At 40.2% G+C, this 69,939-nt stretch overlaps 7 protein-coding genes and 2 long non-coding RNA genes across 10 annotated transcripts in view; 2 read left to right on the plus strand and 7 right to left on the minus strand.

Annotated features, from left to right (window-relative positions):
• Positions 1-1,655: 1,655 nt before the first annotated feature.
• Positions 1,656-2,462, plus strand: LOC132959120 (uncharacterized). The gene is made up of 3 exons (XR_009666916.1): positions 1,656-1,789; positions 2,128-2,243; positions 2,357-2,462. It is a non-coding gene; the product is annotated as an uncharacterized LOC132959120 (long non-coding RNA).
• A 7,649-nt stretch (positions 2,463-10,111) lies between these two features.
• On the minus strand, positions 10,112-17,582 carry LOC132959201 (flavin-containing monooxygenase 5-like). The gene is given in 10 exon segments (XM_061032129.1): positions 10,112-10,544; positions 10,643-10,715; positions 11,831-12,038; positions 12,116-12,263; positions 13,451-13,647; positions 13,970-14,112; positions 16,616-16,781; positions 16,916-17,104; positions 17,450-17,554; positions 17,556-17,582. Coding segments are annotated over 10 exon segments (1,671 nt in total). The 3' UTR covers positions 10,112-10,129.
• Positions 17,583-19,642: 2,060 nt separating this feature from the next.
• On the minus strand, positions 19,643-26,111 carry fmo5 (flavin containing dimethylaniline monoxygenase 5). The gene is made up of 9 exons (XM_061032128.1): positions 25,919-26,111; positions 25,463-25,651; positions 24,858-25,023; positions 23,889-24,031; positions 22,663-22,859; positions 22,278-22,425; positions 21,993-22,200; positions 21,811-21,883; positions 19,643-20,741 (listed from the first exon to the last, which is right to left on the minus strand). Exons 1-9 carry the CDS (start codon positions 26,048-26,050, stop codon positions 20,327-20,329), a joined length of 1,671 nt encoding a protein of 556 aa, XP_060888111.1. The 5' UTR covers positions 26,051-26,111; the 3' UTR covers positions 19,643-20,326.
• Positions 26,112-26,672: 561 nt separating this feature from the next.
• Positions 26,673-27,707, minus strand: LOC132959288 (uncharacterized). The gene is made up of 2 exons (XR_009666961.1): positions 27,068-27,707; positions 26,673-26,950 (listed from the first exon to the last, which is right to left on the minus strand). It is a non-coding gene; the product is annotated as an uncharacterized LOC132959288 (long non-coding RNA).
• Positions 27,708-32,015: 4,308 nt separating this feature from the next.
• On the minus strand, positions 32,016-39,556 carry LOC132959131 (flavin-containing monooxygenase 5-like). The gene is made up of 9 exons (XM_061032125.1): positions 38,947-39,556; positions 37,930-38,118; positions 36,889-37,054; positions 36,647-36,789; positions 36,354-36,547; positions 34,832-34,967; positions 34,480-34,699; positions 33,854-33,926; positions 32,016-32,787 (listed from the first exon to the last, which is right to left on the minus strand). The coding sequence occupies exons 1-9, from the start codon at positions 39,073-39,075 to the stop codon at positions 32,394-32,396; spliced, it is 1,644 nt and encodes a 547-aa protein (XP_060888108.1). The 5' UTR covers positions 39,076-39,556; the 3' UTR covers positions 32,016-32,393.
• A 3,031-nt stretch (positions 39,557-42,587) lies between these two features.
• LOC132959217 (flavin-containing monooxygenase 5-like) overlaps positions 42,588-69,939 on the minus strand; it is a 95,165-nt gene continuing 67,813 nt past the window's right edge. The window contains exons 1-11 of one of the 2 annotated variants that reach the window (XM_061032130.1): positions 47,261-47,716; positions 46,532-46,689; positions 46,223-46,411; positions 45,979-46,144; positions 45,708-45,850; positions 44,888-45,087; positions 44,468-44,701; positions 44,066-44,187; positions 43,892-43,964; positions 43,739-43,808; positions 42,588-43,409 (exon numbers count right to left, since the gene is read on the minus strand). In XM_061032130.1, the coding sequence (XP_060888113.1) occupies positions 43,068-43,409; positions 43,739-43,808; positions 43,892-43,964; positions 44,066-44,187; positions 44,468-44,701; positions 44,888-45,087; positions 45,708-45,850; positions 45,979-46,144; positions 46,223-46,411; positions 46,532-46,663 (1,671 nt within the window). In that variant the 5' untranslated portion in view covers positions 46,664-46,689; positions 47,261-47,716 and the 3' untranslated portion in view covers positions 42,588-43,067. Of the gene's footprint in view, positions 43,410-43,738; positions 43,809-43,891; positions 43,965-44,065; positions 44,188-44,467; positions 44,702-44,887; positions 45,088-45,707; positions 45,851-45,978; positions 46,145-46,222; positions 46,412-46,531; positions 46,690-47,260; positions 47,717-69,939 lie in introns of those variants that run through there. The other variant, XM_061032132.1, reaches the window with a different exon arrangement.
• LOC132959243 (flavin-containing monooxygenase 5-like) lies at positions 48,434-55,688 on the minus strand. Its single transcript, XM_061032133.1, has 11 exons — positions 55,548-55,688; positions 55,001-55,139; positions 52,451-52,639; positions 52,207-52,372; positions 51,858-52,000; positions 51,582-51,781; positions 49,724-49,859; positions 49,433-49,652; positions 49,285-49,357; positions 48,762-49,014; positions 48,434-48,657 (listed from the first exon to the last, which is right to left on the minus strand). Exons 2-11 carry the CDS (start codon positions 55,130-55,132, stop codon positions 48,508-48,510), a joined length of 1,662 nt encoding a protein of 553 aa, XP_060888116.1. The 5' UTR covers positions 55,133-55,139; positions 55,548-55,688; the 3' UTR covers positions 48,434-48,507.
• plpp6 (phospholipid phosphatase 6) lies at positions 55,815-63,954 on the minus strand. Its single transcript, XM_061032139.1, has 2 exons — positions 63,291-63,954; positions 55,815-59,641 (listed from the first exon to the last, which is right to left on the minus strand). Exons 1-2 carry the CDS (start codon positions 63,781-63,783, stop codon positions 59,274-59,276), a joined length of 861 nt encoding a protein of 286 aa, XP_060888122.1. The 5' UTR covers positions 63,784-63,954; the 3' UTR covers positions 55,815-59,273.
• prdx6 (peroxiredoxin 6) overlaps positions 65,150-69,939 on the plus strand; it is an 8,574-nt gene continuing 3,784 nt past the window's right edge. The window contains exons 1-2 of the mRNA XM_061032162.1: positions 65,150-65,316; positions 68,473-68,629. Coding sequence (XP_060888145.1) covers positions 65,225-65,316; positions 68,473-68,629 — 249 coding nt within the window. The 5' untranslated portion in view covers positions 65,150-65,224. The remainder of the gene's footprint in view (positions 65,317-68,472; positions 68,630-69,939) is intronic.

Here is a 69,939-nt window from a genome sequence, read left to right on the forward strand (position 1 = left end):
CTCAGTTCTTTTCAGACCATAAGTGGATACTACTCTGTAGCCATGTATGCCATCAGCTGGGCTGTTGTTTATTTCCACATTTCATGACCAGAAACCAGCTTTGCAAAATAACTACTAACCAGCACTCATTAGTAAAACTTGAGCTTCATTTGGTTTCCATTCTTATCACTGCTATTCTATATCTGTTGTACTTCTAGAAGAAATCTCCATAGTAGCCCATGCATCAAATTAAAAAAAAAACTATAGTTTTTATATAAAATGTAGTAATGATCAATCATATTTCAGGTCAGTCGTAGTCTTCTACAAGTACCATACATCATATTTCTTTCTTATACATGAAGTCAAACCTGATAAAGCCATGCAGGTGAAATGCATTGTTTGTTTGAGTATGTAATTAAATAAAAAGAAGTAATTAAATCACCTTGTGTGCAGTGAATCTTACTTGCTGTTTTCTGCCATCACCTGAACCAAGATAAAAGGACCAACAGTGCTGCGCACAGGGCATCCACCTTTCATTGATCTGACCTACATTAAGTCATCACTTCAGCGTGTAGAGCTATCAGGGACAGATAGAGACAGGGACTCAAAAGCCGACTCACACTTGGCTGAGTTCAGAAAAAAGGCAAAGTTTAATACAGTCCAGGTTGGTACACAGAAAGGCAATCCTCGAAGCAACAAATCCAAAGGGAGCAGGCAAGAGGCAAAACGGTAAGGCAAGCACTGTCAAAATCACTATCAGGCTTACTAGAGAAAAAGGCTGGAACAAGGTGACACACAGGAACCCACTACGAACTGGCAACATAAGGGAGGAAACACAGGGGTATACACACACAGACAATCAGGGGATAACGAGACACAGGTGAACACAATCAGGGCAGGGAGGCTGAGGGCAGGAAAACATGAGGAGCAGGATCTGAAAGACAGAGACAAGGGTAAGTACAAAAATAAAACAGGAACAGACAATAATACTAAATAAATGAGAAAAAACAAAACATGACACTAGATAACTTTACGGATCGTGTCAAAAGCCAGACTTAACTTTAACTACAGTTGTGTAAACTGCTGAGTATCAAGTGGATTAACCCAAACACACACCACAAATATACCTTAATGAAATATAATTTATTGTTATTATATGTATTTATATGACTTCTGTGGATCAATCTGAAGATTGAGCTTCATTATGAATGCAGAAAATCTGAATTATAAACTAGAAGAAAAAGAGAAATACTAAAGTAAATATGTTTTGCCTCCAACTGTGCTGTAGTACTATTTCATTGAACGTCTTTTTGCTTTGAAATAGCTTTGATCCCTACTTTATTTGACATTTTGAGTCCTAACAGGGAGTGTGTGATGGTGATGTCATCAGGCAGGTAAAGGTGCAGATCTCTGGGAGGCAGGTAAACATGACAGGCTACATGACTACAACATGATGATGACGATGTTTCAAACTAATAACTGTAGTTTTTATTATAATTTGTCAGAGGAGGAGTCAGATTTTTGTAATTCTCATTATAGAAATGTGGGTACTTTGCATAATTTCGGAGGATTCAGACTTTTACACTGATGGAGAAATATATCCCATTGTTCCTTTGATTAAAATGACATAATTTTACCTTTTTTTATGTGAAAGACCCCCCCCCCCCCCCGCCCCCCGCCCCCCATATCTTTCATGACGCCTCTGCAAGGAAGCATAAAATCATAAAACTGAAACTAAACTTCAAACTTCAGGTTACTGCTGAACAATTCAGTCTTTCAGAGAGAATAAAGACACCATGGCTCTGACTCTGTGAGTATTTTAATCTTCAGCTCTGATGACAGACCTCTGTTTCTGTTCACTGAAGGGATAGAAGGCTTTATTTCTGAGATTCACAGGCAGGTTACAATTAAACCAGGAAATGCTGCCAATTGTTACAGCATCAGATACTCTGTGATGTGTAGTGTTCAGTCATTTAGTCGAACATTACAGACTGAAAATTAAATCTATGACCTGACGATGCCGTCAAATGAAACAATTATAAAGTTAGAATTATTCTGAAGAGAATCTCGACATCCAAACCACGAGTCAAGCATGAATAATATGATTTACTGTCACAGTGAAGCTGACTGTTTCTGTCTTCTTTACAGGAACAGTTTTAAATGCTCTCTTTTCAATCTAGACGGTTTATATTTATGCAACCGTTCTCTGCTGATGATTGTTGTGGTTCTGGTGGCAGCATGGTACTGGTATTATCACTGGGTAGGTGAGATTAAAAATGTCTCCATAATGATTTTGTCTGAAGAATCACGAACCTGCATGAAAAAGTGACATTAATTCTTAAAGGTCCAATAATCGTGTGTCTTCTTGTTTTTGTAGGACATTGAAGAGGAAAGCGGGAGTAAAACAAAATGAGTCTTTTTGAAATTCCTGCTAAAGCATCGTTGGATTCCTGACTCTGTAATAAACACAAACATGGCAGACAGTCTGTGTCACTGATGTACATTTTGTTTCACATTTACAATATTTATTCAGACTTAAGTTTTTATGATTCTTTCTGTCGGCTGCATCTTAAACACGATGAAAACTTCTGGTCAGTAGTGACTTATTTTATCCTGAATGTAATCCTGAGTTGGTCTCACGAATGACTCTCCTACTTCACTCATATTCAGAGGATAAATTTAGCTGCAGTCACAACAGACACACTTTGTCTCTCTCAGTAAAAATATATTTAATTGTAGGTGAATATATTTCATGATTTAATGTTTGCTCTATTCACTTCCTCAAACTCTGCTCTGTAAAATGAGGAAACAGAGTAGTTAGTGATATACGTGATGTGAGTCACGTAGATAAGGAAGAGAAACGCAAAATGTGCGTAATGGATACCAAACATTTAACCCTTCAATGGTCTTCTTTAACCCTTTAACCTCCCCCCACAACGAAAATAAAGTTCCTTTAAGGAAGGAGGGCAGAGGGTCTGGTCTGTTAGGTTACAAATACTGCACATTTGCTTCCCAGTTATCTTGCTACCTAGTTTAACTGTCTCATTGTTGTTCAAAAGACCTATCAGAGCAACATCTTCAGCAAATGCAATTAAGATCGTCTAACGTAGCATAAGACCATCACTGTTAAGAACTGAAACATGGCGTCTATATTATACTCAGTTCAAGTGCAGCAGTATGCTAACCACAGTAATGACTCATTTTGAAATTCCTGCTAAAGCATCGTTGGATTCCTGACTCTGTAATAAACACAAACATGGCAGACAGTCTGTGTCACTGATGTACATTTTTGTTCAACATTTTCAACATTTATTCAGACTGAAGTTTTTAAGATTCTTTCTGTTGGCTGCATCTTAAACACGATGAAAACTTCTGGTCAGTAGTGACTTATTTTATCCTGAATGTAATTCTGAGTTGGTTTCACGAATGACTCTCCTACTTCACTCATATTCAGAAGATGCATTTTAACGTCACACATAAACACACACAACTAGTTTTGATAAGTCTCAGAGGTCCCCAAAACATGTCTGAAGTTTCATCCCAAAAACCCTGTATCTTATCATGCAACCCCTCTAAGCTGATGGTTAATGGTGAAGGACAGTGGGTTTTTCAGTTCTAGCCTACCCTGATCAGGGTGGGCAGGTCAAAATATATCATAATTCTTTGGAGGGGAGGGGGTATTATTTGGGAATATAACGCTTGTGTGTTTTGAAAAGAAAAAATGTATTTAAAAAATAACTATTATTATTTTTAATTTTTTTGAAGCAACAACATTTTAAGTAAGCTGATTGAAGACTTCTCACCGATTCAGTTAAATGATTGGAGTTCAGGAAGGACTAATTTACCTGAAATAAAATAAAATCTCAGATGAGAGCTCAGATGAGTTCTCAAATACAATAAAACAATCATCCATGGAGACTTCTTATAATAGCCAATATATGCAAAAAGAAGTCTTATTCAAACACCTACTAAAAAATATCAACCAATCAAGCCTATGGGTCTACTCAAACTTCAGAACTATAAACACCTTTACCCAACAGGATAATATCACAGCATCACTGAATAGAATTTTTTTTTGTTCTTTTTCTGTCAAGTAAATGCAAATAGACTGCTCAGCAGGGGGATAACAGTTAGTGGGTTAATCTGGTGTTGTTTTATTCTAATCTCTCTCATTTCTGACAGAAGTATGCTTTGTAAACACAATCGTTACCTGGTTAGATGACTGTGAAACAGCTTTCGGCACCCTGAAAGCCCACCTGTGCTCTTCCCCTGTTCTTAAAAGTCCAGACTTCAACTGATGATTCCTGGTACAGGTGGATGCCTCTGCAGTCGGGCTTGGAGCAGTTCTGGCACAAGGAGATCCAGGAGAAGAGCATCCAATTCTGTACCTGAGCCGCAAGCTTCAGCCACGTGAGACCAGGTATTCCACGGTGGAGGAGGAGGACCTGGCCATTAAGTGGGGATTGGAAAGTCTGCAGTACTACCTACTTGGACGGGAGTTTGATCTTGAAACGGATCACAGAGCTCTGACCTGGATCAACTCAATGAAGGACCACAACAGTCGCCTGACCAGATGGTATCTTTCACTCCAACCGTTCGAGTTCACCATCCGACACCGATCGGGAAAGTCCAATGTGGCGGCTGACTACCTTTCCAGGTTGCCGCACGCCGTCAACCTCCGGGAGGAGGGGGATGATGTGACTGAGCGGCTCCGTCATTGACTGCAGTCACCACACACACCAAACTTTTCCCTCTGCCAGTGCGCCTATAATCACTCAGTAAATCCCATCATCCTCCTTTCCCTCTCCGTTGCATAGGGTGCACACTTGAGAGCTCTATTTTTGTTTTTCATACACACATATATATCTATATATTGATTCATAGCATTCTTACCCGTTTGGGTGCCAAACACAGGCGGCCCATTACCGCATTCTAAATAGGCGGATGCGGCGCGCAATAGTAATCACGTGATCGATTGTTTAATTAAATGTTTGTTTACAATGTATCGCCACAGATACATTGCTGTGGTGTTAATAAAATATGGATTAAAATGTGTAATTTAGTGATGAGTAGACCATATGAATGTAACAGGTTAAAAATCGCTCATTCATGAGAAAGTGTGTTTTGTTTAAAATGTTATGTCATTCATAACGCCCAGTGGGAGGGGCTTCTTGCTTTAAAAAATGGCTGCTTGCTGCTTTCTGCTTTCAGGCAGTCTAGTCCTGGTTACAGAGGAGGGTGTTGGAGACTTTCTTTTTGAAGTGCAGTTCAGGTCTCTGTGAAAGAATCCGCAACAGAAACTGTTTGTGAATATGAAAGATTTCAGAACCAATTATTCAAAAAAACAAAAAATTTTGTCAACAGGTGTTGCCTGTTTGTGTCACAACAAAAAAACAAAACAAAGCGGATAGGACTCACAAGCACGAGTCTTTAAAAGGCAGGAAACACACGAGGGCAGGAAGTGGAGGATCTGCCAAGATGCAACATCTGCATGACATCAACTCTAGAAGTTACACATTCTACCTTCAACAGAAAGATGAAAGATGAAAGTTGTCTGATGACTTTAAAACGGATGTCTTTGTGTCGTAACTGCTTCAAACTGATAACCACAGACAGCATTACTAAAGGTGTTTGAGCTGAAGTGATTTTCCATTTCGGACCCTCTAAAAGATCTCCATTTCTCAACCTCTGGTAAAACTAACATGGCTGCTGTACAATATCCACTCCTGCTTTTTGATTTGCAGAAATGTGCTAAACACACCCCTTTTAGGAAGGATATATGCTGTACGTCAAACACGGGTAAACCACTTACTTCCGATTTCTGCTGAACGTCTCGGCTCTTCTTCTGACTTTTCAGTGACAAAAAAAAGAAGAAATATCATGGCTTTGATGATGCAAGTCTTTTTAATCTTCAGATATATACTCTTCTGTTTGTGTCCATAGTTCACTGATAAATAGACAAAGGATTGATATTTAAATTGCAATAGTTTACTTTAACAGGAAGATACTGCCAACATCAGATATTTGAACAAATATAGTTTGAGTTCTCATGAGGCACAAGCTTTGACGCATTAACATGTTGGTGTGTTAATTTGACTGTATGTCTCAGTTGTTATATTGTCACTTACAGAAGCTGACAGTTCCTCTTTTCTCTTTAGAGAAAGCATGGTTGTGGGAGCGACTGGTATCACAATAACATGTATATCTGTATCCCTCTCTGCTTTCATTATAACTGGAGCTGTGATCATGGCATGTGTGGGTGTATGGCTGATATACAAGGAAAGGTAATGATCTCTCCATAAGATTGTTGTCTTTTTTTTGTCTGAGGAATAAAAAAGTCTTCATGTAAACGTAACATTTCTGTGATAAAACTGAAAACATTCTAACAGAGGCAGATTAAAAGGTTTATTTTTTTCCTTTTTTGTAGGAAGAAGAAGACAGAATATGGAACAAAATAAAAAGATTTTTCAAAAAGCTATCAAACAAATCCAAAGAAAAGATCTGAACATCCTTCTGCGATAAACACAAAGACGTCAAAGAACATGTCTGTTATGGCATTGCTCCAACAGAGTTTGGTTGTATAACATGCAATGACAATAAAGATCTATCTATTCACAACTCTTGCAGTTTGTAGAGGCCTTTCTGCTGGTGTTTTGTGAAACTGAGGAAACATATTATGTTGTCAGTGGTGACATGTTTAAGAATGAATGCAAAACTTATCTGGTCTCATGACTCTCTCACAGATTTGACAGTTTCAGTTAAATCAAGCAGACACTTTGTTACTCAATAATACTTCCTCTTTGTGTGCATTTATTTTACTCCTCAGTCCTTTCTTTTGTGTTTCCTGTTTTATTTAGTGATTCTTGCCTTTTGTGTCATCTCTTGTTAACCTGTTGTCCTTGTACTGTTTTATTTTAATCAGTCTAGTCTTTACTGTTTCCTCTTGTTTTTTTGTTAGGTGGGGGTTGTTTCTGCTGTATAAATTCAGTGATGATTATCGGCCGAGGTCAGAGGGCTTTTCCTTTCAGCCTGCATCAAGCAGTACAGAGACGGGCTTACTCCTAATATTTACAGTCTCGGCTAACTCCGAGGACTTGTAAACTCGTGCCGTAAAGCAGTACGTACCTCTCGCGAGATGACCGCAGCTCGCGGTCACAAACTTGCATAGTGGAGTATTGAGGCAGTGACCCACTATGCGAACGTTGGAGAGACAACATTCTCCCTGTTGAACTTCGATTACGCTGTTAGATTGACTTACAAGCCATTATTTTATGGTGGAAAAGTTTCATATTGGGGCTTTAACTACTCCACATAAACTTTACCGCCTGGGTTTAAATTGTACTGTGTTCACTTTTTGTCTGCAATCTTTGCTCTTCGCTGCTGTAACACTGAAAATTTCCCCATTGTGGGATGAATAAAGGATTATCTTATTTTATCTTATCTTAAAAGTAACACTGGCACCATCTGCTGGTAAACACGGGGTGTTACAAAATGGCGTCCACAGACGGACTTATTGTCAACACGTGGAATCAATTAAGCTCCCATCAGAAAAGGCACGGCTCATGCGTAGTTAAAACTTAGAAATGTATCATAAAAACTACTGCAAAACATTCAACAAACTATAAACCGGAGCATAAAGGCTATATCACGAGCATCCTTTCTCCAGCTTAGCAGTAAGCGACAGGTGTAAATATCCAACAGATGAATATAAACATTAACGACAACTTACGTTCCGTCATTGACTCAACACTGGAAACACTGTTGGATATCCATACAAGGACAGCAGGTTTGTAACAAAGGTAAAGTTAAACATAAACTTTGTTGCAGAGTACAGCGAACGTGTAAGCTGCCGCTCTCATCTCCGACGACACGCGCTCAGGTAAACTGTTCATGAGACGCTTACGTCACCAACATGCAGGAGGCGCGTGAGCAATTAACAGGAACGCCATGGACGCTCTGAGCCTTTTCTACAGTAGTCCTTCTGCTAGTGTTTAATTTCCTGCCTTTGTGTGTTTCCCTCTGATTGTTTTTATCTGTGTCAGTCTCCCCGCCACCTTTAGCACGGCTGAAAACGTTGTGTCTGTCCATTTTAATATATGACAACCTGGAAACTTAAATATGTCTAAGACATGACCATAATGTCAGTGTTAGTTTACTGGGTCCATATTCTAACTATATTCATTTCATGTGTGATGACTCCTCACTCTTGCTCCCTTTCTGCGGCCCTTTCTGAATTGTCACAGTTCAGTAGGCAGTACGTACTTTTCAGTAGGTAGTTTCAGTACACTGAACATTTCAGCATGGATACTAACTTCCGGGTTTCATGCAGTATGGATCGGATGCGTGCATTCAGGAAATGAATTGTATTTTACCACCCACAATGCTGTGCAAAATTAAACGTAAATCGTCACTTCACGTGCACCTCCAAATCAAAACAAACGAGCGTGGATTAATTGAATCTTAATTTAAAGTCCCGACTGAAATCACTACTTTTAATTAACAACAAAAAATTTAACAAATATCTGCATTATTATAAAACCTTTCCTCCTCTATTTAAATAATGATTTCACTATTTAAATGCGTCTTTATTGGTTTATTTTATTTTATATTCTGTATATTACTGTCTTTCATTTGTACTGTCCTGTATGTACTGTATGTTATTTAGTTATTTAATCTGTCTTTTACTTGTGATATTGTTTTTTGTTTACCTGACTGTATATGCTCATTACACTTCTTGAATAAAACAAAAAAATGATGGTGAATGGTGAATGCGGCCAGTTCGGGTAACGTAAATGACGTCACTTCCTTACTGAATGAATCAGATGAAGTAGGAACAAATATCTACTGTGCACGCCTACTGAATAGTAGGTACTAAACAGTATACAGCACGGATAATAGGTACTGACTACTGAAGGATTGAGTAGGTACTTGGCAATTCGGGTACACCTTCAGTCTTGTGCTCATTCCAGGTGCTTGGAGTTGTTATGTGGGTGTAGCTGCGAGGATCCTTACCTGAACATACTCAGCTGATAGGGTCACACACACACACACACACACACACACACACACACACGCAAACAGGACCCTCACCATCAACATACTAAGTTGCACATTTTTATTAAGGGATTTCCTGCTTGTCTTTTTTTATCCCATGCATCGTATCGTCGTGTCTCCAACACACTATTGCTCTTGTCATGTCTCTTGATTTGCGACAGGCCCAGGATTAGACTGCACGTTTCCAGACAACAAAAAATAAGCATGATGAAGGGGTTATTTAGCGGGAGTATGCTTAAAAGATGTTCAGATTCTGGATTATCTGCATTAATGCACGTATTTGCAAGGAGTACATGATGACACAATACCATATTGATTTTTGTGCTCAGCCCTGTTAAACAGGTTTTGAACACTTCCTGATTAACCTTGTTGGCAAAACTTTTTTTAATAGTTGAAATAGTTAGTCATGTGGTGGTATAAAGGGTGTGAATTATCATGGAGATGTAAAAGAGAATAATGCAAAAGACAATTGTAAATAACAAGAACTTGTAAAACACGATTTATTTAGCTGATTGTTGTTTCCCCCTCATGTTTCAAATGCAAATTATGTACATTTTATAAACTTTTTTGCCCAAATTGCTGCATCATCAATCAGGGTATTCATTTAAACCGAGGTTTATCATTTATTTAGCTATAAAAGTCAGAATAAATGATTTGTAGTCATTCACCTAATACTGGAAACTACAGAAGCCCTAATACATACATCCATGCATTTTATTTTACACAGTTTTCCAGTGATCTGCGTAAGTTCAATTTTTATATCTCAAGATCTCAACCAGTTCATCTTCATATCTCAGAATAATGATTGTATCCCGTTATCATGAGCTAATTTCTTAAGGCTGAAATTATCCTGTTATCACAGGAAAACCAGCGCTGTAATATCAAGATAGAGAGATAAATTAGCCAAGATCTAAAAAATACAACTGAAATGTATTCATTATCCTGGGAGGATGGAGTCAAATTACATTTATTAATGCAGGGCTTCTGTAGAAAATAGAAAAATAAACAGAGTTTCTTGTTACAGTCAGATTCAAAGACAGAAATCAGGACACCAGTATGAATGGTATAAATGGTATAAAATAAAAGTATGAAATGTTCACAGAGCAGGCATGAAGACTTTGATCCTCTCCAGCAGCTCAGTGGGATCTTGGAGGAAAGTTGGAAGCTTGTTCCTGTTGATGTAGAAGGCCACCCCCACAGCGGCGGCTGACACCATCAGGGGCCCCAGAAACGACCTGTGGGGTTCAGCTGCTGGGCAGGGCCGGGTCTGCATGGGCTGAGCCACTCTCTCCCACTGGGTGAGGATGGCCTGACGGGCCCCCGCCCACTTTCCAGGGCCTTGGAGACGATACTGGTATGGCGTGCAGGGACCCAGCAACACATTGAGTCCCATCCTGGGGTCGGTCAGCAGCAGCATCAGGATGCTTGGTCGGACCCCCACCTGCTCTGCGATCTCATCCATGTAGCTGATGTAGTCCACCTGGATGGTGTGTCTCTGACTGCTCACATACCTGACAAACACATCACATGTCAACATCAAGAGGAGAACATCTGATCCTTCACTTTAGAATGTAAAAGTGATCTCAGAGCTGAGTGAATCCTCTGTCACCTTTTAGTCATGGCCTCCGTCTTAGACTGGATGTCTTTCATCATGGTGGCTTCTGATGGGAGTTTGATGCAGCCTGAGAGAGAGAGAAAGATGCAGAAGAACAAACACGCTAAAGGTTTCTATCAAGAGAAAAAGCAACATTAACAAAAGTCCAAAACATATACAACAGAAACATAAAAGGAAAACTACCAGGCTGTGAATCTGATGGACTCACTGACACTCAGGGCACAAACACACTCAATAACACAGAGACAGTTCCCAACTCAGAGCCAGACTGAGACACCAGGATGGTGACACAAAATGTTTACTTTTAACAAACATTCGCTGATGCACCTTATCAGTCAATGAGAAGTACAATGTCCATTTGAGATTAACGTTTTTGTAGTGGCTATTTGTCCAAAAAACAAAACAAAAAAAATCTAAATAAACTAATATCAAAAATAATCAAATGACCACTGATGCACCATGGGGATGTAATGTACGCAGGCAACAGAAATCCAATGTCCATGCAAGAGCTGTGGTATTTTGCTGGTTTATTTGAGGAAAACAAACAAAAAAAGAAAGAAAATCGTGGCTCCCGCTGCCTCTCTTGACCTGGTTAAAAACAATAGGCCCACCCAGGTGCATGCCGGTCCTCCACCTGCCTCTTACTTAAATAATCTCCGGTGCCCACAGTATTACCCAAATACCTAACAAAAATACTAATACAAAACTAAATTTACTAAACAAATAACTAGCAAAAAATAAAACGTTACCCAAAATATTTTCTAAATAAAGAAAACGTGTAGAATAATTAAATAAACAACACCACCCAAATATTAGTAAACTAAATACAAAAACTAATTCTAACCCCAATTAAATAGCATAGCAAACGACAAACATTTTATAACCACTTGACCTGTTTTAAAAGAACCTATACATCCCCTCATGATGCATCACCTCATAGTGACAACCCTGCTGCCTTTAAATGCTTTTTTCCCAAACCCTCTTGCTTTAAAAAGAAAACAAATGCAAATTTACAAACAATAACTGTAAATAGTTCCGACAGGACCCAAAACAAATAATTGTAAGGGGAAATTAAACTTCATCTGAATCAATTCTAATCTCTGCTGTGTTTTCCCTCGTTGGCCACCTTACAGCCAGCTCTCTCTAACACTCAACATTCTGATTAAAAACAACCAGTGTTACCTTTAAAGACTCGAGTGGCCCACCTGGCCTGCATCTCAGAGATTGGCATGATGGCTCCCAGTGGCTGCACCAGGCCGATGATGGCCAGTGTGTGGCGCTGCAGCTCATGAGGAAACACGTACTTGTAGAGAGATGCTTTGTTGTCAGACACTGAGAGCACCTGAGAGGCCAGGAACGGGAAGGAGAACCTGTAACCTGTGGCAAACACCTGCAGGACAAGACAGTCAGTCACACACAGTCTGTACTAGTGTTTGTGTGTCTGTGTGTGTGAACAATACAACCTACCACCAGGTCCACGTCCTCCACCACACTCCCATCATCAAACTCCACACTGGAGCCCTGAAACCTGCGCACGTTTGGTTTCACCTGAACAGTACCTGACAGGATGCGGTTTGGAAGCTCGTCGTTCACTGTGGGATGTTGGCTGAGCAGCCTGACACACAAATGCGTACACACACACACACACACACACACACACACACACACACACACACACACACACACACACACACATATGTTGTCTTTCAGTTTTCATCTCCATCACTGTCCTTCTGTTCCTCCTGCAGTTCTTACCTTTCCATCTAGACTTCCTTTTTTGGCTGAAGAAGCATCAGAAGTCACACACATCCATTCAAAAAGCCAGTTTTCACAGCAGAAATCAAAATGTTACAGCCTCGTACAAATATGAAATTGGTCTGATTAGCTCTTGTCTTGATCGGCACACACTCTATATTTTTTGATAACTCATCCATTTTGATTTTATGAAGGATAGGAATTATTCACAATAAGGTGCATACAGTAGCTGACCTGATTGACAGGAAGTTGCGGTGTAACATTTTGTAGAGAGGCTTAAAACCAGCCTTAGCTCCAGCTCCCAGCCTGTTTTAAGATTGACTGGAAGATAGTGCACAACAACATTTCCAGCATGGCGACTGCCATTGATGGGACTTAACAGCCCCCTGCAGTAACAGATGGGTGAGGTCACCCAGGCTTCGTCCATTGATATTTACAGTCTGTTTCCAACACATTTCAGATGTAAACTCAGACCTGATTTTTGGCATCTTGGTCACAAAACTATTTTCTTTTAATTCACTTTTCTCTCTGAATAAATCAAAAATAAATAGAAAACCTTTTTTTAACTTGTTGATTCCATAGTTTTGTTCAGTTTGTTTTTCAAGAGTTTGTATTTTTAATGCAATGCCATTTGCTGGTTGCAGCTACTTTAATGTGAGTATTTGCAGTTTTTTGTCATGTAAACGTAGTCATTGTGTAAATTTAAAGTCTTTGTTTTTTTTTGTTTTTTTTTACAATTTTCTGATAATTTATAGACCAAAAGATAAATCAATTTATCATTAAATAATCAGTGGATTGATTCTTTATTCCAGCCCGTCCTGTGTGCACTCATTTTTATGAAACCTTAACTCAGAAAACCAATAAAAGTATTGGAAGATGTTGACTGACCACCCCAGGCTACCATCAAAGTGTTTTAGCAAATCATTATCCATGTCATGGTGAAGAAGTTTGTCCAAGCTGAATGCAAAGCAGCAGGTGCTTTAGGAAAAAGAGTGTACGAAATCTGGTGCGGAAGTCTTCCACCAGGAGGTGCTGTTTCTGCCGTACCTGTGCTTTGGCTTCAGGTTGTACAGACTGTGATCAAATCTGTGGTTGAGGCGTCTCTCTGCGGCATTGCAGATGAATCCAAACGGGAGGGTCTGACGCTGGAACTTCAGCACTCTGGTGTTGAAGACGTCACGAGGAAATCCTCCGTCTGACACTCGGTTCTGGATCCAGGCCCCCCTCCGTGTGCTCAGACACAGCTGTACATATTATAAGATATTAATACAGAGAGTGAAGCTTTTTGAGGTCTTAATAATTATCTTTGATGATCGATAACTATCAGACCTGTTTGGTGACTTGAATTCACACAATGATTTTCTGCAGCGTCCATCATTTTCCTTATTTGCTGCACTGATGTGTTTTATCTTTTATATATGAGATGATATTTAGGTGATGACCAGCTTTATGATAACCTGATATCTATACCTGGAGCTCCAGGCTTCGAGACAACTTACTCCAAGAAAGTCTGTGTATGTAAAAACTTGCCCACATGTCCCCTCACTGTTAAAATCGTATTCAGACCTGTTTGGTGACTTTGCTGAGCTCCACTGCGATGTCTCCTCCAGAGTTTCCTATCCCGATCACCACCACCTTTTTGTCCCTCCACTGCTCCGGAGTCTTGTAGTCCCTGCTGTGGAAGAACTGTCCTTTAAAGGTGCCGATGCCTGGAGGACACATTTAAAAAAAATCTGACATAAACAGATAATATTTATATCAAGAAAGAAAGAATGAATAACTACATCAATGCTCCTGCTGCAAGGACATAAACATTGGTTTCATCTCTTAATAAAATTAAACCAACATGTTTTTTAATTCAAATATATGATCGGGTTTAACCAGAATTTTTGGAAATAACAACAGATGTTTTAACCAACCATGGCAAAAATGGAGTTCTGGTGGTGAAATTTGAAAGTTGGAGAAGTGAAACAATTCTATGCTATATTTTCTGAACTGAATACACAAACTTTACTCAAAGAAAAAATGGGTCCCTGGAACACTGTTTAGAGTTTAAAAGCCACCATAAGAGTTACGGTTTCACTGTTGCTAACTTCTCATGTATCATTTTATCTTCAAACAGTGTTACAGGGACCAAATGTTCCTCTGAGGACAGTTTGTGTGTAGAGTAATGGACATATACCACATAATCTGTACATTTCTCCAACTTTTACATTTCTCTACCAAAACTACATAGTGCACCTTTAAAATGCTGTAGTAAACACGCCAGGCCAGTAGTTGGCACTGTGACTTTTTATGAATCAACACGAGCATGCTCACATACTCTTCCTTTGACAGAGCGGTTGGGACAAAAATTGCAAGCACATTGGCCCTTTCCGAAAAGCCACAGTTCAGTATGGAGTGTGGACTTTTCAGTAGACTGAACCCTCGTGGTCAGTCAGTGGGCATTTTTTTGGGTCCACCTCAGTAGACTGAACATTTCAGCATGGATACTAACTTCCGGGTTTTGAGTATGCTTTAGATGCATCCTTTCAGGAAATGAATTGTATTTCAACAACCACAATGCTGTGCGAAATTAAATGTAAAAGGTCACTTCACGTGTGTCTCCAAATCAAAAGAAATGAGAATGAAAAAAAAAAAAAGAAATCCAGGACGGATGCGGCCAGTTTGGGTAACGGGCCTTTAAAATGTTAAGTTATTAAATTGTGTACATACAATGTGATATTTTGTATTATTTACTGAGCCATTGCTCATATCACATCTGCATTGGAGTGTCAATAACATGAGGCGGGCTAATGACGCCACTTCTACACTGAATGAAAATAGGAACAATTATCAGCCCAAGGTGCGTGCCTACTGAACAGTATGTCCTAACATTATACAGCACGGATAGAAGGGAGTGCCTACTGTCAGATTGTGTAGGCACTTTGCAATTCGGAAGCACCCACACAAACGTTTGCTTGGACGGATGACGGGGTTAACTTGTTACTCCAAGTGACCCTAAACTACAAAGCGAGTACATTTCAAGAAAAGAGAGTCACGACAGTCGACATTTTCACAAACAGTACTTGGGAATCGGACATTATTATAGTCCACCTACTCGCTCATGACTATTAACATAGTTTATATGTCGACTTCCAAAAGCCTCCATCAGGGAGGAGTTTTAGTTTTTTAACAGAAATAGGAGCCGGCAAGGACTCAGAGGAGGAGAAGAAATGTGCTGTTCTCCTGTACTGTGGAAAAGGAGAAGAACCTGGTTGAGATGTGGAGAGACCAAGAATGCTTCTTTGACGTGTCCTCCTCTTTTACCACAATAGAGTGGTAATGCTCAAAATGCTTCTGAAGGTTCACCTATGGACCTTATGAACTTCTAACACATTTAGAGAGTTTTAGGTCAGTTCTCTGTTGTCGATGTATCTACTGTTGTTTATTTATGGGTCTCCCTCATATTTGAGTTAAAGACAGAAAAAATCTGAACAGGGATTTTCATCTGGGTTAAAGGAAGAATGTGCGACTTTTTGATCCACACCTCCAACCCCGCTCCAGTCGCATTCACACGAAGGAGTTATCAATTCGAACGCACCATAATAAAGCACCATTAGGCGCAAGCACAATCGTCCTTTGCTCGAGCTGCAATTGCCTGTGTCCTGCATTGTTGTGTTAGCAGGCTAATGTTAGCACACTTAGGTTAACTGGTAGCGTCACATTGCACATCAATTGTCACAAAATTACCGTGATTTAAAAATGCTTACGTGACATCCAAATAAGCAGTGAGTGGACTATTTTATTCTTCCTAGTCCTTGACAAAAACAGCTTTATACGCAAGGTAGTCCTGTCCATGTAAACATGGCTCTAACAACAGTACAGCTGGCGGGCTTCTCATTCATTATAGACAGTCATGACTCAGAGAGACATTTATATAGGATATACTGTATTTCTGCAAAATGTTTGAGTAAAATGTTGCATATTCTTCCTTTAAGCAAAGACAACAGAGTTCTTTTACAACCAGCATATTCTCCAATAAGACAGCAGTTATTTTTCTTCTTCTGGACATGTTCATAGATTTTAGATTTCCACCTGGATCTTAACTTCTATATGTTTAACATGCTAACAAAAACATCTTTATCATCTCTGTAGTCAGACTATAAACTCTACAGGTTCTTTTTTCTCCCCAAGCTGCAGGTTTATGTCCTGCAGGTTTTTTTTTCTTACCTGGGAGGTTGTGTAGGGGCAGGTTGGGTTGACAATGGTGTCCAATACAGATCATCACTGCATCAAAAATGTGTTTCTCTTTTTTACCCTCCTTGTTCTCCGTCTCGACGTCCCACTGACCAGACTGAGAGAAATCTGACCTCTGCTTCACCTGCAGCACTTTGGTCTGAACAACAGAGACACACACAGAAGATTAAGAATACATTTGTAATCTGTTTTGCAAAAAGAAAATTTAGAAGAAGAAATTATTTTCCTTGGATATGTCTTGCTGTGCAGGCGGTGAGTGCAGTGTGTGCTCACGTTGAAGCGGATGTGTTTGGTGAGCTGGAAGTGATCGGCGTACATCCTGAAGTAGTCCATGATGAGGGAGTTGTGCATGTAGTTGGGGAAGTGTGCGGGGATGGGAAAGTCACTGAAACACATCATCTCCTTGGAGGTGTTGATGATGACAGAGTGGTAGATGCTGGCTCTGTCCGCCTCTGGATTCTCCTGCACCAACAACACCAACATCATCATCACAATCAGGTTTATGGCCAAGAACATGTAATCTAACAAGGAATTAGTCTTGGTGCAAAAAAAACAACAAAAACTATGATTAACGGTAAAAGACAAATATTTCAAGCACATATCAAAATATGTGCAACATGAGCAATAAAAAAAACTGAACAGTTGAAGTTGCAGCATGATGTTTTGTGCAAAAATCTCTATTATAGTAAAGAATTAAAGACTGTGTCTCACACACACACACACACACACACACACACACACACACACACACACACACACACACACACACACACACACACACACACACACACACACACAGTGACTAACCTTGAACCTCCACAGACCCCCGATGTCATCGCTGCTCTCGAAGCAGACGGGCTGTAGCCCCTCATCCAGACAGCACTTGATGCAGGCCAGACCTGAACCCCCCCCCTCCGACCACGGCCACACGACGAGCCATCACTCAGGTCCGACACACAGGAAACACAATTACACTGAAGAATATTAAATATTAAAAGATAATATCTTAACAAGATTAATGTATTTTGGGTCATGTTACATACAAACTGTATCAAGTTTGAATAAACATGTGAAATCTTAAAATCGTACCATGCGAACGTAAAGTTCAAACATCAGGACTCAGGTGGTGTGAGTTTTCTTCTGCAGACCTGCTGTCTGTTTAAAACAATGGTTACTTATCCTCTAATAGTGTAGTTATGTATGTGAGAATTTCATCCATTCACAGGTGAAATAATGTCTAACTTCAGTCATAAACTGTTAATGTTAAACAGCTGATTTCCTCATATCTCCTTAATGATTCTAGGAACACCAACAGACTTCAGAGGAGGTCCTGAGCTGCTCTTTGTAACACGATCTTGTCCTCAGAAAATCTGCACCACTACCTTTACTTTTAACCCATAGTGTTGAGAATCGCTTTTTAAACATGTTGGTTTTGTTCTGTTTTTTAATTGTTCTGTCACATGCTTTGAACAGTCTGAGGTCCAAACTGCACAATTCTTTATGAAATAAATCTGATTGGTTGAATTATATCTGAAATTCAATGCAAAAACTCAAATCTTAGGAAGTGAATTTGTCTATAGTGAAAAACTTCCCATAACATGAATTACAAGCCACATGTACTGGACATGCCAAGGGGACAGAAAATATTACTGGTTACATTTATTAAAACGAGATAGTATCTCTTATTTCAAGAAGTTTTTTTTTGCTCCATTAACAGACTTCTCCCTTTTTATTCAAACAAGCATTTTAGGCCTTATTTTTTGTTTTTAGTTTCTCAAAATAAGATGTTTATCTGGATTGTTTAAGTTAATGTGGCTTTTAAAAAGTGAAATGAGATATTTTTGACAGGAAATTAGATAAATACACTTCAGAGGATTAGATTTTTTTAGCTAGACCAGTTGAGACTTATTGCTTTAAGCAGTAAATCATCTTAAATGAGTCAGACTAATTCTGAGAGACAACTTCATTAAATACATAACTATGTGCAACTAAACATCGGCTTTATGTGAGACCAGGAGTTAAAGTATTGTGCCGTATCTTTTCCACTTTTGCAAACAGCACACATAATGCAGAGTGTGTTTTTCTTACATACAAAATGTCATTAAATTTCAATAAAGTGGAATAGAGGTCAACTTAAACCTGTCAGCACTCTACAGACACATCATGATATATTTTCTGGAAAGATAAGACTGTTAGAAGAACTCAAATTAAAGTTGTATCACATTTCACAGGTCTCTCTTACAACTAAAACTACAGGCTGAAATCAAATTCATGCATGATTGATATTTAAAACAGAGGAGGAAAACATAGCCAGGCTACCCAATGCATCCACAGGAAAATGTCCATACTTATATATATCAAACCAACTGAGAGAGAGCATCAAATCAAATCTAACCTCCTGATGACTCCACAGTCTGCAGATCATTCACTTGCTGCATCAGATAAAAGTGTAGCTGGTTGAATAGAATCAGTGAGCACTGATCTCTCACCTTTACACTGACACATGATAACAGGTAACAAAATCAGTGACAGATTAAACAATCCGAGCTTCTCTCAGCTGCGTCCAAAGACTTCCTGACTGCAGACAACTTTTTTCAGACGATCTGGGCGTTGACAGAAAAAGTCGGATTTGGTTAAATGATGGTTAAACTAGTTTACTTTGTGTAACACGTCAGTTTTTTTACACCTCCTCCCCCTTTTTTTCCCTTATAATAAAAACATGTGAATTAATCTCTGAAGGCAAATCAAACTCATTGTTCTCTTTAAAATATTCACAATTAAATTCTCATTTTTCAAAATCAAATCAGATTTTTTCATTTATTATCTGATAAAATCCCCTCATCTCTTTTTTCATGAACAAGAGATTTGTTATCGTCATATCTAATTAATTATTAATCCAATTATTGAAGACCTGTCAATTGATACAAAGTTTCTATGATGTCAGTTGTAGATGACGTGCTTCACAAACAAAAGGACGTTGCAAGGTACATGTGAATTTAAAAAAAAATTACGTTTATTATTAACCCCCCCATAAAAAAAGTAATTTTTTTGATTCTCTATGAAAAACTGAGGAAAATTAAAGAGAGCGATGAAAGAGAGACCTCTGTAATCATACAATACAAAGACTTTAGAATAAGACAATAATAAAACATAATTAAAGCTGTGTTACATCCATGTAAGGTAAATGTGTCATTCAACAAAAATACTGATATGAAAAAGAATTATTTTTAAAGCAATGTAAAGAAAAACAAGTTAGCGTGTATCTCCTACAAGTGATAAGGTATGTGGTGAACATGTATAAAATAAGTAAGTATAAATAATAAGTATAAACCAAATCCTTTAAGACATGATTTCATTTAAAATGAATGACTGAATGAAGCCTCTATTGCCCCTATGAGAAATGTGTCTTTCAGTCTCTTCACAAACCGTTACATTGAGCCCTCCTGTCAATAAGGTCAGCTACACGCCATACTGTTAATAACTCTTATCCTTCATAAAATCAAAATGGATGAGTTGTCAAAAAATTCAACCCCTGTAGTGTGTGCCGATCGAGACAGGCTAATCAGACCTGTTTTCATTCTTTGAACTCTGTTGTTAACATGCTTATTTCTGCTGTAATAATTGGCTTTTTGCACTGGGTGTGTATTTAAACAAACCAGTATGTGATAAACCAGTATGAAATGTTCACAGAGCAGGCATGAAGACTTTGATCCTCTCCAGCAGCTCAGTGGGATCTTGGAGGAAAGTTGGAAGCTTGTTCCTGTTGACGTAGAAGGCCACGCCAACGAAGGCAGCTGACACCATCAGGGGCCCCAGAAACGACCTGTGGGGTTCAGCTGCTGGGCAGGGCCGGGTCTGCATGGGCTGAGCCACTCTCTCCCATTGGGTGAGGATGGCCTGACGGGCCCCCGCCCACTTTCCAGGGCCTTGGAGACGATACTGGTATGGCGTGCAGGGACCCAGCAACACATTGAGTCCCATCCTGGGGTTGGTCAGCAGCAGCCTTGGTGCGCTTGGTCGGACCCCCACCTGCTCTGCGATCTCATCCATGTAGCTGATGTAGTCCACCTGGATGGTGTGTCTCTGACTGCTCACATACCTGACAAACACATCACATGTCAACATCAAGAGGAGAACCATGGATTTACTTCTTTTTTTTTATTTTAAATCCAGCAGTCATGACAGAGCTGGGAGATCCTCTGAGGCTTTTATTTTTTTTAGATGAATCAATTAGAGATAATCAATGTTTAACTCAAGCTCCTGGTGTTGTTCTGTATATAGGCACTGCTGTGATTAATAATCAGTGCTGATATTCAGAACAACATCATTACGTTGAGAGATACTTATTGTGAACAGCACAACTCAACAAGTTCCAAAACTTAACTAAAACTGACCTGTTGCTAAGGAACCGAAACATTCTCCTGCACCCTGTTTGTTTCCATGGTTACCACATACCTGTGTAAATGTGTATGCAGCTAGTTGTATCTTAAGTTCTGGGGTAAAGTCCTTACTTAACCCTTGGTGTAAATTTGTTAGTTTGTAACTTAAGTTGTGTCATTATTTCGTTACCATTGAGATGTAAGGTTCATCAAAATATTGTGCAGAAAGGATTGCTGTTTTACCCACCTTTCTACACCATCACCATGATAACTGTATTTTGCAGAGGACGTCACACCTACTAGGATCGAGGTGTAAGATTGAATGTGTAACTTGTAATGTGACATTACTTAATTATGCTGATCAATATATTTCAATAGCTGTTTTAAAGATCATCCTGATGATGCAGGCCTTAAAAAACCCAGATGGTTAAGAAGTAAAACTTTTTGAATTCTGAGTGGTTTGTCCAACTATTTGAAGGTGCACTCCTTTATGTAGCTCATTAAGTTATTTGATGACTCTAAATTGCAGTAGGTGTGAACATGAGTATTACTGGTAGTTTGGATCTGCTACTTGTTCATAACTTCAGAATTGGGCCATAGACTGATCCTGATTACATTCGAACCAACCCAGGGCTCCATGTGCCAGGTGCTCACTTCTTACAGTTAAGACTGGTTCACAATTTTAATCTGTGAATACACCCCTAATCCATATAAATAAAAAAACTAATCTGAAGTTTATTTTCGGCATAATAATCATATACCGCCGAGCCCCAGAATCATCGTCAGTACCTTTGAGCCATGGTCTCCTTCTTGCACTGGATGTCTTTCATCATGTCGACCACTGAGGGGAGCTTTGCGCACCCTAGGAGAGTGAGAGAGAGAGAGACAGAGAGAGAGACAGAGAGAGAGGACACACTGAGACATTGAGGTTTGATCTCTCAGACACTTCTGATTAAAACAACCAGTGTTACCTTTAAAGACTCGAGTGGCCCACCTGGCCTGCATCTCAGAGATTGGCATGATGGCTCCTAGTGGCTGCACCAGGCCGATGATGGCCAGTGTGTGGCGCTGCAGCTCATGAGGAAACACGTACTTGTAGAGAGATGCTTTGTTGTCAGACACTGAGAGCACCTGAGAGGCCAGGAACGGGAAGGAGAACCTGTAACCTGTGGCAAACACCTGCAGGACAAGACAGTCAGTCACACACAGTCTGTACTAGTGTTTGTGTGTCTGTGTGTGTGAACAATACAACCTACCACCAGGTCCACGTCCTCCACCACACTCCCATCATCAAACTCCACACTGGAGCCCTGAAACCTGCGCACGTTTGGTTTCACCTGAACGGTACCTGACAGGATGCGGTTTGGAAGCTCGTCGTTCACTGTGGGATGTTGGCTGAACAGCCTGACACACACATACACACAAGCGTACACAAACACACACACACACATAATAATGTTAAACACTAAACAGTATAAGAAAAAAAACAAGTAGAAGCACAAGTGGTTAAAACAGACAGTCAGATAAAATATGCTCTGATTCAGTGCTTATTTAGTCTTTTCACTCGACTGCAGCTGGACTCACCTACTAACTTATTGTGATAAACAGAACAGTAAAAAAAAAAGCTGACGCACTCAGTACCTGTGCTGTGGCTTCAAGTTGTACAGAGCGTGGTCGAATCTTTTGTTGAGCCGGCTCTCCACAAGTCCTGAGAAGAAATTAAAGGGCAGAACTTTCTGCAAGAGGTCAATCGCTCTGGTAAACAGCAGGTCCATGGGCAGACCATTGTCCCCGACTCTGTTTAGGATCCAGGCCCCCTGCCGGGTGCTCAGGTACAGCTAGGAAGGAGGAAACATGGACGTCAGTCACTGAGCTGGAGCATAGAATCTCACAGTTGTTTGTTGGACAACGTATCAAAAATATTCAGAGAAGGATTCGATCAAGGACTTAAGAAAAAAACATGAAGGCAGCTTTTACATTTTGTAAATAAAGCTCAGCTTTCTGCATTTAAACCAGCAGAAAGTCTCTGTCCTTAAAGGATTAATATGCAATTTTTTTGATCCAGCAGATGTCGCCCTTAAGCACCAGCAAGAAACCAAAACAACTTGTGCTGCATTGTTGTGTTAGCATGCTAATGCTAGTGATCTTTATTATGCTCGGAGCTTCACACTGCATGTAAATTTACCCGAAATGAGCGTGATCTAAAAACGCTTACGTGACATTCAAATAAGCAGTGAGTACAGTATGTTATACTTCTTTTCTCTAGTCCCTCACTTAAACAACTTTTATACGTGAGGGGAGGAGTCAGCCGTCCCGGAGATGTAAACAAAGTCAAGCTACGGCTAGGAAATCTCAGAAAGCATCACAGACAGTGGGACTCGAGTGTTACACCCATTGTAGACAGTCATGACTCACAGAGTTATTTTCAGAGGATATACTTGATTTCTATTAGATTTAAGTGTGAAAAATTGCATATTAAGCCTTTAAAGTCCTGTTTATAGCATGGGGTAGTTGTGCACTTCTGCCTCTTGTGGCTGACGTGAGTATTACAAAAACAAGCACTTTCCCAAGTAATAAACACAGAGAATCCTTTTCATCAGACTCAGAAAGTAGGTCATTGAGGGTTTAGTACTGTGAAGTACATTGTGTACCGTGGTGTAAACTGCATTTATTAATGTATGGTTTCACACAACGATTTTCTGCAGCATTCATCATTTTCCTTATTTGCTTCAGTGATGTGTTTTATCTTTTATACATGCGATGATATTTAGGTGATGACCAGCTTTATGATAACCTGATATCTAGTAGTAATAGTGTATGTAAAAACTTGCCCACATGTCCCCTCACTGTTAAAATCGTATTCAGACCTGTTTGGTGACTTTGCTGAGCTCCACTGCGATGTCTCCTCCAGAGTTTCCTATCCCGATCACCACCACCTTTTTGTCCCTCCACTGCTCCGGACTCTTGTAGTCCCTGCTGTGGAAGAACTGTCCTTTAAAGGTGTCGATGCCTGAAGAGAACAAAGATTTAAACTTGTGATTATTGAGTTAAGTTTTTATCAGGGCTGTCAGTGTTTAGGCATTAATCACAATGCTGTAAAGGTCTTAAGTGCATCATTTTCTTTTAATCCCATTGATTGTGTAATGGTTTGTCCCATTCAGCTCATCATAGTTAAGCTGGTATGTCTTCCTGCTCCCACAGTGATGGAAAGTACTGACACCAATGTGCTTTTGAATGGTTCAATTTAAAAACTCCCAGACAGCTCAGGTGACAAGACAACAGTAATATCCACCTTGTGTCAAACAGAATTCAAATATCAGTGAAGTACTTTCAGTTTGAGTCCCATCTATGAACTGAGCTTTAAAATGCTAAATTATAGGGGCGCTGGTGGCGCAGTGGCTAGTGTGCGCGCCCCATGTATGGAGGATGTAGTCTTTCAAGCGTGCAGCCCAGTTTCAAATCCAGCCTGTGGCTCCCTTCCCGCATATTATTCCCCACTCTCTCTCTCTCTCTCTCCCTGATTTCCGACTCTATCAACTGTCCTGTCTCTCCATTAAAAGGCACAAAAAAAAAAGAAGCTAAATTGTGGATTTTTTTAACATGAGATTACATGTTAAAAATTGATCGTTTGACAGTCCTAGTTCTATTTTCATTTTTGTTTTATCAAGAAACATAAAAAGCCACAGTGGAGGACTGTGACATCATTATTTTTCTATGGTGCAGCTTCCTGTTGACACATGGTTATATAACACACTTCACATTACCCACTTGGACACACATTATCAAAGGTTGAATCAGGTAAAGTGTGCAGGAGCCTGCAGGGCTTTTCTTCTGACCTGGGAAGTCGTGTAGGGGCAGGTTGGGTTGACAGTGGTGTCCAATACAGATCATCACTGCATCAAAAATGTGTTTCTCCTTTTTACCCTCCTTGTTCTCCGTCTCGACGTCCCACTGACCAGACTGAGAGAAATCTGACCTCTGCTTCACCTGCAGCACTTTGGTCTGAACAACAGAGACACACACACAGATTAAATCAGAAAGAACAAGCAAACAACAGTCCCGTCTGACCTGTAAATTATACATGTTTAATAATTAATCTTAAATTCCCTTTGCTCTAGCAGTCTGTTAAACCTTTACAGTAACATTTCTTCGTTAAAAATCAAATATGACCAATAAACAGGTTAAATAGCCCATGTATTAAATGATGAACTCACCAATGAACCAACTTTAAATGGGTTTTGAGATGCCAACAGTTTGAGAGGAAATAAAAAAGGTATGTTTTTATCTAGGCTATTATTTTGAAAGGTTTATTTCATATCTACAGTGTTTTATCAATGTTTTATTAAGGGGTCGGGTCCCAACCTCAAGCTGATAGTGTAACAGTTTTGCAGAATACATTTAAAAATCGGCTGTGCAGGCGGTGAGTGCAGTGTGTGCTCACGTTGAAGCGGATGTGTTTGGTGAGCTGGAAGTGATCGGCGTACATCCTGAAGTAGTCCATGATGAGGGAGTTGTGCATGTAGTTGGGGAAGTGTGCGGGGATGGGAAAGTCACTGAAACACATCATCTCCTTGGAGGTGTTGATGATGACAGAGTGGTAGATGCTGGCTCTGTCCGCCTCTGGATTCTCCTGCACCAACAACACCAACATCATCATCACAATCAGGTTTATGGCCAAGAACATGTAATCTAACAAGGAATTAGTCTTGGTGCAAAAAAAACAACAAAAACTATGATTAACGGTAAAAGACAAATATTTCAAGCACATATCAAAATATGTGCAACATGAGCAATAAAAAAAACTGAACAGTTGAAGTTGCAGCATGATGTTTTGTGCAAAAATCTCTATTATAGTAAAGAATTAAAGACTGTGTCTCACACACACACAGTGACTAACCTTGAACCTCCACAGACCCCCGATGTCATCGCTGCTCTCGAAGCAGACGGGCTGCAGCCCCTCATCCAGACAGCACTTGATGCAGGCCAGACCTGAACCCCCCCCTCCGACCACGGCCACACGACGAGCCATCACTCAGGTCCGACACACAGGAAACACAACCACATACACCTATCATCAGAGGAAAATTATAAAAACAAGCCAACAAAAAAAACATGACTAAATCTGTGAACAAGTAGACACAACCACTAGGCTTACTACTTTAGCGACTCGATCAGAAAGTTTATTTGAGGTGGATTAAAAACATCCACATGTCTTTCACTTTCTGTAAGAAACAGCGTCAACTGTTGGTGTCTAAATGTTATTTTCAACCAAACCTGCTGTTTCGCTACCAAACTTAGCAGCTCTGCATGCGGGGTGTTAACTACATATTGAGAGTCTTCTGCTGCTCTTACAGCGAGCTTATCTCTTAAACTCTTAAAAACCCTCGTTAAAAAGAGTTTTTCTTCTTCTAAAGTTCGTCCGTATTGAACTCGTTCTTACCTTTGAGATTTCCTGCAGAAATGTTTTGCTGGAGCAGCGAGTGAGATCGAGTCCACGGTGGGCGGAGAGACAGGGAGGGTTATATAAGGTAGGCCTATCATGATAATGAATCACAGCAGGGTTAAAGTCCTGTCACTGGAGGAAAGGCAAACAACGTGTCTCCCTCCTGTTACAGGTTAACATGATATGACAGCAGATAGGCAACATGTGGTGAGACTGGGTTTTACTTTTAATGCAACTTAAGCCTGCAAAGTAAACACTGGTGTGGTTCGATGTTTCCACTGTGTTTAGGCTACTGTGAGAGTGCAGATTGTAAATGATGTCTGCATGGAACAGGTTCTGGTTTGTACATCACTTTGATAACAGATTACTTGAGTGTTTGCTGTATGTTTGACTGAGAAGTTTAAATAGAATCCTCAATACATTTATTTTTGTACAAATGATGTTACCTTATTGAATAAAGGTTGGGTAATGCAATATTGTCATCGACTGTAAACATATCGTAATGATTTAAAAACATGATAATTACAACGTATTGTATAGCCTATGTTTCTAAATTATTCATTTCATATTCACAAAAGCAGAATGAGAAAATGAAGTGCAGACCTAACTGATTGTAGATTCATATTTTCTGTGTCTGTTTCACAGCAAATCAGTGGTACAGCATTTTCCTAAACACATGAAAAATCCTTGAGCAGATGTTGACCAGCTCGAAAACGTGAAAAAAAACAACCAATATTGAAGGTTCCAAAGAGTTCATCAAGCATAATCAAAGCTCAAACGCTCACTTTTTCATGAAAACAATCGATCAGCGTGATCGTAGTCGATTTGAATGCCATCTACACTACTTCAAACAATATTTATTTATTAAATCACACTCATGATTCATGTGGATAAATATGAGAGGAGGGTGAGCAGAGCAATATTCCCCCACGTGACAACCATGTCACTTTACCTATAATAACTTTTTTATTAATCTTAACCTTTAATAATGAATCAGTCAATGATTCAAACTGTATGTGTTGCTACTTTGAGAGACCAAGTACATTGTCCATGAAGACAATTCAAAAGATGTCCCATTTGCACCGGGAGCTGCAGCATTACTACAACAGTTGTTGGGACACCCCCGCATGTAAAGCAGAGCTCTATTCACTGCAAGTACTTTTATCAGTGGTCAAGCCAGCCAGTGGTAAAAAACATACCTGCAGGAAACTTTCAACTGTGTGTGCAGCGCTTCTGTTCACAGGCTCATCTTTTTTTAAGATATCACAGGTGAGAGAGAGGACCAAATTATTAATAACAGGTTCTGTTCCACTTGTACCGTACTGACCCGAATATACAACACTTTTATTTCCTTATGAATATATCTGGAAAAGAGGGGTCGTACTATATTGGGGTGGCTGTGGCTCAGTTGGTAGAGTCATTGCTTTTCAACCAAAAGGTCAAGGGTTCAATCCCCAGCTGGGCAACATGTCCTAGGGCAAGACACTTAACCCTGCATTGCTCCCTCTGCTTCAGTGGCAGTGTATGAATGCATTAGTGTTGTACTTACTCTCTGATGTACGTCGCTTTGGATAAAAGCGTCTGCTAAGTGAATTGAATTGAATTGTAACATTTGAGGTTTAGACATTTAAACAGCAATATAGATCCACAACAGCAGGTGGCGCCAAATCCCCGCAATCTGAATGTACCCCTCATGACTGGAGGTCAATCCAAACTCACAACAGTGACAGTTCGCCTGAATGATGCAGACGCACAGTGACGGCCCGAATAAGGCTGCTCAAAAGTGGGGCAAGTTAACCAACAAATGAGAAGAAGTTTTGATGCTGGTGATAAAACTAGCAGAGTCGTCAATCAACTGCCAAGCTGCGAAGAAATATGGTGACGCAGAATGCAATGAACAGATATGGTGAGCCCAAAAACACCGTCTTAAAAATGCTGACAATCAAAGAAAAGCTATTCCGTGGTTCCGTGGTAATTATTGTCCGTTCATGCATAAAAAGAAAAGAAAATATATTTCTGCGTTTATCTTATAATTGCAGGACAATTATCTTTTGTCCTTTTGTATGAACGTTGCAGAGCATTTGTCTACTTCTTTTGTTTGGCAGAGCGATGAAGTTGGAAACAGCTTAAGGATGGAGAAGGAGGGCTTTGAGCAAAGAGATCCGGATCAAGGCCATTGTCACCCACAGACATATGGGGTAGAAGTTCTTCGGTGAGCAGAGACCAGACATGACCCACTACTTTGACCCTTGGCATATGGCAAACAGTATGTATTTGAATTAAACAATGATAAAAAATGAATTTGTGTTTGAAAATGTTCTTTCTTGTGACCAAGGATTGGGGGGAAAAAAATGGATGCGCTTGCAAAAATAACCAAAACGCAGGATGTCGGCTTGTGAAGGAAGAGCGTGATAAAACGCCTTTACTGGTCGGCATCAACTTCAGCATTAGGGGAGGAGGTTGTGGCCAGGTGGAGTTCCGTAGCCAACCACATCCAAAATGTCCACACTACACGATATATTGTTTCATCGTCATCGTGATGTGCGCATGCGCAATAGTCATATCGCAGGTCATGCGACGTGAAAGAGGGGGGAAATTAACTCCTTTGCTGATTGATAAAAAATGAAATCAAATTCTTTCTTTTCCTGATTCGTCTACAAAAGAAGTATGTCTGGAATAAGATAATTTACTCTTTATTTGGGTAATTGCAGGGGTCGGCAAAAGAGACATTTTTGCCAGCAGCTCCAAAATAAATAAATCAAATAAATAAATCTGTCCGGAGCCGCAAAATATAGGCTAGGCTATTTGAACCTTTCAATGACGTTTATACAGCCTGTCTAAGCCCACTCACATTTCTATTCATAATCATTTTATTGATTATTTCATGTCCTCCTCCTGAACTGCCACAAAACTTGAAACAGTCGTATAGTTTAATGTCAAATTAATATGCTTCTTAAAAGTTTGCTTTGCTTCCTGCAGAAATCGCCCCTTTTCTCTTTCCAAGGTATTTGTTTTATAACAAAATATTTATTTGAGGTTTTCTAAACCACTCAAGGGGCTGACCCATAGGTCCATATCGTTGTAAAAAACACACATGTATAAATACAGGACATTAACAAAGGGATATCATCACTACATGTGATTAAAATACAAAGAGACATTTACACCAGTGTTTCCAGAAACACGAGGAATACCTTGTGTCACTAAAACCCTTTTCACACATACAGAAATCTCCTGAAAAACTCCGGAGATTTGGTTACCCGAAGGTGCTTTATATGAAGGTAGATATGTTGCAAAATAGGAGAGCTTGTAGAATGTGATGTGAGAGCTTGAAGGGAAAAAAGTGAAGTTTCACACATGTGAAATGAATTTCATGTCACACATGCGTGATCTGAATGTGAAGTCACAGAAAAAATATTCACAAATGTGTAGACTGATATTTAGACAAATAAAATGACAGCTGCAAACCTGTAATCCAACATTTACTCACATGTTTTTTTATTACTCATGCCTATTATCCTTTACAACCACAACTCTGTGGTTACAACTTCTCGAATCTGCCGCTACAACTGCACAAACTACTTTTCTCGTGTGAATCTGTGCTGCTTGAGTTTTGCAACACATTTTGCGAGACGCCTGTAGCAAAACAAATTTGTACTTGTAGAAATACCCCTCCTCCTCCCCTTGCTGTGTGTCTGCGTGTGGGGGAATTGGCCAATGAGAAGTAAATTTCCAGTGAATGCAGTTTATATATTCACCACAAACACAAACTACAAGATAGTACAACACCTTCATTAACAGTATAAACACTATAACGACTCAAGTTACTTAGAAACGATATCATTCGCAAGGGATTGTGGGATAGGTAGTCCCTTGACTCATGTACACAGTCTTGTAGCTTTGCCTTTTACTCCGTTTTTCGATGCCGTTTTGGCGCCGAATTAAATGTACTATAGTCACGAGTATTGGGGTCGCTGGTTGTCTTGGTTTCAGTCACTAATCTCTTGATATAAGAATTTTGTTTTGAATGGGGAAATTTACTTCTGTCTTATTTTTACAGTCTATGGTTATGAGCGCATTAATGGCCCTCTAAAGTCGTAATTACGAGTAAGAAATTGGAAAATTTCGATGATACTCGAGTTGCCATGTTGTGACGTTTGCGTGACGTTTCAGGGCAGCAAAAAAACCCATTAAGCTTAAAAATAGTGTCAATAAAGGGAGCAGGGACACACACACACACACACAGTATGCCAACTATCCTTCTTTTAGCAATAACACTAATTCAAATTATTCAAGCTTATAAACAGAATAAAACTTCAACTTGTTACAGTTTGGGTCCATGCCTGTTGGTGTTTGGAAAGCATTGGAGACAGTAAAGAGAGTGAACAACCGCATGTGTCTGGGGTTTCCACAATGCTCGTCATTTATTACAATAACATCAAACTTACAAAGCCCAGTTGGACGACAACTATCTTATCAGACATGAGCGAAATAGTGTCCACACAAACCCTCATGTTACTGTTGAGTTGAGAGGCAAAAAGAAAGTGAATGGCAGAAGTGCCGCTTAAACTAAGTTCAATAATTAAACAAGGCACCGTCTAGTGACATCGCTCCCCTAGTAACTTAGCAACACAGTATGTCTTAAATGTGCATTCCACAATTTTAACTGTTACAAACTACATTTCTGGTGCTGACTCTATGTTCTTCAATCTGCTGCTAAAGCACAAAGGAGCTCTGTGCTACTTGCTTTTGGTGATTAAGCATCAGCCACGAAAAAACAACCTTACTTCTAGCGTCCATGTTTGTTGTTTTTTCCGACCACAGCACTTAAATGCATGTCATCATTAGGACTGCACAATTGGGACATACAATATTTCTGAGGAGCCTGTGGGGGGCTGTAATTTCAGTGGTTTGTGTTCAATAAATAGAGAATTCCAGTAATGTCAAAATTTTCAATACTTGGGTACTTGGGATACTTTCTGAAACAAATAATGACAATCTATTATTTTAATGATAGTATCAACTTTTTTAAATTTTAACTTGAAACATCATACAGTGATCAGATAGAATCTTGTAGGAGCAACACGGTTTGGCTGTCATTTTATCAAGAAAATAGAGATAAATTTGTATGTAAACTGTGTCAGGTTATAATGACTCAACCGGAGCAATTCATAACATCATTTAACCTGCAGGGAGGACCGAAGGCTGCACTGAACCAGAGGATGAAGGACTGCATTCTCTGTACATGAAGCGCAAAATATAACCGCTTTGTAACTTTGTTTTATGTGAGTCTTTATTTTTAATGTATTAAGAAATGATTACCATATATTGAATTACACCTGCCTCAGCAGCACACAGGTATATTTATGAGGCTTACTGTATGTAAAAATATCTTTCATGTACGATTATATTTTCCATTCCACTGCACACATCCATAAATGCATAATCTAAGTAATCATTGATAACCTCCATTATCTCTATTCATTAACACAGTTCATAACAAAATTTCATTGCTCAGATTTTTTAATTTAAAAAAAACAAGGGAGCTGAATAATTGACAAGACACCCATCTCGTTGTGCATTTGAGATAGACTTTGTTTTATTATTATTTGTTCATTATTTAGAGTGGAACATATAGCAGAGATGCATATGATTATATTACGGTATAATAAAAATAAAGAACACGTTTAAATAGGTCCGCTGCAACTTAACATGCTGTTATGTCCTGCTCTTCAGATGTTGTTTCTGTTGTCACATTTCATATCACGACTAAATGCACTTAAAACCTTCCCATTTTAATATTCAGTTTATAAGATGCCAAAGAGACCCTGATGTCACCCTTTTATTTGTTACAGATTTCTGATTGACTGCTGCCTCCATCATTGATTATTGTTCATAATCAACAATCATTTATCATCACACTTGCAGGTCACTGAGGAGACCTGAAGAAAGATGGAGGACAGACAAAAGAAGACAGAGGCCATTTATTGACAAAGAAACAGCACAGCAGGGCTGCACCTGAGAAAGCCACGACGATGCTCTGATATGAAGAGGGTTCTGGTTCTGGTACCACTCTGGTCTTGAAGGGCTGAAGAACCCGCTCCCACTGAGTGAGGATGGCCTGACGGGCTCCAGCCCACTGACCTGGTCCGCTCAGACGGTACTGATAAGGAGTACAGGGACCCAGCAGAACCTGCAGCGCCAGTCTGGGGTCCTTGAGGAAGAGCCACAGGATGTTTGGTCGGACCCCCACAGGCCCTGCCAGAGAGTCCAGGTAAGGGATGTAGTCTACCTGGAGGGGGTTATGCTCCGAGCACAGAAACCTGACAGAGGGAAACCCAAAACACACAAGCTTCTTTTGGATAACATTGAAAGCAGCTTCTAGGTCTTAAATCACACTTATACTCAGAAAAACTAAGAGGTATAAATGATGGCATTGTCAGCAGAGAATGAAAGTGTGTGTCAATAACAGTTGTAAAGAAAATACAAGTATATAGTATAAGAATCAAAAGGAGCATGCTAATCCCTGGTGGTGCGAGGGAATTGCTCCTTGTCACTAATCCTGTGGTTTTTCAATCTCAGGGTCAGGGCACCCTAAAGCCTGGTGGAGGTCCCAGCCTGAGGGAGTCAACAAAACCACATCATCTGCAAAAAGCAGAGATTAAGTTTTGAGGCCCCCAAACGGCAAACTCTACTCCCCCTGGCCTCCCTAGGGGAGGAGGTTTTCCAGTTTGATTCCATAAGGCTTGGACCTCCACCGGGTATCGGGGCAGTTTGCAGCCAAATTTGAAGTTGCTGGGATGAGGGTCAGCACCTTGAGTCTGAGGCCATGGTTCTCTGCTTGAAAACAATGGGTTGCGACCTCCGGGTGGGGAGTGAGTCTTTGCCCCAAGTGAAGGAGTTCAAGAATCTCGGGGGTCTTGTTCATGAGTGAGGGTAAGATGGTCTGTGTGATTGACAGACAGATTGGTGCAGTGTCGGCAGTAATGCGTGTGTTGTACCGGAACGAAGTAGTGAAGACGGAGCTAAAACCTGAAGGCAGAGCCTCCGATTTACTGGTCAATCTTTCTTCCAACCATCACCTATGGTCAAGAGCTTTGAGTAAAGACTGAAAGAATGAGTTTCCTCCAGAGGGCGGCACTACTCCTTCACATCAAAAGGAGCCAGTTGCGGTGGATCGGCATCTGATTAGGATGTGTCCCTGTGGAGGTTTATTGGGCACGTCCAACTTGGAGGAGACTTCAGGGTAGACCCAGAGCTTGCAGGAGGGATTATATCCGCTTGGGCACTTTTATACTAGCGGAGTGGGTTGTTTTTTTTGTAATCTCAAAAGTTAAAAATTCAATCATGCAAACTTTATATGGCTGCAAAGTTCAGTTTATTTCCTACCTCTGATGCATTGTCTCTGTTTCTTCATGCATTTCCTTCATCATGGTCTCTTCTGAGGGGAGGGTCATCAAGCCTGCATTTACAAAAAGTCTATTTATCAAAAGAAAAGAAAAACTAATTTATCCCTGACCCTCCTCATAACTTTAGGGTCTACCAAAGAGCCCTACAAAAGGGACTTTCCTTAACCTTCCAAAATTCAGTTTTTACAGTAATATGACTGTCATATGACTTCCACTCCAGGATTTTGAAGGCTTTTTTGAGTTGTGAAAACTTAAGTATTTGATTTTCCTGCAGCTTTAAAAAGAATAAAGATAAAGATTGTTTTGGGACACTCTTGAGTCACTGCAGAAAACATAATACAGTCTATCAATGACTCCAGTGAAGTAACAAAGTTAACAAGTCACCATTACAGCATGTATGAATGCAAGCTGTCCTAAGAAGTTACTTTTTATGTAACTTTATGTCAAATACATCTTGAAGAATATATTAAGTCCTCAGCTCTATTAGGACTAGAGGGACTGAAACTAGAACCTGCATTTAAAAAAATGTCTTGAACCATCAAGATTCATGTTTTTAAAACTGCATACACATGAAACACAAACTTGTTTGGTTCTGTTGTTCTGCACCTTTAAACACTCTTGTGGCCCAGCGAGCCTGCATCTCAGCAAGTGGACCAATGGCCCCGAGGCCGTGTACGAAGCCCACTACGGCCAGTGTGTGCCGGGTCAGTGAGGGAGGGAACACGTGTTTGTAGAGATGCAACCTATAACCACATTTAACCTGCAGAGCTGCAGGCAGGAAGGGGAAGCTGTAGTTGAACCCTGTGGCAAACACCACCACATCCACCTGTGAATGCACACATCAAATGATTAGATGAGATACATCAAACTCGTGAATGCAAACTTCATGTTTTACAACCTTTGTTAAAAGCCAGATGCCTGTGATGATCCACAGTCTAAGAATTGTTCTAACAAACACCTTGTCTATGATGCTTCCGTCCACAAAGACCACACTGGACCCTCTGAACTCCTTCACGTTTGGTTTCACCTTCACACGACCAGATATGATCCGCGCTGGCAGGTCGTCATTCACTACAGGGATCTGTGCAAAGAAACTGACATATGGAGAGTGAAGTTGTTTAAGGGAAATATAGGAGCAGACGATTTCTGTATTGGTCAAGTTTTGTACAGATGTTCCAGATGTTATACCTGTGTCATCCTCAGTCCTAGCCAGAAGCAACAATCCCTTTAAATGGACCAATCAGCCCCGATTCAGACTTACATACGAACACAATCCCCTTTAATACTGCCAGTTCAAGGTGGAATATTTACGTCTGTGTGACATCTCGCCTTTAGTGTAATTGTCTCAGAAGCTTACTGGTGGGACCAAGTCGCCCCACCACTCTGCTCACTGTTGTTGACCATGTTTCTCAGACTACTCATTTAATTCACTTTCAAATACTACCTGCCACCGAGAAAATTGCTCAGACTGGGTTTACCTATGTATTTCTTTTTTGTATGTATATAGTCGAAGACTCTTAAGGACTGACCTTATGGATTTACTGCCTACCAACATTAGAACGTTGAGGGGGGGCTTCACTAAAAGCTCCAAAATTGTTCATCATTTCTCTCTCTGCTCCTCTAATGATATTCAGGCGCAAACACTTCTAAAAAGTTGACCTGCTCCGTGCAGTTTGCTCTTATTTTGTGACTGAATGCGGAGAGAAGATATCTGCACCTTCATAAACAGCATGAAACTGCCCTCTTGTTCCCTAATTCCATCAACATAAAAATTATAAGCTAAGAGGGAAGGGGAAAACTTTTTTTACACTTTTTAACCAGTTAAAAGTGTTTAACCAGATTAAACAAAGCTTCTTCACTGAATAGAGCAGGAAAGGTAAAATCAAAGAAAAAAAAAACCCACTTGTATCGTCATCATGGTAACGGCTCCAGACCTCTCCACACATGTGGATTAAGTGTGGAGCCGCTGACAGCCCTGGACTGATTTATCCCCAAATCATATTGGATCAAAGCATAGTAATGCCAAAGTCATATTTACAGATCATTTATTTTGAAGTAATACAGAGGTGGAAATGTTTTCCTGATCACTGGAAAGTTTTAGGGTAACATACTTAGAGATATAATTAGACGCTTTTTTACAGTGAGGCTGATTTACATAGAAAGGGGCCACATTTCCCCCAAAAGACTGCATATTGGATCATTTAAATACACAGAATCATTACCAATGCACAGACGCAGTGTTTGCTCTGCAGTGCAGTTTAGGGAGCACTTAAGCCTTTATGAGTGTATTGTTGTCTCAGTAGCACAGATTAAGCATGCACAAAAGAAATCATTTTGTGAATCAGGCCCTGAGTATAGCTGGACTGTTTCCCTGCTGAACTGTTCCCTGTTCCCCCGAGATTTGCTCTTAAAATAATCAGTTATCGGACACATGGATCACACTGTAAAATAAAGACATTTATGTACAAGTATCTCTTTACCCATGTTTTGGTTTCAGGCCATATAGTTTGTGGCAAAATGCTTCATTCAGCTTCTTTTCTACCATCCTGCTGATCCACGAGGGGAAGAGATTATAGATGATCATTTCCATGCGAGACATCCCAAGGTCAACTGGAAATCCACCTGGTCCCACCCGACCAACAACCCATGCTCCACTCCTGGTGCTGAGGTACACCTGCAGGTCAGCGCATAGGAGTCACCATACATGTGCTCAGCATTTAATTCAGTTTATGTATTTATTCAAAGGCAGTGGTCATTCCACAAAAAAACCTACCTTTTCAGCAACTCTGCTGATATCCACAGCAATATCACTTCCAGAGTTCCCGATCCCAATCACCACCACTCTTTTCCCCTGCAGACCCTCAGCACTGCGGTAATCCCAGCTGTGGAAATGTCTGCCTTCAAAGCTCTCAATACCTGAAATATAGAGATTACTAAAGGTAATGCACAGGAGTCTTATGGAATAATATTTCTGTAAGAGAAAATACAAATTGATGAAAATGTTCATTGCTGTACCTGGGAAGTCTTTGAGTGGCAGGTGAGGCTGGGTGTAGTGTCCGGTACAAACCATGACTGCAGCAAAGACATGAATCTCCCTCTGACCCTCTCTACTCTCTGTCTCCACCTCCCACTGGCCGGTTGCAGCAAAATCAGCTGTCTGCCTCACACAGACCACCGTCATCTGATACAAACAAAATAACCTCTATTCATCTTGACATTTACAACATAAACAGGTATAATATAACCCTATTCAACTCTATATTAACCCCCCTCTCTGAAATTTCGCCAACACTAATTTTCCCGTCTGTGTGATTGTTTGCACTGCCCTAATAGTTTTCACGTATGCCTGATTATCACCTTCCCTGTACTTTTAGTCTTTGCCTGTGCAAATATGTCTTGAAGTGAAGTTGTTATTTTAAATTTTAGGGCTCCCTCACCAATGACTCAACCATGTCTAATCATCTCTGTCACCATTGCCATTACCCATGTGTGCCTATGTTAGCCTGCCGCCCCCTTCTTGAGGGACAAAAGTAGGCTAGGGCACAGCCCACTTGTGAAGGTGCAGCAAACTGTTTCGGCCCCTCCAGAGGGCCAGGTTGTATCATCTCTTGTGCATCCTAACACTGAGTCAGACTATGGTCATGACATTGCATGTACTGTACCTCCTGTCCTCATACTCTACCCCCCCCCCCCCAATCCCTCAATTTCTAGAATTTTCTCCTTACCCCTCATCCCCCTCTGGCATCTAACCTTCCCTCAGGCAGTTTCTTTGATCTCCCTCAGCTCCTTTAACCATCACAAGCCTGGGAGAGCTTACCATACCACTTGGAAGATACGAAATCAGACACCTCTCACCTTCCCTTTCCAGAAAATATTCCCACTTCCATAAAACAATCTCCTCTGTTTTCCCCACTAGGGCAGATCTGGATGACTATCTGTCCACCATCTTTGACTTAGCCCTGTGGTTCTGATACAGTCTAAAATACTAGAATCCATACAAACACAATGATCTTGAGCTTAATGCTGCCTTTAAAAGCAAACTAAAAGGTGACTAACTTGGAAATGTATGTGCTGCAGCAGATTGAAGGTCTGTGCGTAGAGCCGCAGATAGAGCAACACCTCAGAGTGGTGCATGTTGTTGGGGAGCTCAGCTGGAGGAGGGAGGTCACTGAAGGCTATCATCTCTTTGGAGCTGTTGATAACCACCGACTGGTAGATGTTTGCTCGTCCAGGCTCTGGCTTCTCCTGATGGACAAAAAAAGACATTTATATTATCACTTGGTCCGTCAGATGCAGTCTGAACGACAACGACTCATTTCACAAGCAAGGACTTTTAAAGTACAAGGTTAAATAATTATAATGTTTCTGGTGCACAGTTTACAGCATGTTCATTTATTAAGTCAATCAGTGAATGGTAGCATCCAAAGTAGGGATATGTATGTCCTGACCAAATAGTTTTGTTTTTTTCCTGAGTGAAGACATTCTTCTCAAGGTCTCTTACAGTGTAACCTTACAGTATGTGAGCACCTGATATGGTGTTGCATTGCACAGCAGTTAATCATTGTTGTCCACACGTCATATTAACGACCAGCATGCGATCAACTACAGTATGCATTGGAGACCAGTATAGGTGATACAGTGCAAAAAAGGTGAATAACAACAGCAGCAAATGTTGTCCTTGATGAAAGTCCTTGACTGTCATCAGTGCTACTGATGTCTGTTTCACAGAGTAGGTATAGATGGAGACAGAGGCAGATACCTATAGATGTGATCAAACAACAGGTGGTGCTACTAATAAGTTGAGACGAGCTCCCTCGAGTGAGCCAACAAACACTAAAACAAACAGAAAGAAACACTACAAGGTCAAAATCCAACAATACTTTAAACTTTAACAGATTTTGTGTTGAACTGAATATTTTCCTTAACAATTAGTTTACAAGTTTTTCTTCCTCCTGCACCTTTTTGTTCTTTGTAAAGGCCAAAATGAAAAGAAAGTATTCCTCTGCATTGAACAAAATAAAACAAATGATATAAAAAATTAGAGATGTTTTTTTTTTAAATGTAATGCCTCACCTTAAACCTCCAAAGACCTCCGATGTCATGGCTGCTCTCAAAGCAGGTAGGCTCCAGGCCTTCATCCAAACAGGCCTTAATGCTGGTCAGACCAGAAACCCCTGCACCGATCACTGCCACCTTCTGCATCGTGTTGGACTGGAATGACGACTGGCTGCAGCTGGAGTGAAGCTATGATGTCGTGGTTAATGTTTCATGTGGAATGAATGAATGATTGTCTTTCTTTGTATCTTGAGTGAGTCAATCAAGATAACCACGTTAACTTTGCGTCTAGCCTGCTGATCAAGCAGATTTAATGCCCCAATAAGAGCACAGTGAGGGGAGGTTGTGCGTTTCTCTTCAGTATTCTTTTATTGAGTTTTCTTCATGACCTGTCTGTTCTGTGTGGTGCACTGATAGAGACACCAAGGAGATGTGGATACGTGTGTAGCACATAAATGGAAAAATAGTTGAACATTTGTATCCATTGCTTTAAAGCCAAAAATAGCATGTATTGCAATATTTTTGTCCTGAAAATAATAATATTATTATTAAGTCCTGAAAATAAATACTCAGCCAAACATTACTGGCACATTGGGTGCCAGTAGCCTAGTGGTTAGTGCATGCACCCCATGTACAGGGTGCATGCCCAATGATCTGGGCTCAAATCCAACCTGTGGCTTATCCCCCACTCTCTCTCACTGGTTTCTGACTCTATCTACTGTCCTGTCTCTAAATAGAGGCACAGAAAGCCCCCAAATGAACCTTAAAAACAAAAAATATTACTGATACATTTTAAACATCTACTTAACTACAATATTAGTGTTTACATTAAGTCATTTCTCACCTGTGATGTTTGCAGTAGCTGGAGCTCTGACCTGATATACAAGATTTGGCAGCCGCAGCAGCCGAGGCACAAGACCTGCCTGTTGGCTCGTCGCTATATTGCAACATCCGATTCGAGCGCAAGACCTTGAAAATCCCCTTCATCCATATCAGTTTGAAGTTGAAACTTACTTTTCACCAACCCAGTCTCATGTCAAAATGTGTAATACATACGTTGGTCCGCAGCGCAAAACGTAGTAGTTTCACAATAAGGGATCTAAAATTGTGACATGTCTACGTTTCCTTTTGTCTATTCTTTTGTATAGGCATACCTCAGGTCACGTGACTGCCCAGTTTTCACCTGGAGAAAAAAAAACATGGCGGACATCCCTTCTATTTTCGGTGGAAAATGCAATATTTTAAGATAGTTTGAGGCTTAAGTGTCGTTTTGATAACCTTTCTGGCGACAAATGTACATTGTATCTTCATAATCTTCGTTTGGTTTATGTTTATGATCTTTAGTTTGTTCGTTTCTACGAAGATTCTTTCAGGTCTCGCTAGAGAAACGTTTTCTACTGTTGCTATGGTGGTTGCTATGGACGCTATTAACAACGAACCGGAAGAAAGTGGACGTTCGGTTCGCGGCTCTTTTTTCGGCGGCTCTGGTTCCGGAATTAAATTTTCCCATTCAAATCCTCCATTGATTTTTGGCACCTGGAATCAAGACAACAAGCTACCCCAACACTCGTGACTTAGTACATTCAATTCGGCACCAAAACGGCGTTAAAAACGGAAACAAAGGTATAGGTTCAAGACTGTGTACATCATTTTCGTCCGGAGTCAAGGAACTACCCATCCCACAATCCATTGTGAATGATATCGTTTATTCAGTCTTTCAGGTCTCGCCAGAAAAAACGTTGGAATGTTACGTTTTCTACTGTTGCTATGGACGCTATCAACAACGAACCGGAAGGAAGTGGACGTTCGGTTCGTGGCTCTTAAAACGGGTTACATCAGACCCTAGACATCAAACTAAGCTCCTATGCAATAAATAATGATTTCTGTTCCATTTTTATGGATGTCTTTCATTACAACCAAATGTAATAAAGCGATTGGAACAGATCGATGCATATTAGCAACATTATAAACGATAACATGTAACAATACATAAAGACAATACTGTACAGTTTGTGTGATTTATATGATTTTATTTAACAAAATAATCCTGACAGATTAATACTATCTTTTAAAACAGGTTTGATTTGACCACTTTTTTACAATATATATAGTCTAGATTATTTTACAAAACCCATTCGGCTTTAGTAAATATTTGATATAGTGGGTAGATATACATTTTTTACAACCCTAATTATGTTCCCTCTGTGCACAACGCCAGACATAACTACCAAAATTCCCGTTTCTAGAATAACAGTCAAAATATCCGAAATTAACTGATATATGTACTTTATTTTAACATAGATCATATATGTACTATGCAATAAATACTTCAGCCACACGAGATCCGTGACATATTCAGTGAATATATCTTTTGTAAGCCTTTTATAATCCTAGTTACAACCTTTTTTTGGAAACGGAAAAGACTACAATTATGGCGCCATTCAGTATCAAGCTGTATGACTTGACTCTGAGGAATTGTAGTCTTTTAGACAAATCTCAGTATTTCCCTTACCCAAGAAGTAATATATATTTAATTGAGGGTACACAGGGCAGTTGAATTGGATGGTTAACACATTTATGTTATCAGATATTTAAAAAATAATTGATACATTTGTTAAAATATATTTTAACCATATATAGCAGCTCCCCCTGTTGTTTTGGTGAGCTGACTACCCTCACATGGTACTTTGTTCCAAGACCTCTCTAAAACAGTTATTCCCATGTCTGTAGCCCCTTTTGTTGCTGAGGTATAAGCCTTCAAACATGCCCTTGGGTCAAGGTTCAAAGGGCATTATTTAAAAACAGGGGTCATGATGAAACCTCATCTTCACATATGTTACTCTCCAGGATGAGACCTTTCCAACGATGTATGTCGTTCAGCTCTAAGCCAAAAACTTAAATATTCTCATTTCATAGGGGTCTTGCAGTCATACTTTCATAGAGCTCTTTCAAAGCCCAGTACATAAAATGTTTATGTTTTTATTTTTATTTTGTTTGTTTGTTTGTTTTGGTGTAAGTATATCATGAAATCTTGGGAACTGTATGCTTGGAGGACAGCCTTAAGTGCTTGGTTTAGAATTATGGCTAAAAGTAAAAAGCTCTTGTCCATATTAATTCATCCTAGTACTTTTTTTTTATCCTTCTTTCCTTACAGAAGAGTTAATCTAATTTGTCATCATTCATTGTTTTGATATTCAGTTTAATGTCTTTCATAGAGCAACAGGGTTGAACAGGTCAAAAGGCTTCATGTCTCTGCTAGGCCTCAAATGGTCAAATTAGCTCTTTTAAGCACATTTAAAAGAAGTTTTTAATATCAGTCTTGTTCACAAAGCATACAGCATATAGTGGAGAATGACCCTCTGTCTTTTGGAACATTTTCACACTTTTTAACACCCTTTTTTGAAGTTTGATAGTGAACGCGCCCTCGGCCTTTAAACCGACAGTGGGTGTGACTGCACGATTGCACATGTCAGCAGTACACTGGCAGACCATAGCATAATGGGCTTTTTGAATGGAAAAAAATATGATTTTTGCATCATCGGAGGCTCCTTTTCAAACAAGAAATACAGAGCTTTCCCGTCTCAGGGGAAAATGAGGGCGGGATACACAACCATTCAAAAATACTACCAGGTTTCTAATGATACAAAGCTTAATGCAAATGGGTGAAGTATCCCTTTAATGGATTGAATTGTGTGCAGTTGATTTCATGTTTTATCGTTCATGCGTCCCTGCAGTGTCAAATACAAAAACTTAAAATCCAAGTTCTGAAATCTCAGTATGTGTTTTGTCTCTATGTGTGAGTCCTCTTTTGCTGTATGCGATTACCTGATTATCACACAGAAGATGATAAACTGTGGTCACATTTTTATGAACCACTGAAAATCTTGTATTATTAAATATGTAGCATCTCTGTTTTTATGTGCGTGCAAAACAAATAATGCAAGATTTAATAAAGTCACCACTTAACTCCCCAGACCTGTCTGCTTCCTCCATATTTAACTATGTTTAGATTTATACTGTGGATAAGTAATCAGTGTCTATTCCTACATTTTAACATTTAATTCCCACATCATGTTGCAGTCTGAAGCCCTCTGGATCCTTTGGTTCAGACTGGACCCATGCTTCATCCTGTCTTTTGTTTATCCCATTAACCAGGAGTCCCACAGGAGATGCTTACAACAGTCCAGGATCTGATATGGGCCCTGAAGGGACAAAACAAGAGTGGCGACCAAAGATCCTCCAAATACAAGCATCCAGGAAGGGCTGAGCGAAGAAGGTCTGCTGTCTAGCTCTGGTACTGATCTGGTCCTGAAAGGCTGAAGAACCCGTTCCCACTGAGTCAGGATGGCCTGACGAGCTCCGGTCCAGCGTCCAGACCCGTTTAGACGGTACTGATAAGGAGTGAGCGGACCACAGAAGACCTTCATCCAGAGCACAGGATCCGTCAGCAGAAGAGCCAGGAGGTTTGGTCGAACGCCCACCTGTGATTGGAGGTTATGGATATGATACACATACGGTCATATCAAGAGGTGCTGCTTGTCAACAGGCAAGGCAGGCAACTGCTTGGGGCCCCAGACCAGAAGGGGGGCCCAGACGGCTGACAAACTTTAAACAAAGCATCAGCCCAAATGTGCAAATTTTGCAATGACAGTAGGAAACCTCCCCAAGGGGGCCCCACCTGACAGCACTCACTCTTGTTGCCCTGCTGAACGCTGTTTGCCTAGGGCCCCAACAGACTCTAAAATCCCCACTGGTTCATATCCTGTAACAACTTGTTACAAACCACAGACCTCGCTGTTCTTAACCTTACCTGCTCAGCCATGAAGTCAAGGTAGGAGATGTAATCCACCTGCAGAGCAGCCTGACGGGGGCACGGATAGCTGAGACATAAGAAGAATGTGTCACATTAAGTACCTTAGAATAACAAGAAATATTTAAACATCAGAGCGAAGATCATTTTTACCTCTTAATGTTCATCTTCCTCTCAGACTTGATGACGTTCAGCATTTTCTTCTCAGGAGGGAGACGACTCGTACCTCAAATGTAAAACACGAGCTAACACTCTGCTTCTCAAACATTAGAGGGTCTGTGTGTGTGTGTGTGTGTGTGTGTGTGTGTGTGTGTGTGTGTGTGTTACCTGTAAAGACCTTCACTGCCCACCTGGCCTGCATCTCAACAATAGGCATGATAGGTCCTTTAGTCTGGAAAAGACCCATGACGGCCAGCGTGGGCGGAGACAGAGACGGAGGAAACACTCGTCTGAAATGTGGAGAAAAATATAAATAAATCCATTAAGAACGTAAAATTTTACAACTATAAAATATAGAAGTCTTTTCAATATCAAGATTAAAAAACTCAACCCAGGAAAAAAAAAGATTTGTAAGTTTTCTTCCTTATTTTGTATCTTAAGTTTTTGCAGTTGACAAATGAAAATGTTCAGAACTATTTGGTTTGTTGTTGTTATTCTTATTCTAGCCACAAGAGACAGATGGCTCTGTCTAAAGCTGTTGTTAAAAAACTTCAGCAGAACATTTCTTACTTGTACAGTGTGAACTCTCTGTGACACCTCTCAGTCAGACTGGCAGGCAGGAACGGAAATGCTCCTTTATACCCCGTACAGAAGACCACTGAGTCAATGTTCTCCTCCACAGACCCGTCTTCAAACTCCACTCCAGACTCTGTGAACTTCCTCAGGTTTGGTTTCATCACGAGAGCTCCCTGAAGGATCCGACCAGGAAGATCATCATTGATCAGAGGCCGTCTGTCCAAAGGTCTGAAGGATACAACAACATTCGTTCACTTTTTCACATTCTATATGACACTAATCACTTCCACCTCTTTTATATTGCCCGTGAGGAATTATTTTAACTTCAAACATTATCATGTAAGCATTATTTCAGAGACCTGCTCTGCCTGTGTTTCCATGGATCAAGTTGCAGAGGGGTCATGATGTGTTTACCTGTGTCTGGGCTGCAAGCCGTACACTCTGTGGTCATATCTCTGGTTCAGCGATCTCTCTACAGCCCAGTTAATCAGAGTCTTTGGGAGAAGCTGCATGAGGGTGTTATTCAGCCGGGTGATGGCGGTCATGTCAAGAGGAAGACCGGCACTGGACATCCTGCCGATAACCCAGGCGCCCTGCCGAGTGCTCAGGAACGTCTGTCAGAGAGACAAGAGGAAGACTGACTGAACATGCGTGATGCAGCAAGATAACCAGCAAACAGAAATTTGAAAGTTGTATTATTCCTTCTGATCATCCTGTTGTTAAAGAAACTTTGCAGCTATATCAGCCTAAAAGATTTTACAGAGCTCAAAAAAGGGACATTGAATGAAACTATTTAATAAGTTTTAGGTGCGCAAGAGACACTAACCTGTGAGATTTCTTGTGCTCCTTTATTATCACAATGAAGTTTATCATGCTAAAAAGGAATCATTGCATGTGCATGTGAAACTCTCTGAGATAACACCATTTACTGTACCTCATATGACATAGAATTGCAGAAACTGTCTAGTGCACAAACAATACTGTTGAGCAACTTTCATAAAAGTTATTGTTCACATGCAATATTTGCTCTCGTGAGCATTAGATACTTGTGCACATGGCAATACCTTCTTGTGAGACGGGAAACTTTTAGATGATTATTTTTGATTTCTTTTCTGCCCATGTTCCCCTAGGGGCTCCCTAATATTATTTATTTTACAGTTCATCTTTTCTAATTTGTGCAGTTTTTGGAACTTTTGTAAATGCTTACACCACAGTACACATTTAACTCTTCTACCTTCTCTGCAGATCTGCTGATCTCTACTGCGATGTCTCCTCCAGAGTTTCCGATTCCAACCACCACCACCCTCTTTCCTCTGCAGGCATCAGCATCTTTAAATTCCCAGCTGTGTAAACAACGACCAGAAAACTTCTCATGTCCTGCAAGGAACCAGAACATGCAACAGATCAGAGGGAAAATAAGAGTCTCCTGCAAATATTTAACTAGCTTCAGACAAAGATCTGGCTCTGTTAAATGTTTCTTTGGTGAATTATTCCTGCTTGCTGACCTGGAAAGTCTTTCAGAGGTAAGGATGGATGTGTGTAGTGACCTGAACACACCAGGACTGCATCAAACACGTGTCTCTCCTCCTCTCCGTCCCTGTTAACGGTCACTATGTCCCACTGACCTGACTTAGAGGAATCTGCTCTCTGTGAGACGCTCTTCACTGTTGTCTGAAGAGTTAACACACACTTTAATAACTTGGAATGCTTTATAAATGTATATACTCCTGATAAAGAGACAGTAATCACCTTGAAGTGGACGTGTCTGAGCAGGTCGAAGTACTCTGCGTACAGTCTGTAGTACTGGAGCAGCTGAGAGTTGTGCATGTAGTTTGGATAGTCAGCAGGCATGGGATAATCACTGAAACACATCATCTCTTTGGACGTGTTGACCACAAGGGAGCGATAGATGCTGGCTCGCTCCGGCTCAGGGGACTCCTGAGGACACAACATGATCCTGACATGATTTATATTGTTGCTGAGCATAATATTTTACTTTTGAATAAAACAAACCCTAAACTGGAGACAAGTTGAATTTGTTGGACATTCTCTGCTCACCTTAAACCTCCACAGGCCGCCAATGTCATCGCTGCGTTCAAAGCAGACGGGCTGCAGACCTTCATCAACACACACCTTTACACACACCAGACCGGAACTTCCTGCTCCGATCACAGCAACACGTCCAACCATCGCTCAGGACTCATCTGAGAGAGGGACTGTATATGAGAGGGAAGATTTAGAAATGTGTTTGAAAACAATAATTCCTGCACTTTATGACCTGCATGTCAAATCACTGTGAGACTGTCTTTTGGTGACAGTAGGGCTTTATGCTACATGCAACATCAAAAAATATATATTACATGTATTTTTTTTTTCCAAATGCAAGCTTTATGACTGTCAAAGATTAGGTACTTTATCATTCAAATACTGTGTTTTTATAGTGTGTTTTATACTTGTTTTCGTGGCTTCTAGTTAGAACAGCTGAAATCTGATTCATGTTCTGACTGACAGCATCAAGAGCTTAATGGATCAGAGAAACAATAAAAATGAGAAAATGAAACGTTAAATAACAAAATCAAGCTGGATTCTTCTCAGAAAATCTCAGTTTTAAATGTTTGTATCTTTATAAAAACTGTTGTACTGAAAGTGTTAACACGTTCAACTATAGTTTAAACCACAGAGTGATCTGATCAGTTGACAGGAACAGATCGTGTGGCTACATGTCACACTGCTGGAACAAAATCTTGTACAACATGAATTGACGGTAAGTGTAAGAAATGTTCTCACCGTGTCTGATCAGCTGTTTTGAGTCCTGTAGTGGTTACTGGATGTGAAACAGCCTCGATGTTCACATGAACCGAAGCGTGGTTTGTAATCAGAAATGGAATTTGACCCTGTCTGGAGCTTATTATTTACAGTCTACGGTCTGGAAGAGTGAAAACACTTTCTGTGTAGGAAAACTGTTTTAGGGAGAAAAAAGACAGAGAGGAAATGAGCCAGAGAAGAAGAAGGAGGAGGAATACGATTTCTACACCTCTACAAAGAACCTGCTGAGATTGTCATGATTGATTCTTGTTTTGTTTATTTTTCCTGTTTTTGGTCATTTGTGTATTCTGTTTTCTGTTGTCTTTTCCTTCCCTTGTGTTTCTTGTTCCTTGTGTGAATTGTCTCGGTTATATTCTTGAGTTCTCTGTTGGTCTTTATTCCTTTTTTTTTTCTTTTACAGTTTTTGTCCCCAGTGTTACTTTCTCCCTTTGTTTGTTTTCCCTCCACTTTGATCGCTAATCAGTCTCACCTGGGTCTCGTCTGTCACACCTGGTATTGATTACCCCAGAGCAGTGTTACTCATTGCGCGGCTCGCACGGCAGTAAATAATTATTAATGCAGTGAATACAGATGTTTCATAAAAAACACTCAAAACAAGCGCTATTACATGTTACCCATTTAAAACATTTAAAACTACTGCTCTTTTAAAAATAATTCATAAAAATACTCAAAACCGAAATTACAAGAACGGTGTTGAATAGGCTAATGTCAGAATCAAGCTGTTCGGCACTGCAATGACTGCTCCTAACATTTACATGGTGAAGTGAGCCGCCCCTAAATTTGAAGTGCCCACGTATTCTGATCTTTATGGTAAATGCTGTCTTTTTTATGACTTTGATGTCTTGTAAAAAATAATTCTTAAATAAGTAGAAAATGATTCTGATATGGTTGGACTTAGTACGTCCTTTTTCAACATTCATACTAGACCTAGTTCACAGACAAAAAATGACATGTTGAGACTTGGATCTTCTTTTATAGTGCATGTTTTCAATCATCTCATGGTTGAAATACTTTACAACAAAGTATTTGAAAGAGGAGCAGGTCGTGTCTGGTTCCTCTTCATTAGCAACAGATTATAAAAGATAAACAGTTTAAATTAAAAAACTTTAGTCATTCAAATGTGCCCACTTAATACACACTCATTCCTTTAATGACACCAAGAGGACATTAAAGAGCTGTTGTCGCTAGGTTTGTTTGTTTCAGTGTGTTCAGATGGTTAGTGGGCGGAGCTTGGACAGCAGGGTGGAGAAGGTGGTCGGGTAATGCACGTGGACGTAGTAAACAGCTGCTCCACCAGCCATGACGGTCAGACTCAGCTTCACCAGGCGGCCAGTGATGGAGGCCTCGGGCTCCTTCAGCTATTAGAGGAGAAAATGTTTCATACTTAATGTTCATATAAAAGAGAATTAGCATTTAATGCAAAGATAAAATAGTGCAGATGACACAGTCATTCATGTCACACCTTTCTGGTCTTCAGAGGCTGGTACATGCGGTCCAACTGTGTGAAGATAGCTCTGCGGGCCCCATCCCATTTCCCTGGTCCTGTCAGGCGGTACTGGTAAACGGTGATTGGCCCCCACAGGACCCTCTTAAAGAGCGGGTAGTCTGTGAAGAACAACCACAGCAGACTGGGACGCACCCCGATCTCTCCTGCGATGTCGTCCAGGTAGGAGACAAAGTCCACCTGAAGGGGATGCTGCCGCGACAGGATGTATCTGCAACAGAAATGATCAACCAGGTTTAAATGATCCAGTTGTCTACTTAAGATTGTGAATTATTTATCTTGTTACTGTAAAACAATGTTGGTTTTCCTGCAAATGTCGTCAGAAATGTTGGTAGGTTTACTAAATGTCAGTGTATAATATGTTTAACGTACGTCACCAAATATAAAGTTAACTTCAACTTTAAAAAAGAAAATGTTTCCCTGTAGGGGTTCAAACATAAAAGGTACAAATGTTTAGGAAAATAAATATTGAGATATTAACCTTTTCTCCATGTCCTTGGTGTCTTTCTCCATAGACTTTATCATGACCTTGTTTGAAGGCAGTTGATTGTCCCCTTAGGAACAAAAGAATGACATTAAACAGTGCAATGTGGTCATTGTGTCAATATTAACTGGATATGCAGACTCACCTTTAAAGACCCGTGCGACCCATCGCGTCTGCATCTCAGCCTGAGGCATGATGGCGCCGAGGCTGTGGATGAAACCCACCACAGCCAGTGTTGGGTGCTCTATGTTGGGTGGAAACACGTGTTTGTACAGACCCACTCGGTGCCCAGAGTTATACAAAACACTGCTCGGCAGGAACGGAAAACCATGGTTGTAACCTGTGGCGAACACGATCGTATCCACCTGGAACAGACAACAGATGTCAGAGATAAAAGTAGAAATATGTTTAGGGAATCCTAAACTTACTGTCAGACCTTTTCCACAATGCTGCCGTCATCGAACACCACGGAGGAGCCTCGGATCTCCTTCACGTTTGGTTTGATGATAACGGAGCCTGACAGGATTCTAAAGGGGAGATCATCGTTGATAATCGGGATCTGGCTGAAGAGTCTGCAAAAGCAGCAGAGAAGGGGATGCTACTGATCCTATAATTTTCAAATGTGAAGGCATTTATTTTCTGCAAAATCTTCTAACAATTTATTTCATTGTCAAGGGGCTGCTGCTGATTTAAACATTGGTAAAGAGAAATCCTGCAAAGGCTGTCATTCATTTAAGAGGCGGGATTAATAAAGTATTATTATTATTTTTGTCTGGATGAATACTCAACAGTGATTGGTGAAATGTCAATTAATACCTGACAATTAAACACCTACAAAATAGCTCAGGTAAAATTATTTGTCTAAACTATATCATCCACGTCTACACTCCCTCCCACCCACTACACTCTGCCAATGAAAGGTGTCTGATCAAACCTTCACAACAGGGTTTTAAGACGCACAAGACTCTTCTCCTCTGTTGCCCGCCGGTGGTGGAACGAACTTCCAAACTCCATTCGATCTGCAAAGTCCCTTTGCTCCTTTAAGAAAAAGCTTAAGACCCAGCTCTTTCAGGAATACCTACGGCCTTACTGATGATGATGACGATGTTTTTTTATATTATTGATGATTGTAATTACGATGGTTTTGGTTTGATAACTACTTTTAAGATGGTTCCTATACGGATTACAGCTCAAGAACAGCTGTCAATGTTGTGCTTTGCCTGTGCAATGCCTGTCAGCACCTGTGTGTCGGATCCGACTTAAAGCTGTTCATTTGCACTTACTGATGTGGTTTCTTCTTTTCTAGGTCCTTGCTTATTTTGTACTTACTCTCCGATGTACGCCGCTTTGGATAAAAGCGTCTGCTAAGTGAATTGTAGATCTGCTTGCTACGTTTCGGCCTGTAGCTAAAATGAGCTTCATTGCAACAAACATGCTGACCAGTTAACATGTCATGACATCGGTGAGGGACTTCAGCGTTTCTTTCACCCATGACAAATTTAAACACATAAGCCTGGTTTTTATTTCTACATTGAATCTACATTGTAGTGGCCTCAGCTGTTGTGAGCTCCATACTTGTGTGTTGGTGTGTCTGCATAGCTCTGCAATACTCCGTCTACAAACCCTAGTGGGCAGTGTGAATTCTATCTAAGTTATATCGCCAGTTTTTGGTTTTACAGTACCACATTCTCTGCTTGTTTGTGTACAGGAAACCATGGCCATTGAAACTGTGTGTATTATGTTAGAGTTGGAGCTGATAGATATTTAACAGCAGTTGATTACACTGGCTTGTAGCATTCCTCCTTCTGCAGAGTTTTTTAAATGGCGGCAATGTTGTAAATGCAGGAAATACAGTGCTACCCAGCGGTCAAATCACAGGGCTTTTGGTCTGCGCTATTTTGACACGTAGTATAATTTTTGAGGAGGTGCACATCAGGCTACATGCGTAGGCTTCTTCATAGGTAAAGGGCAAGCATTGCCGTAAATTTTATGAAGAAGTATATACCAGGCTTTAGTTTAGTCAAGCAGTACCTCTGAAGACTACAGAATGGCGCTGCAGGTGGTACTCTGCCTTTCTGAACTTACCATTTTAAAGGCCACTTCAAATGTGACCATCCCATGCAAAATGTGTGGCCCAACATATCCAATGATTCAAAATCTAAAAGGTAAGGGACAGAGACAGCTGGAGACGCAAACAGGAAATCCTCTATAGACCAGACCGTCATTTCAGATCAATCGGAGAGGTCAACACAGACTAAAAAGGGTATTAACCTGCTTGGTCGGACAACACCTACCTGTGTTTGGGTTTCAGGGCGTACATGGTGTGGTCATACATGCCGTTGAGTTTCTTCTCGCCAAACCAGTTGAAGAATTTTATGGGAAACAGCTGGAACAGGATGTGGTTGAAGCGTGTATTGTACTTGATGTCCACAGGAATGCCATCATCAGAAACCTGACGGATGACCCAGGCACCTGTGCGAGTGCTCAGGTACACCTGAAAGTCCAACATCAGTGATCCTCAGAGTATTTAAACAAAGGAAGAAAAAAAGGAGTCAGAAAAAACCTGCAACCTGTTCGGCCACCCTGCTGCTCTCCACAGCGATGTCTCCTCCTGAGTTTCCGATCCCGATGACCAGCACTCTCTTCCCGTACATATCCTCAGGGCCCTTATAGTCCCAGCTGTGGAGGTATTTTCCTTCAAACGACTCGATTCCTAAAGCACACCACAATGGCTTCTTAAAATATGGTACTCTGCTGCCAAGATATGAATTGACACCAAACCTAAACCATATTTTTTTCTGATATTTGAAACTTTATATCAAATATCTCCACTGTTGGCCAAAACTGAAGATTACTTATACCAAAAAGTAAGAACCAGGTGTTCCTGTTTGTAAATGTGTGTGTTAGACACGTGCTTACCTGGGAAGTCTTTGAGTGGCAAGTTGGGGTAGGAGTAGTGACCGGAGCAGCAGATGACTGCATCGAAGACGTGACTCTGCTGCTGCCCGTCTCTGTCCTCGGTTACCACCTCCCACTGACCCGTCCGGCTGAAGTCTGATCTCTGGCGGACACTCTTTACCGACTTCTGAAATATGACAAACATACAACAGATTAGTTTGGAACTACAGAAGTTTCACGTTTTTGTTTGTGGTCATGTTGTTACCTGGAAGTGAATGTGCTGCAGCAGTTTGAAGTGCTCTGCGTACTTCCTGAAGTACTTTAGGATCTTGGAGTGGTGCATGTAGTTTGGGTAGTCAGCAGGGATGGGGAAGTCGCTGTAGCACATCATCTCCTTTGAGACGTTGATGGTGAGCGAGCGGTAGATACTGGCCCGGTTCGGCTCTGATACCTCCTGCAGAGGACACATATCAGATCACAGTCATGAGAAATAGAGACTTGCATTGATGGCAAGTGAGTGCCATCACTGTAACCATATGGTTTAAAAAAAGTTGGATTCTTAGGTACCTTTTGATACTACAGAGAGAGAGAGAGAGATTGATTCAATAGGTCAGCAAATACTGACGATTCTCAAGTTCTTGTGGCGTCTCGAAAGGACGCAAAAGTTACCTTTCTCTTACAGACATAGCCATTTTCACATATGCACATATTAGAGAATATACAGAGAGCAGAGGAAAATACAGTCCAAACTTATACAAATAGGAAACGTTGCCAATATATTTGGTCAATTTTCACAGTGAGGTGGGTTATAGGCATATATTCAAGAATCAATGTTAGTAATAATATGTAGCAGAAAAAAACAAAGACATGGGTATTGATTTTGTAAGGAAGTCAAAACCATCAAGCCAAACTAAAAATTAAGCAACATACTGTTGATCAAATTCAGGGTTCCAAGTACCTGGGTATCGTTATCGATAACAAGTTAACATTCAATGATAGCACAGAAGCAGTCGGGTAAAAACACAGCAATGCTTTTGTTGCGGTGTGTTGTTCCCTGTGCTGTTTGTCCCTTCTCCTCTTCTGTTGTCTCCAGCTCAGGTGAAGCTACTGATTGCACAACTAGCCACAACTAGCCTCAGAGCTTAAAAGACCAGTGAGAAGATGCTTTTGGAGTTGAGACTGCTGTGCCCCTAAGTCAGGGATTGTGTTGTTGTGTTGAGTTAAATTAGTATTTGAGTTGATCTTTGTTGATTAGTAAATCCCTACTTCATTTTGACTTTGGTGAGGTGTATGATGTGTTTTATTGGATGAATTTGTGGTTTGTTGTTAGTCCCGTTAGTCCCACCTTTAGCTCAACTTGTTTGGTGTGGATGATGACTGATGGTGGAGTCTGTGGAGTCTGTATTTACCTTTAGCTCTATCACACAGAGTCCTCCACATCAGTGTTTTCACATCCTACTGAGCCCTTGACGTCCCTCTTTGGTGAGTCTGAGCTTCTGCACTCAGGCAGGAGATGCAGATCACCAAAGGTGAAGTCCAATAGGTTGAAATTTTTTTTTATAACTCAGCCCGTCAAACTACTCTACTGATGACCCTGATGACTGATTATGGTTTTTATTTTGGTTTGAATTATGGTTTTATGAACAATTTAAAATATTCTGGTTTTCCTGTTGTTACTTGATGAATTCCAGTGTTTATGTATTTAATGTTTTTAAGATGTTTCTGAAGTCTGGGTCTATGTGCCTGACTGCAAAACAAATTTCCCCTCGGGCCGATAAAGTTCTAGGCTCTTAAAACATTATATGACTATTGGACCACAACTTGGTCAGAGAAAAAGAAAAGGGTACTGTCCAAAGACATTGATCTGCCAAAAATGTCCAGAGTTTCCAATAAAAGATATCTGAAGAAGTTCTGTGCAGAAAAAACAGTAATTAAATTGTCAGATGTATGATGGATTCATGTTGGTTTTATAACTAACTAAGATTATGGTGATATAATCTACAGACATGCTGCTGCTTCCACCATCAAATCTCCAGACTCAGTGTATCTGCTCTTAGACTCATAACAGGAGATCCCTATAAAGCTCAACAATGTATTCTGTGAAACAGAACTTGTTGATCTTCTCTGGCACAGAGGCATGATAAACACCTGTTTCTTATTATATAAAAGATTGCACAAAAAGTAAGGACATTTGTGTTTGCTAGATTATTTCTTTGTTGTAACAATGCTTTTTGGCAATAAATTGAATGCCGTCGGAAATCCTGTTTATTTCCCTTTTATTTAATATCAATAAAGAGGCCTTCCAATGGTATTAGATGTATTGCTAAGAAGCATTGTTACAACAAAGAAATAATTGTAAAGGGAAACCTCAATGATTTTTGAGGTTAAATAAAGTTTGTTGGAAATGATGATGATAACTGTTAAATAGGGTTCAATATATCAGAATTTGGAATTTATATCAGAGTTTGGTCAGAAGCGGGGATAACTCAGGCATTTTATAATTAATGTGAGTGATATGTATGACATGACCACGTCTCAAACGGATAAGTAGAGTTGGTTGGAGGAAAGTGTGAATAAGTGCCCCCCAGAAGGAGGAAAGCATGATAGTGTTTAAGTGTTCTTATCATGTATTCTTCTGTGTTTTGTTAGGTTTACATTTTATCATTGAATTCTTTACAATCGGACTGAAGTGAAGCCGCTGCCTTATGGACAAAAGAGACAATGCAGATTTAGAGAAGTGTCACCTTTCAGACCTGGGGGCTGTGTTAACTTCTTTTATAAATTTGTCTTTCCGATGCTCTTTGTGTTGACTTGCCTTGAACTTCCAAAGTCCGCCAATATCGTCGCTGCTCTCAAAGCAGGTCGGCTCCAAACCTTCAGCAAGACACACCTTCATGGCGGTGAGACCTGATGGCCCCGCCCCGATCACTGCCACCCTGTGCACCATGATGGAACTGCAGGACAAAAAAAAAAAAAAAGTTTAAAGACCCCATATTCTCATGTTCACCTTTCATGTTGTCAGTCTGTGAAACCTACAGAGAAGACTACAGACTTATCCTGGGATTACTCCCACATACTGTACATTAACCTCATGATCTGAGACTTTGCCCACATTTAGTTTGGACATCCAGCATTGTAACCCTAGTTTAAAATGGGGATCAGCATTAAAAGTCAACTTTAAATTCACTTTCAGTCAATTAACTATGAGATGAAATAATTGAGCCCCTCTGCTGTCGCTGCACATTAATAAGCCACACTTGTAAATATTAATACAATCGATCTTAGCCAAAATATTGTAAAAAATAGCAGAAATCTGCAGTTTAATTTTCAAGAACTACATGTGTGTGTGCTCTTTGTCTTACCTTGATCCTCGTGTTGATCACTGTGTGTAAAATGGGACGGGCGTTGGCTGAGCTCACACTTTTATACGGAGGAGGTTGCTATTTTTTTACTCTCTAATCCAAAACAACAAAGGTAAATATCAAGTTACATCTTGTCCACAAAAATCAGTTGGTTTGACCGCGACGAATAAATAAATTTGTTTGTTCAGAGTTAATGAGGAGGGTGAAGAATCACTGATTATCTTTCTTTCTGTCTGTGCGTATACAAATGAATAAAAACAAGGTAAGTTTTCACATTTGTTCCCCATTTATTTAAAAATCTTTACAGTGTAATCTTTGAGGATTATTGATCAGCACATTCAGCATGAACACAGTGTACTCACAGGACTGTACAGGCATAATTTCATATACACGAATTACCACAGACAGTATTATTAAGAGTAATAAGCAGGCAGATCTGAGTGCAGAGAAATATTTCAGCTTCATATTAAACATCAGATGAAACGTGCTGAAAGAAACAAATAAAAAGATCTGATTAAGAAGCTTGTGGAATGTGCAAAATGTGTTCTGTGATCACTGTGATGAATATATTAATCTTTTCAACATGTTAAACATCACAAAGATCAATCATAGAATGCTTTTGGTCACAGAGTTCAGAGTCCAACATGTTCCGATTGAAAACAAGAAATACAACGTGTGCGAACTAAAACTGGATTATTGCTGAGAGACGAAAAAAGCAATTTACACAGAGCAAAGACAGCTGAACAGGTTAGTTTTTTTTTCTGGCAGTGCAAATGTGTTTGTCAATGTTTAGAATGATGATTATGTTAGAAAACTTTGAACAAATTCAGGTGCAAAAACACGAACAACACTTCATTTAAATCTCTTTAGTCCAGCGAGGAGACATGTATTCTTAACAGTCATTGACATGATTTGATTCTCATGAGACAATAAAAACATATTTAAGTGAGAAAATCTCTATAAGCCTGCACTGATGAACTGTTCGTTATCCTCTGACTTCATGCTGAGCTGCAAACAAGATAATCTATAGCTTAAAGGTGCTGACAAACTTTGTGACGATTTTGGCGCCCCCTGTGGATGAAGTCTTATTACCTCATCCGGCTGTCTTTTTACAAACATAAATCATATTCAGAATCTTTGCAGTGGAAAATGAAAAGTGAGTCTGTTTCTGCAGGGAGATGTAGATCACCGTGCCTGACACTGAGGTGGTGTTTCACTTATTAATAATAACCATAGACTGTAAATAATAAACTTATATACAGTCTATGATAATTTCATTAATAATACATTTGTGGAACTATGGACCTACTATTGTTCCTCTTCCTGATGGTCTGGTTTGCTTTAGTAGCTCATATAGAATCATCAGCATTAATTCCAGGAGCCTTAAATGAAAACTCCCTGACCTCATAAAGACATTGTCAAATATTCTGCCGTTGAGATTTAATGTTAATTGTTGGTAAATCTGACAACTATTTCCTCCATGATGGTTATTTTATTTGGTCTATAAAATGTCAGATGTTGGTAAAGAAGAATGTGGATGAGTGCTTCCTAAAGCTAGCGTCCTGTTCAGTCTGCATTTCAAAACTATTCAATTTATTCTCAGAGATGAGGAAAGAAATCAGAAAATAATCATGTTTAAGAATCTGGATGCAGAGAAATGTGACTTTTTATTCCTCAGAAATGACTCGGTTCATGATTCATTTATTATGTAAGTAACCGATAAATACGTAAAGCTTCATCTCATTATTTATTTCTGCAGCTCTTTTTGTCTGGATCAAAATCAGTGAACAGCTCAGGTGCTGTGTCCCTCAGAGGCTCCCGTACTCATCAACATGCTGACGTCAGAACACGTTAGAACATCAACGACATCCTGACTGCTGGAGTGATTCAGAGTTTAAGATTAATGTTAGTGCGTGTGAGGGTTTGGAAACACCATTGTGCAGAGTGTGACCCTGAACGCATCGTAACACACAGCGTCACTGCAGACAGTCAGAGTGGTGAAGGATTAACCTACGCACGCACGAACCAGCTGAGATCATTCCAGGATCAAACCTTCAACTTTGAACCTTTACACTTTTTTATTCATATTTTTTTAATAAAGTCACTTTATTATTTTACAACTGTGAAGTCTCAGTGAATGTTCATGTATTCTTGTCCTGTAGCTCATTTAAAACTATCTCAGCTCACTGATCTCTGATCTCAAACCAGGAAATTACACAACAAATCAAACTGAACTCACAAACTCATGATAAGAAAACTGCTTAAGATGATGTGCGCAGTCAAACATCCTGGTTTAATATTTAAACATGTCTCTAAAGAATAAACTCACCCGACCGCAGGTCAGATCAAGAATGAAAGACATGAAAAATATCATTATTACGAGTTTTTTCACAGCTAGGAGTGTGAAATTAAAACTATATAAAGTTCAGGCAAATTTCAGACTCTGCTTGGAATGATTCTTTAAAGTAATACCTGATTCATTGTGAGGGAGAGCCAGCAATCAGGTGTGGACAGAGCTGCAGGGGGAACTCACACTCACCTGGCTGTTATCAGCAGACTCAGTGCTGCTCATATTAAAGTTATATTAACATCAGTTTGATGGAACAGGAGCATGGTCTGATTAAAAACTGGGGCAAAGCTAATTTCAGATTCTCTCCACCAAAATAAGTCCTAAACAGTCTAAGAGTGAAATGATCAGTGAACCGTTCCTTTAGTGGGACAGAATGTCATCTTTTCTTCTGTTTACTGATTAATCCACTAAACGTGTCAATCATATTACGTGTCCTCATTTTGTATCATGCATCCTACCTGTACATGTAAATAATGTATTTATTGTGTGAGTGTGCAACTGAACAACCCTTCCAGTAATTTATATGCCCATATTTTAGATGGTTGTATTGTTGGTTGATGGTGGGTGGAGCATTCCCAGCATGCCTTGGGGTTTGCCGGTAGATTTGTTTTTAGACTATTCATTAGTTCATTACTATTCATCATTTAGTTCATTAGTTGTTACTATTGTTCAGTTTGTGTTGTTCTCATTAAGTCGATTTGTGTGTATTGCTCTTCAGTTTGCCTTCTTGTTGAATGATGATTTCCATTCTGATAGTAAATGTTTAATTATTGCACTGTGCTTGAAATGGTCTGTGTGAATGATCAAATCCACTCTTAGTCCTCCTGCAGCAAGCTTTACCTTAATGCTTTTCAATAGGCGCAACATGAATGAGGAATTAAGTAAAGGGGTGGCTGTTCTGGCTCTGACCAGAGACGTGGCCCCCAACTGATACTGTTACTACTATACTTACACTATACTATAGTATGATTGATTTACAGTATTTATGTACCCATATATTCATCTTTATGAACTATAACCTGGCTCATCCCGGTGATTCTAATAAAGCTCAGTTTTGAGTTTTCTTCCTCTTTGAGGAAACTGTGTGGGGTAAATCTCAGACATTCACTCTCCTACAGCAACAAGTTCACTTATGATCAAACTCTAAACTTAAAGCTTCTTTGAGTGGAGGGAGATGGTTTAAAATCAGATGTTTTTAAAACCTACATGTAAAAAACAAAAGTGAGAAACAGCTGAACTAAAATGTGAATAAATCTCCCTCCTCTGGTCAGAAGACGGTTCCTCTCCAACTATTTTCAATATATTTATATTCTCTCTGCCTCAGTCTAAGCACGGATGTTTGACGGGCCTCATGTCTTCTCCTTATGCTTCTGACCTCAAACTTCCATTCCCAGCATGCCTTGCAGCGCCTGAAGAGACAGCCACATCATCTCCACCAGGTTGTACTGACAGTATCCCATCCAGAAGCCGAACATCACGTCCGTCACGTTGTGCCGACCCAGCAGCACCCGGCTCAGACCCACCAGGCCGGCCCACAGAAAGACCAGGACCCTAAGGGGGGCCGCCAGCACCAGGTGCGCCAACAGGAAGCGCCCACACATGGCGGCACGCGTGGCGTGGCCAGACGGGAAGGAGTACCTGTCCACGGAGAAGGTGGCGAACATGTCCATGCGGTTATGAGCCGGCCGACGGCGACGCACCACGGCTTTAACCACGCCCACCAGGACCAGGTCCAGGAGGAGACCTGAGAGAGACGGGGGAGAGAGAGGGGAGAGGGAGAGGGGGAGAGGGGAGATGTGAGAAACAGAGCATTCATCACAGAGATGAGACAGAACATGGTATTCTTTAGAACCAGGATTGAAGTTAAGAGGTTTTGGGAATCGTTGAGTCTGCCACCTGATGCACAGATCTGATACCAAAATGAATTACCTGGTAAATCATCCAACACCTCCAGTGTGATGCTACAGGGGAGTTGGATGTCAACTGCAGCTAAGAAAAGGTAAAGAACCCCTGTTTTTTCTTCATTTACAGATTGCACAGGGATGGTAGTGATATTTTGTGATAATTCTCAAACCGCTCCACTCCACACTTACTCCGTCATCAGACCCACAGCTGACTGAAGCTCCTTCAAAAAGGTGGAGGTCATATATACAGCGGCAAACTTTGAGACAACCTCCCCTCACTCCCACAGAAACTTTATATAACCATGCTTTTATGTCACTCAAAATATGAGTTTGTCAAGTAAAAAACATTAGATGTTAAAATCTCTACACAGTGTGAGAAAAAATAACTACATATTTGGTGGCCTTTCTTCTTTTAACATGTTAATGTTTTAATCTGATGTTTAGAAGATGATTCGGTTTTTTTAAGTCCATTTAAACATAAAACACAAAATTATTAATTAGATCCTGATCATTTGATTTTGGTGTTTGACCACGCCCCTCTGTGGAAGGGGATGTGGCTTGGGCTTTCTTGCACCATACCCAATTGTTTACAGTAAGAAGGCAGACTCAGAGAGCAGAACAAACACCTAGCTGTGGGAGTGTCACCCACCTCAGGGAGGGGTTACTGCTCTGATGTCATAAAGGGAAAATCTCCCAAACAGCGTGTTTGAGCACACATTTTCTGAATAGTGGCGCATGGAAAAGATGGAGAGGATGGACTTCTCTTATAATTTTTTTTTTTTTTTTTTGACAGGCTAGGGACACATATTAGTGTTAGCAAAACATGGTAAAGTGTATTTTGCATAATATGTGACCTTGTGATAATGTGGAACTTTGACCTCCTGATGTTACAACTTTTCAGAAAGCCAGAATTATTGCAGACTCTCTGTTTTCAGGGGTTTAACAACCCGCGCTCAATCCACACTCAGAGCTTTGGCTGTCTCTCTTTATGATGTTGAATGTTATGATGTGTTTAACATGAAGGTTACCCGGGTAAGGGACCTTATTTCTAAAAATGATCATTATTACAGACTGTCTCTGCCGGATCCTGATAGATTTGGACTCATTGAGAATTAAGGAATGTTTTTTTCTCTCACATATCCAGAACAAACATTGACTTCCTCTTTTTTATTTTCCCACACATCAATCAATCAATCAATCAATTTTTATTTGTATAGCATCAACTCATAACAAGTGTTATCTCGAGACACTTTACAAAAAGCAGGTAAAATACCTTACTCATTGTCTGTTAACATTACAAAAGAGCAGGTAAAAAGACCTTACTCATTGTTATGTTACAAAAAGCAGGTAAAAGACCTTACTTATTGCTATGTTACAAAGATCCGGCCTATCCATCATGAGCACTTTAGCAAAGCAGCAAAAGTTACAGTGGTAAGAAAAAACTGCCTTATTAAAAGGCAGAAATCTTTGGCCGGATCCCTGGCTCATGAAGAAACAGTCTTCACAGGTCTAGACTGCGCCGACATATCCTTCTAAAAAAGGTGTGCCACCTGGTTTACCTGAACAACCATTGTTAATTGCAAACAGCTCGGGCAGGTTAAACCAGTCTGTCTTTCTGCAGAGAGAGAGAAGCAGAGACTGTGTTAGTGATGTGTAGTTCGTGAACGATTCGTTCAAAACGAACGAATCATCTGGGTGAACGAACTGAACTGAATCACTTACTGAAAAGAGTCGTTCATTTCTCAACTTCAGTTGTGCTCTCCTCTCTCCCGTCCCGTGTCTCTCTCTCTAGACCGTAAGAGTCACTCAAAGCCCGCCCTCCCTCCTCTCCTCAGTCAGTACAGTGTGTGTGTGTGCTCTCGTTCTCGTGTGTGAGCTCTCGTTCAGTGAACGAACTGAACAGAACAGTCGGGGAAAATAAATGTGATTGTTTTAGCAGCTTTCAGTTTGCAAACTGTAACTTTATCCAACTAAATTCTCAGCTCATTGGTTTATTATTCACCACCGGCTGTTCTCAGTACGATCGCGAGCAGAACTAAGCGTTCGGCCGTGTTTCAGCTTATTAAATTCTGATTCACAGACAGAGCTGCGGAGAAGTACTGAACGATTCGGTGAACGAATCTTTTGAACGAATCACTTTACTGAACTGATTCTAGTGATTCAGTACACTGAAAAGAACTGCTTTTCACATCACTAGACTGTGTTTACCACCAGACACTCGCGGAGGTTTACTCATTCATATTAATGAATGATGATCCCTGACAGATGTTTACTGGGAAAACAAGTCTTTATACAACATTTTTAATATTCTGTGTAGCCCTGAAGAAATCATCTATCATCCTCTGATTAATACCCCCACCCCTAAAAACAGCTTCTGCTACATCTCGCTTATTAATAATTGGAGAAGCATAGGGGGTTTCTCCGTCTATGTTCCTGTTTCTGTTACTACGTTTCTTCTATACAGTTTCTGAACTCTGGAGAGCGATACTTTTGGATATATTCAGCACAGTTTCCAGGAGCCTAAGGGCCTTTCTTCAAATACATTTTTCAGTCTAACAGCATCACAAGCAGTTTTACTCAACATAAAACAGAGAGGCACAGAGAGTCCTCCAACCAGCCACTGCTCAGAGACTGTTTCATAAGAGTCTTAGAATAAGAACAGACTGATGCACACATCTCCTGTGCAGAGTTTTGGGAGTAGAGGTCTTTACCAGGGTTGTCATGATATCAAAATTTGGATGACATGCAGGAAAGAAGCCACAGGTCAGCTTTGAACCCAAGACACCTGCTCGGAGGACTACAGCCTCTGTACATAGAACGCAACCTCACTGCTAGGCCATCTGGGCTTCACAATACGACGGCGGAACCAATCTTAAACGCTGTGACAGAGTTACATATTAATCCTTCAAACAGCACTTCAAACTGTAACTTAACATAGGACAAGTCAACGCCTCTACTGAAGCGTCCACCTCCAGAGTCCAGACTAAGAAGTAATGATAAACATTACAGTCTGTTCTTTTAATGATAAATGTTACTAAAGTATTGTGTAATTTCTTGTTTGTTATTACCAATAATTGGTAATTGGCATGCATGCATTGCCAAATATACCATTCAGACAGTGTGCAGGAGTTTTCTATCAACAGGTAATTAAAAACAAGAAATTATGCAATATTGGGTCTAGTTCTTTGATTTTGTTGTTGTGGTAACAAACAGGTTTATTGCTTGGTTTTTACTAGAATCCTATCAAAGTTAAAATTCTGGTATCATGACAACCTTGGAGGGTAGAAAACGTGCAGGTACAACAGCAGACAGAGATATGGAGAGGAGTGTGAAGATCAGAGGAGATCATCAGGTGGAGAGAGGATGACACCTGTGAGCTCTGACAGGAGAGCAGAACAGATACTGAGTGGTACCAAGACAGACAGGTGTCAGCCCCCAGCCCTCTTCCTCACAGACACAGATGCAGCAGGTGTTTTTACTTTATTTTACCCATGAGCAGGTTGAGCATTACTTCCTGTCCCGCGGCGCTGTCGCTCTTATACAGACAGTATCCGGTCCCGAGCAGCCACGGTATCCCGTGTCCCGACACCTCGATCAGCTTCATGAGGGGCCTCACGCTCCCCCACGACGAGTCCTCGCACGCACACACGCCCAGCCGCTTGGACATCCACAGGTCGATGGCGAGAAGCGAGCTGAGCGCCACCCGCAGGAAGGAAGGGTTCAGCCGGATACCGTCCTCCTCCGGAAGCCCCTGACCGGAGCCCGTGGACGAGCTGGAGCCCCGGCGCCGAGTGGGGCTCTCTGAGGCCCGGAGGCGGGCGGTGGTGGGGTCGGAGCCCTGTCGCTGGAGCAGGAGCGGCGGCGGGGATGAGCGGTTCAGAGGCTTCGTCAGGGACATGAAGTCGTAGCGGCCGTTGGAGCCTCCGAGCACCGGGCTGCCTCCACTGCGGCCCGCCGGGCCCTTCGCTTTGGGAGACGGCATGATGACCGGGGGAGTACCGGGGGTGAACGTGGGGGACAACCGGGAAGGGGGGGAAGGGAGGAGGTGATGTGGTCTCTCTGCAGTGCTGTATCTCCTTCAGATCATCTGTTCTCACCATTCACATCACGTCCTAAAACACACAGCAAATCCGCCATCTTTGATGTTCTACCCGCAAAGACACTTGGGAAACTGTGTTTCTCAGTTCGCGGGACCGGTTTCCATGACAACGCACTGCCTCGATAAAAAATTAAATATAAATACTTTTAAATGAAAATGTATAAATAAGAAAAATCAACTAATAATACAAAAACGATCAATATATTTGACTAGGGTTCTTATTGCATTGTCAAAGCACTTAGTTAAACCTTTTTCCTTTTAAAGCGCTATACAAATAAAGTTATTATTATTATTATTATTACTTTTTCAATCTTAACAACTGAAAAGACTGTCTTAACAACTATTAGTTTAATCAGTAGCCTATGAACAGTAACTTACACTCAAAGTGTATAAATCAATAATAAATTAAAGCAATATAGCAATATTAATGTTTGGACTCAAAATTGCTTCATTGAATATTGTTGTCTCTATAGTTTTAGAGCTTGGTTTTGCACACATTAATAGTTTAGCTATACATTGCTTTTTAACTAATTTGTAAGAAAGCCACATGTGGACATGCATCAATACATACATTTTATTTAACCTGGTTAACCTGGATAACTAATTATCTCTAGATCTCTAGAAACCCAGCGATGTTATCCAGAGATCACGAGATAAATAGGTCTAGATCTGATGAAAACAACAGAAATGTAGCCTATTAATAAGGGCTTTCATACACTTGCAAAAACACCGTAACAAAAACATTATTACTCCTACTATCTAGGCTACTTTGTTATAGGCGGCTTCACATGTTAAATGTTAGTATTTTATATCTTAAACACAAAGTGATTATTGTAGAACAAAAACAGGTAGATTCACCTGTCATTGTTTTATGTAGAACTTTAGACTGTCATGCATTTACACAACATGGATACACTTTAGACTGTTACTTTCCGAAAAAGTTATTATTTTTCATATTTCTGATAATATTAAAGTAATTTAGGTTACTATAATCTTTAAAACAATATAACACATTATAGAAAAGTCGTACCTTGACGCCTCTTCTTTGACATACGGCGTTATCACTAAGCCCCGCCTAGTTCCGGGTCCCGTCACGTTGTCAGCTGAGATAGGTTACCAGTGTAGATTTGACATGCCACTGGCTTGTATCAGGTGATATGAAGTAAGTACATACTTTTAGACTGTGGGGGGCAGCATTACACTCTACAGTGTACAGCCTGCCGGGAAACTACTAGAAGGAGAAGAAGAAGAAGAAGAAGAAGCGATTAGCAGCGCAGATTCTTTCTGTGGTTCTTCTGCTTTCTGACCGACACACGGAGACAACATGCCGGGACTTCTGCTTGGAGATGAGTTTCCAAACTTCGAGGCCGACACCACTGTCGGCCGGATCCACTTCCACGACTTCCTGGGCAGCTCGTGAGTGCGCAGCATCCAAAGAACCCTCGTGTCCCGTGACATAATGTTAGTTTGTTTAGAGATGTGTTTGTATCACAGACAGCTGCAGGAGAGAGGGTCTGTTTCAGTAGACACCTCTGAAGTCAAAGATGACCTTTTAACAGTTTAAAAGGTTTTAAAAATGCAGCAGCTGCTGATTCACGCACACAGTTACACAATGTGCCTCTGCTCGGTTAGACAATGAACCGTAATAAATAAAGTTTATTATTGGAGATGTAGAGACAGATCATACAGAGAGGTGTCTTTATAATGTGCTTCAGCCAACAGAGCACAGTGTGCATTTTGTGTTGTTTTGTCTGTTTAGTGAGTGTGAACCTGATCTGTGCAGTTTATGTAACAGCAGAAACAAAAGACACACACACACACACACACACACACACACACACACACACACACACACACACACACACACACACACACACACACACACACACACACACACACACACACACACACACACACTTCAGTGTGTTCCGCTCCAGAACCTCCATTCAGACTTTTCCCATTCATCAGACCATGAAGAGTTTTGAAAGAACTTTTAAAAAGTGTTTTTTTTGTGCAAAATCAGAATAATTCTACAATTCACTTAGCGACGTATAATGTAACCACCTTTAGCCTATATCTGAATAAATCCTGCTGATGAATCACATCTTTATGAAGGGATCTGTAAAAGTTAACAAACCGGTAGAGCTCATACAGAGCGTGAAACTGATGCGTTGCAAAAAAGTTTGTAGTTGTTCTTTGGTTGTAATGCTGCCAGGATTAAAACTAAGAATTGATTAAAGTAAAAGTCGAACTATATATATAGTAGATTTAAACCATGTGGTATTGAAGTGTAGTACTTTCTTCTACTAAAAAATATGAGTCTAAATATTTAGAAAAGCACCAGTTTTAGATCTAATGTGACTGGTGGTTTCTGTGATGGGGGTCAGATGAGCATGTATGCGTGTTCCCGTCTGAAGCTTTACTGAGGGTTTTAAAAGCTTTCTGAACAATCACAGGCTGCAAAACGTCTCATTTATCAGGTACTATGTTGTTTTATTTAAACTATTATTATTTTTTCTCCTTCTTGTCTAGCTTAAACTCTACTCCAGCTTCTGAACTCGTTCCTCCCAGTAACAGTTTCAGAGTGTTTCCTACAGGATTGAACTGGTTCAGTCCCAGTTTTTACTGCATGTGATGACTGTTCATTACCACACACACACACACACACACACACACACACAGACACCATGTGAGGAGGATAATCATGTGATAAAGTAAATGAGGATTTTACAAATTGTAAAGAGAAAAACATTTGTTGGTGTAGTCCTGTGATGTCCAGTAGACACACAGCTCAGTATGTGTGTTTCAGTCTGTTTACTCAGCGTGTGTTTCTACAGTGTATGTTTTCTCGATCATTCATGCTCTGGAATTTCCTCCTCAGAGACTTTCCGTTCTTTTCTCTCTGTTCTCTTCTGTTTCTCAGCTCTCTCTCTGTAGACTCTCCTCCTCCTGAACTTGTAACTCTGTATCTTAAAGTCCATTTTCTTATCTAATAATCTGAACTGTGTTAGGACAAACTATTTGGGGAAATTATATTAAGAAAGTCTTTCAGTCCCCCAAAAAATGTTTTTATCCAATTAAGGTTTTTTTTTAAATAATAAAATGTTAAGCAAATATCATACAATAATTAATATAATAGCTTAATACTAATATTAGTACGACGGAGGATTAGGGCCACGTTTAAAAAAAAAAAAAAAAAAAAAATTCGAGATTAAGGTATTTAAAGAATTTAATCTTGTAAATTTACGAGATTAAAGTCGTAAATTTACGAGTTTAATCTCGTAAATTAACGAGAACGTTAATGATCGCGAAAATGATGAAAGTAGAACTCTTAAAGTCTTTAAAGAATAAAAGAATAAAGTGGTTATTTTAGTCTATATCAGAAGAGCAGCAGTATCCTGTTCTCAAATGACAAACATGGAGCATCTTGTCCTAAAGGTTTCACTAATAAGGAAATAGTCTACTTCCTTGTGTAGTCGGTAAAAACAGTTAGTTCAAGAAGTTTTCACTTCAACTTGCGAGACCTTGTTTATCTGTAAAATGAGGAACAGGACACAAACTGTCTCTGCACATGAGACACTTTAACAAGACAGACCGATAACAGACACAAATAGTTGTGTTGGGGCTTTACTTATGCAGATATGAAACTACACATGCTTTTGGCACATCATCATCTTCACATTGTCATAAAATATCAGCAGCACCCTGAAAAGATACTGCAAGAAACTGTGGCTTTTCCGAAGAAAGAACCACACTGACTTGGAGGAAGTTGTCTGCAGAGGAAAATACTTTAAGAGTTCTACCTTCATCATTTTGCGCAGGCTGGTCTCAAACTGCTTAATTTACAAGATTATTCTCGTAAATGTACGACTTTAATCTCGAAACTCAAAAAAATAATTTTCTTTTAACGTGGCCCTAATCCTCCGTCGTACATTAGAGCAAGCAGCATGCTCTGGTGTGGAAAAATGTAGCCAATGTGACAGTGCAAAAAACTGCAGTTCCTCTAGTGTCCACTTGAGGCTGACTGCAGTAAGTCCTATACATACCCATATTAAAATGTGCACTGATTTTTAAAAATATTTTTTGGAGCTATTTGTGCTTTAATTGGAGGGACAGTGGATTTTGTAAACAGACCAGGGACTCATATTAGTTTTATAAAAACTTGGTAAGGTGTATTTTGCATAATATGTGATCATCAGGCTTCATTTTTCAACACTGGAGGTTGCCGCTTGGTTGAATGTAGTTTTTATGGCCTCTGTACTCTTTTGATTATATCGATCATTACAATTACAGATTGTATCTGATAGTAAAGTATTGACAAATCAAACATTTGGACAACCTTAAACCACACATATTGTGACGTCCTTTCAATAACTGTGGTTGAAAACACGATCTGACCTCTGTGCATGATGACCTTCAGTCAGTATTCTTAACCTCAACACTCTCAGGTGTGTCCAGTGTGTGCAGCCTGCTGAGGGACATTCAGCTCATCAGATTGTTACATAAGGGGTTTTCTTAAAGTGTAGAAATATGAACGTCACCTCACTGCGTCCTGTGTGTCGCCCCCTGCAGGTGGGGGATCCTGTTCTCCCATCCGAGGGACTTCACCCCTGTCTGCACCACCGAGCTCGCCTGCGCTGCCCGAGTCAGTGACCAGTTCAAGAAACGAGGCGTGAAGATGATTGCCTTATCCATTGACAGCGTGGAGGACCACCGCAACTGGAGCAAGGTCAGACACACACACACACACACACACACACAGGTATGTGTTTATTTATTGCCTGTGTTGTGTTAGAGGTGTACCGTATGTAAGGTCACTGTGGGCGGAGTCTGCAGGTTATTATTGCTCACCATTACAGTGTTTATGATGAGGAGATATATATGTGGTCATGAGAGAGGTCAGTGTGATCACACAGTTATTTTATGCATTTTTATTTTCATGCTGTGTTCTATTTTCCTACAGTTTTATTCAAACTATTGGGACAGTTTGTCAGACAGGCAGAATTCAAACCAAAATCCATCACTTGGAAAAACAATCTGCATTATAGTCATGGTCCTCGATTTCAATGATACAGCTGCAGACAGCGCTTATATGATAAGAATAAATAATAATCAGTTTCGGTCGATATCTGCACAGAATGTAACGTGCACCAATGTCACTTTCCAGTGTTTATCTGATGTGTCGCATCAGTTTAATGCTGGAGAGCTGGTACACCTGAGTCAGAGGGGAGCTTTTTTATTGGTCATAAGAAGTCACCTGTTGGACAGCCTCTGGTCTGTTTTCATGATGAAACGTGAGAGAAGCTGTGGTCAGTCGTCTGTGTGACAGATCAGAGACATGACGTCTGTGAGATACACAAAATTCAGTGGTTATTATTTACACTTAAATAAAAACAATAACAAGATAGAGGCAGATTCTGTGAATTGATTATAGATATACTCTGCATATATTTATATATATATATCAGTATTTCAATAAATTAAGCGTTCTGTTCCTTTTCTTTTTCCTCTTCTGCAGCATTTTTAGTTTGTCTTCAGTGTATTCATTTCTTCATAGCGCCCTCTCTTAAATCACTGGGTTTATAAAATATATACATGTAAATACAATGCATACTCTCTAGTTGAACTGAAAAATGAGTTTGTTGCAATTAAAGTCCAAAAAACTTTAACTCTCTAACCTTAGATCTTTGTGATGAAACTTGTATAACAAAGCTGAACAGTCTGTCGAATGACTGTTGGACAGTGATGTGTTGGACCAATCAGAGGCCGCTTTGAAGGGGTGGTGATGTGATGTGAAGTCAGTGAATAGCCAATCACAGTGAGGCATCTCAAGGATAACTCTTGAATGTTTCACCCATTGGTTTAGAACAAACTCTACAGGTGCACATTTGGAGTCAGGACAGTTTAATTATTTTCTACAACAGTTAACCCTGCTGCCTGCAAAATTTTATGGACTACCTGTATATATTTAAAAACCTGTGTTTCCTCCTCTGGCCCTTATAAGAAATAAAACTTTACAAATTATTTGATTGACAGAAA

This window comes from Labrus mixtus, chromosome 3, assembly GCF_963584025.1.
Source record: "Labrus mixtus chromosome 3, fLabMix1.1, whole genome shotgun sequence".
NCBI lineage: Eukaryota > Metazoa > Chordata > Actinopteri > Labriformes > Labridae > Labrus > Labrus mixtus.

What these genes read in the sequence shown, in the direction of transcription:
- fmo5 (XM_061032128.1), bottom strand. Translation starts at nt 26,050, where the DNA reads ATGGCTCGTCGTGTGGCCGTGGTCGGAGGGGGGGGTTCAGGTCTGGCC. An exon ending in GGGGTCTGTGGAGGTTCAAG is followed by an intron (nt 25,652 to 25,918) that starts GTTAGTCACTGT and finishes TTGTTGGTGCAG; the next exon opens with GAGAATCCAGAGGCGGACAG. An exon ending in GCCCCTACACGACTTCCCAG is followed by an intron (nt 24,032 to 24,857) that starts GTCAGAAGAAAA and finishes TGTTCTCTTCAG; the next exon opens with GCATCGACACCTTTAAAGGA.
- LOC132959131 (XM_061032125.1), bottom strand. Translation starts at nt 39,075, where the DNA reads ATGCAGAAGGTGGCAGTGATCGGTGCAGGGGTTTCTGGTCTGACCAGC. An exon ending in TGCAGCACATACATTTCCAA is followed by an intron (nt 37,055 to 37,929) that starts GTTAGTCACCTT and finishes TGTTTGTATCAG; the next exon opens with ATGACGGTGGTCTGTGTGAG. An exon ending in TCAGCAGAGTTGCTGAAAAG is followed by an intron (nt 36,548 to 36,646) that starts GTAGGTTTTTTT and finishes GCTGACCTGCAG; the next exon opens with GTGTACCTCAGCACCAGGAG.
- plpp6 (XM_061032139.1), bottom strand. Translation starts at nt 63,783, where the DNA reads ATGCCGTCTCCCAAAGCGAAGGGCCCGGCGGGCCGCAGTGGAGGCAGC. An exon ending in AATGCTCAACCTGCTCATGG is followed by an intron (nt 59,642 to 63,290) that starts GTAAAATAAAGT and finishes CGTCTCTCTCAG; the next exon opens with GTCTCCTCCTGGACCTGGTC.
- LOC132959243 (XM_061032133.1), bottom strand. Translation starts at nt 55,132, where the DNA reads ATGGTGCACAGGGTGGCAGTGATCGGGGCGGGGCCATCAGGTCTCACC. An exon ending in TGCAGCACATTCACTTCCAG is followed by an intron (nt 52,373 to 52,450) that starts GTAACAACATGA and finishes GTCATATTTCAG; the next exon opens with AAGTCGGTAAAGAGTGTCCG. An exon ending in ACCAAGGACATGGAGAAAAG is followed by an intron (nt 49,015 to 49,284) that starts GTTAATATCTCA and finishes TTTCTGTTGCAG; the next exon opens with ATACATCCTGTCGCGGCAGC.